General features: G+C 35.0%; 6 protein-coding genes and 1 long non-coding RNA gene across 10 annotated transcripts; 5 read left to right on the top strand and 2 right to left on the bottom strand.

Moving 5' to 3' along the window:
* The first annotated feature begins 2,888 nt into the window (after window positions 1-2,888).
* On the top strand, window positions 2,889-5,866 carry LOC112281141 (uncharacterized). The gene is made up of 4 exons (XM_090249921.1): window positions 2,889-3,561; window positions 3,728-3,975; window positions 4,125-5,509; window positions 5,646-5,866. The coding sequence occupies exons 2-3, from the start codon at window positions 3,832-3,834 to the stop codon at window positions 5,148-5,150; spliced, it is 1,170 nt and encodes a 389-aa protein (XP_090106047.1). The 5' UTR covers window positions 2,889-3,561; window positions 3,728-3,831; the 3' UTR covers window positions 5,151-5,509; window positions 5,646-5,866.
* Window positions 5,867-31,463: 25,597 nt separating this feature from the next.
* LOC112281179 (large ribosomal subunit protein eL21x/eL21w) lies at window positions 31,464-32,922 on the top strand. Its single transcript, XM_024517419.3, has 2 exons — window positions 31,464-31,747; window positions 32,583-32,922. The coding sequence occupies exons 1-2, from the start codon at window positions 31,511-31,513 to the stop codon at window positions 32,838-32,840; spliced, it is 495 nt and encodes a 164-aa protein (XP_024373187.1). The 5' UTR covers window positions 31,464-31,510; the 3' UTR covers window positions 32,841-32,922.
* Window positions 32,923-34,045: 1,123 nt separating this feature from the next.
* Window positions 34,046-35,250, bottom strand: LOC149989414 (uncharacterized). 3 transcript variants are annotated; one of them, XR_016502684.1, is made up of 2 exons: window positions 35,071-35,250; window positions 34,046-34,304 (listed from the first exon to the last, which is right to left on the bottom strand). It is a non-coding gene; the product is annotated as an uncharacterized LOC149989414 (long non-coding RNA). The 3 variants fall into 3 exon arrangements; XR_016502683.1 differs by lacking the exon at window positions 35,071-35,250 and adding an exon at window positions 34,476-35,027; XR_016502682.1 differs by lacking the exon at window positions 35,071-35,250 and adding an exon at window positions 34,724-35,027.
* Window positions 35,251-35,536: 286 nt separating this feature from the next.
* LOC112281178 (heat shock cognate 70 kDa protein) lies at window positions 35,537-38,072 on the top strand. The gene has a single exon (XM_024517418.3). It carries the CDS (start codon window positions 35,834-35,836, stop codon window positions 37,781-37,783), a length of 1,950 nt encoding a protein of 649 aa, XP_024373186.1. The 5' UTR covers window positions 35,537-35,833; the 3' UTR covers window positions 37,784-38,072.
* Window positions 38,073-39,584: 1,512 nt separating this feature from the next.
* Window positions 39,585-44,322, top strand: LOC112281115 (sodium/proton antiporter 1). 2 transcript variants are annotated; one of them, XM_024517307.3, is made up of 10 exons: window positions 39,585-40,214; window positions 40,524-40,751; window positions 40,885-41,013; window positions 41,582-41,758; window positions 42,117-42,223; window positions 42,408-42,528; window positions 42,700-42,761; window positions 42,861-43,163; window positions 43,394-43,688; window positions 43,860-44,322. In XM_024517307.3, the coding sequence occupies exons 1-10, from the start codon at window positions 40,005-40,007 to the stop codon at window positions 43,980-43,982; spliced, it is 1,755 nt and encodes a 584-aa protein (XP_024373075.1). In that variant the 5' UTR covers window positions 39,585-40,004; the 3' UTR covers window positions 43,983-44,322. The 2 variants fall into 2 exon arrangements, with proteins under 2 accessions (XP_024373075.1, XP_024373077.1); XM_024517309.3 differs by having other exon boundaries at window positions 40,076-40,214; window positions 40,519-40,751.
* A 3,888-nt stretch (window positions 44,323-48,210) lies between these two features.
* On the top strand, window positions 48,211-52,045 carry LOC112280907 (protein NRT1/ PTR FAMILY 8.3). The gene is made up of 5 exons (XM_073533126.2): window positions 48,211-48,357; window positions 49,549-49,750; window positions 49,965-50,182; window positions 50,310-51,326; window positions 51,423-52,045. The coding sequence occupies exons 1-5, from the start codon at window positions 48,355-48,357 to the stop codon at window positions 51,819-51,821; spliced, it is 1,839 nt and encodes a 612-aa protein (XP_073389227.1). The 5' UTR covers window positions 48,211-48,354; the 3' UTR covers window positions 51,822-52,045.
* Window positions 52,046-52,805: 760 nt separating this feature from the next.
* Window positions 52,806-54,322, bottom strand: LOC112280908 (uncharacterized). Its single transcript, XM_024516849.3, has 3 exons — window positions 54,168-54,322; window positions 53,853-54,052; window positions 52,806-53,359 (listed from the first exon to the last, which is right to left on the bottom strand). Exons 2-3 carry the CDS (start codon window positions 54,049-54,051, stop codon window positions 53,169-53,171), a joined length of 390 nt encoding a protein of 129 aa, XP_024372617.1. The 5' UTR covers window position 54,052; window positions 54,168-54,322; the 3' UTR covers window positions 52,806-53,168.
* Between the last annotated feature and the right edge of the window lie 17,767 nt (window positions 54,323-72,089).

Below are 72,089 nucleotides of genomic sequence, written 5' to 3'. Positions count from 1 at the left end.
TAAGACAAACTTCTAAAAGACATTGGAGTATTGCAAATGAAAGCAACTCTAATGGAATGTGATAATTAAGGAAGCCTTCTATTTGTAAAGAATCCAAAGCATTATTTAAAGATCAAGTACATTGACATTCAATATCACTTCATAAGAGTGAAGATTGAAATAGGAGTAATTAATATGAAGTAATATGCAATAGAAGACATGCTTACTAATTTGTTGATAAAGGTAGTAGTAAAGGATAAACAAAACATCTTGACAAAAGCATTAGGATTAAAAGTCTTTTGACCAATAGCAAAGTAATGGTATTAAAGTGAATAAATAAAAGTGAAAATAAAATAAATTATTTTATAAAAGATATTACCTTATGTATATTCCTAATGGTCAAAAGATTGACTCTTGGTGGTTAAAAAAGGCATCCTATGGATATAGGATGAATTCAAGGATTAAGAATCAAAATCAAGAGGATAAAATATGAACTAGAGAATATTTAAAGACTAAATAAGAGTAATTAGTATTTGGCATAAGATACTATTGTAGTTAGTAAGATGCCAATGGATCCTAAGACCATGTGTCTAAAAGTCAAAAAGTGGAGTTGTCTTTTAGGATAGCAACCACCACCTATAAATATTGGATGTTGGAAGTGAGAAATATCTTACTCCATACTTTCTTTGTGTACAACCTTGCTAATGCTAAGTGTTCTGACTTCATAATGTTTGTTTTTCAATGATAATGACATTAAATATTTATAACTAATAAAAATTGTCTCTCAAATGTATTATTAACAATTACAAATTAACATCATTGCCTATGCCATTAAATTTGGTGAACAATTCTTGCAAAAACACCATAAACAATAGAACCTTGTTACATGCAAATAGAATAAAGATAAATAAGTTAATAATCGTAAAGTTTTGTTTCCAAATTGGAATAGATCATGGATGGCCAAGAAAATGCTAGGCCCTAGACATATACTATCCATATTATCCATATTGTGGAATCTATTGTTTCTTCCTAATAATGTAATTATGTATTCTAATAACCAAAACACACAAACAAAGAACCAAAAAAAATGAAAAGCCACCTTGCAATATGTTAACCACCTCAGATTACATAGATGGTTGGACTGAATTAGGGTTTGTTCTACTCAGATGGGGCACACAGGAAATGAAACTGTACATGAGTTGGATGGACAGTAATTCTACCAAAGTGCTTCAGCTGTTCCCTCACAAATCAAATGTACATGCATTCACACATTCATTCAAATCAAAATACACCAGTGATCTGTCGCCGCAGTAACAGCAACTATATAACCAAAATAGCTGAAGGAAAAAAAAAAGGTGATGGTCACCTTCTTGTGTCGCTCACTTGACGGCGTTCAAATTCGTTGGACCTCCACGTTCAGGGCCAGTGATGGGAGGGTCGCACACATGGCATTGATAGCAAAGGAAAGCCAGATGGACTTTAGAGATGTCGTAACCCCTCTTTTGTTTTTCCTAAACAAGGCAGCAGGGATGCTCGGCAGAAAGCTGCAAGGCGAGCGGGAAATTTATGGAGCCGAGATAAACATGCGGATACTACCGCTCTGCAGCCGCCTGGATCTTGATACCGAGCCCCGTTTCTATTTCCTCAGTCACTGCCGATGCTCCCACCCACCAGCTGAATCCGACCAGGCACCACGTTGTTCTCCTTCACAGACACACACTCACACAGTGAAATCCAGTCGCGAGAGGGATTACTAAATTGTTTTCACTAGATTTGGTGATGTCCTGCCTCTCTAGCACCTAGACTCTCCGAAGGTCCCTCCCACATACCCCTTTATTTCGCATGGTCAGCACTGTTTAACGGAGTATATATTTGTACCAACTTGTTTCGATGGTTGTAGTTTGGAGTATGTAAACATGTACCATGTGTGGGTCTAGGGTAGTATTAGATCAAGAGGTTGAAGTTAAACAAACGTAATGCACAAACATGGGGCTTGACACCAAAAAAGATTGCACGGCCTCAAAGGTTGGCTTCGAAGTAAAACAAAGTTTTTGTTTTTCAGTCCAAATTTAGGTTTTGACTCTGTGAAGTTCTTTTCAGCCACCTCCCTACTTACCTACCAATCAAAAGGGAACACATCCCTCTTCAATTGCCTTCAGCTTTACAGTCAGTGAAAAGCAGCCTTGCCCTTTAAACCCTGCAGTCCTAGCGACGACGTGATGGTATGCATGGGGGATGCCAGCAAGCAGCCTCATTAGGTAGTGAGTACGTTTGTGGATTTTCGATGGAGGGGCGACGGATCACACGGCTCTTTTGAAATTTTAGGCTGGCGGAAATCGAAAGTTGCCGTATCTAAACTTGCCTAGAAGCGATCAGTCCTGCGGATAGGACGTGTAACGATTGTGCAAGAGATTCGAACATGACCTGAGGAAGACTGAAATTGCGAAATGGTTTTTCCTCCCGTCAAGCACCGACCCCATCCCACTCTGGTAGTAATCTTTCTTTTGAGCATCAGCAATTACATAGGCTACGTAGTGGAAGGTAGTTTACTAACAATGCACGGCTTTCGTGGAGTGGTTTGCATTTTTTTCAATGGCTACGGCCGCTCTAAAGGGACCCTTCAGCACTAACAGCTCTATGTACAGAATTGGAATCTTATGGGCTTCATCGTACGCATCACAATTAGATCGTGGAAGCTTTTCCTGCATTGTTCTCTGCTTGGATCCAGTGTCAGTCCCCACTGGTTGTCGGTTATCCACTACCACACTGTGCAACACAAGACGATTGTTGAATAATTCAGCAGTGAATCTGATTGGTGAGTGTAAGGCTTGAGTTATTGATCACACACTGGAATTTTAGCTGTCATTGCTGTTTATGCGTGCCAGATTGATAGTGACTATGAGAAGTTCTCCCAAGATGGTAGAATGGATTTCCCCAATCGAGGAGAGGCCGGTCGTTTCTCCTGTGACAGTCGCTTACCGATGAAGAAGCTGGAGCGTAGCATAAATCACTTCACTTATGACCCGTCAAGTCTCTGGTTTTAAGCAGCGTTCCATGGACGAGGCCATAGTGCTCTTCGACGATATTATTTTGGGATACGAGATTGAGGAGGAGGACGGAGAGAGCAGTACAGAAAACGCCTGGATAACATAGGTAGATTTGCTTCAGCATTCCAATGGCGACAACCCTAGAGTCCGTGAGCTGCCACAGAAGTCTATCACTGGGAAAGCAACCAATGGCTTGCAGACCAGCAGAAAATCACAATTACAACGAGATCATTTGAATCTCAACAATGAACCTGCAAGGTTAAGCAACTACCACATTCCAACGCCCTTTTCGTGTGGAGAACTTGCTATTGAGCGGACATCATCCGCTTCGTCTTCTTGGTCTTCACTGGAAACACCTCTCAACGAGGAATACAGTGATTACAGTGAAACAGAACAGAGATTTCTCTCGATCAACAGGGATTACGCGGAGTCCTTGACACTTGAAATGGTTAGAAGAGAAGAATATCCCCAATTGGGCTTGCAGCGGCAAACATACATGGACTACGCGAACTTCGCACTCGCCCCTAAGTTTCAGGTCAGTGTCTCTGAGAACGATTACGAGTGTATTCCTCAGAGCTTTGTTGACTAGCTCAGTTTCTCGATGTTTCAGCACATGCTATTGTTCGTTGAAATCCTTTACGAAGTGCTGAAGGCCATGACTGGGTTCTCACTGAACCTGCTCTGCGTGAAATTGCATACAGGGGAGCACACGAGAATCGTAATGGCATAGGAACATGATCTCGGAGCAAATTCGAAAAGTCATCTGTCCAGGCACGTGTCAGATGTGCACGCCAGTTTGTTAAGAATGTTCAACACAGCGAAATCCGCCTACTCCGTCGTGTTTACGACGAGCTTCCGAACTGCGTACCGTTTGGTGGCGAATGCTTATCCTTTTCGCAAAGGAAGTCCGCTTCTGGTATGCCAAGATAACCACGCATGTGTTCGACAGGTACGATTCTCCTCTGCGAAACTTGCAATCCGATTTAAGTTCCCGACGATTCTTACATTGAAGATTCATGTGGAAGTTCGTCGAAGAACTCAGTTGAAGGATCCATGACTGACCTTGCAGTTACTACCACAAATATGTAATGTTCGCAGCTTATAAATTCTGCCGTAAATTTGGGAGCGCAACCTATTTTAGCCCCTCTTGGCGAGAACGACCTTTGCATGACGGAATCCAACTTGAAGCCCCTTTTGAAGCGTCGATTCTTCCATCGAAGCGGCAGCCTCGTTGTGTATCCGGCCCAATCAAACATTACTGGAATCCGTCATTCCTTAGAATGGATTTTGAGAGCTCAAAAGTTCAACTGGCAAGTGCTACTTGACGTCTCCACCTTTCTACCTACGAGTCAGTTAGATTTGTCACACTATCAGCCAGATTTTGTGGTTGGATCGTTCGAAAACATGGTAGAATATCCATCCGGCATGGGGTATGTACTCGTCAAGAGATCAAGTTTCTGTGTTTCTGTTTACCGATTCCCGGAAGCAGACTCCACCATCACACTCATTCCAAAGGCACCGGAATGGCGAGGAGAAGACTACCACATTGTCTGCGAAGATGAAAGCCCGCCGCTGCTGTTATTCGCCAGCATCAATTTTGGCCTCCAGCACTTGCAAACACTTGGACTCGGCTTAATCGATCAGCGTGTGAAGGTCCTGGTACATTGGATAGTTCACAACCTGAAGTCGCTGCGACATGAGGACGAGTTTTGGCACTTGGTAAATGTATACAGCCCCTTCACGGAAAAAAATCGTGGCAACATCATCTCGTTCAATGTGCTTGAAAACAGCGGAGAGCATGTCAAACCAACGTTAGTGAAAAAATTAGCGGCCAAGTACCGAATCGCTCTTGGAGTTGCGACATGCATCAACCCGGGTGTGGCAAATCTCCTCGGCTCTCCGAAAGAGAGGAAGAGGAACCTTGGAGTCTTCAGTGAGCGATACTCTTCAAGATTCACGTGCGTTCAAGTATCCTTAGGCCCTATCTCCAACTTTGAGGATGCTTACAGGCTCGTGCAGTTCTTATTGCAGTTCAGGAACCCTGAATTTGTGCCCACACAATTGACAAAGCTAAAAGAACAGACGCTCTCTGTACAAACGGCTCTGAGACGCCAATCAATATGAGTGTTTGCTGCCATCAAAACTCTCTGCGATTCAAAGTGTCATGTCATCTGTGAGTAGAGCGATATACAGCGGCCCGATTGATGGTCCTCTTCAACGCTTGTTACCTTGAAGAGTCACAGCAACTTCCATCGATATTTTTCCTTTTCATAGAATCGGACCCATCTCAATTCGAGGAATGATGGACAATGACGACCCAAATGCATAGTACAGGTCACGCATCGAATGAAAACTTGTTACATAGCGTCACCACTTACAGCAATCACAGGTCCTTGCCAGGACTTGATAGATCCTTCTACCCATGCTGAGCGAGTCCATGTTCTCATTTCCAAGCAAAGGTCGATGATCGAAAGGGCAGAAAGGTAATTCTACCTCCTCCCCTACACTCACAATCCACATCGTCAATCAACTACTGCACATCACTTCTCCACTCTGCTCTGCTGTACAATAGAAAGTCCCAACTTGCTTATACTGATTCACACCTCTTGCTTGGTGCAGACACCATGTGTAGTGTCGGCACTGTGTAATACTGGCCACATGGGCCGGTAAACGCAGCATCGTTCATAACTCTGGCTGCATATAATAATTTTGCATCAGAAAACACATGTATATTACAATAATTCATTGGATCATTCAGATGTGAGTGGTATTCTCCACACCGAGATTCGCCGTTCTTCCTGCTGAACTGTTACGCCCACATTGAAAACCAACTGAAGATTCTTGCATTCGTTGGATTTGTTGCTGTTGACTATTCGGATCATGTCTTGGGTTTTCATGGTTTAGGTTGCGAATTGCATGATGCATTAGTGGTGAGTGAAGAGTCTGTTAGTTCAAGTCACTGTCTGTTCAGACTGCCGCGTCGGGTCATTCCCCCACGTATCTAGATCCTTGTATCTTAGATTTTGTTTTGTTTTGTTTGTTGCTGTTATCATTATATTCTGATATGCAAGAAAAAGAATAAAATTCTATCTTAAGGATTTGAATGCACAAGCTTAAACATCACATAAAAAACTAGGTCATGGCAATAAATTGTCTATGCATCCAATAACTTAGGAGGAACAATCACATCGATGGATGAGGTCCGTTTGACGATGACAAGCGATGCGAAACGGACCAGCAAATAAACGAACCAACAACCTAACGAAGTTTTCAAATCGGGAGCGTCAGACTTGCACGTTCCGCAGAAGGTCTAATCCGGAGACGTTGTTGGTGTGGCCTAAACGATGGTGTTGCCCATATGCACGCAATATTACTTTGCCTACCTTCGGTAATGAAACCTCATTCTGTGGTAGCGCAGCGCACTCTGAGCTGTGTGGTGGAGGGTCTAGGGCTCTCCAACTAGACAGTCTGTCTCTCGATACTGCGTCGATGATGTTTGCTTTCTGCCTTTTGTGTCGGGAGGCAACCCTCGTCACTACGTGAGCTAGAAACCTCCCAACTTAATCGACTGGCTCAAGGCACCTCAGCCGTCAGATCTCAAGCTTTATCCTGGCCGTTACCCACACCCATACACAATTGATAATGATTTTCAACTCTGTTATTTTTTTATTTGTGTTTTTTTTAGGAATATTCGTATTTTCATGAAATAATTCCTACCAGTTTAAAAATATGGGAATCCTTCAGATTCTACTCCTGATTTTAGAAGATATTTTATGTAAGTAATAAGAAAAAATATCATGTATACTCCTCAAATATGTTGAAATACCACAAATACCCTTGTATTCTTGATACTAGCAAATGTATCCCTCAAATTTGTGATAATAGCAAATGTAATCTTATTAATGCTAACATATCACCAACATTCTTTGTTTGATCATCATTTGGGGTTCAAATCATAAGACATGCAGATATTGTCATGCTTCTTTTCAACCTAGAGTACAAATATAGAGGGGGCTTGCTTTTGGAGCAATTTGTCAACCTTGCAAGCTCTTATTGTCACCTGGGCAGTACAAGGAGTTTGCTTGTTTAGAAGCAACTTTGGATGTGTTATTGTAGAAAGAGATTGAAGGATTTATTTGCCAGGTTATATGTTGAGTTTGTCAAGACACTCTTATCTCTTCAATTGATTTTTAACAATGATGATCATTTAATTGTAGTAGTCCATCAACTTCCAACTTAATTAGAAGATATCAAGTTGAATAATTCACCTTTAAATATTGCTATTGCTTCTAATTAAGATGCATAAGCTTTATAAATTAGATTTTGACATAGATATTTTGATAATTACTTTGTACTATCTTTTAAGTGAGGAAATCTAGCTTTAAGATGATGATAATTTACTAAACTAGAGTCAAATTTCAATCCATTTGCTGTGTTTTTACAACAATGGAGGTATAACCATTCATAATCCACATTCATCAAGTTATTCAAGCAAAGGTCAAATAATATCTTACAATAGTGATAAAAATAATGTAGCATAACACCTCTAATATATGGATTTGATTAACTTTGCAAATACACTATGACAACATTACCAACTTTCAAATCTACCACTGACAAATTTATAATGGCTTTTGGATTTATCAAACACATAAATTTTATAGAATATACCATAAGGTGTCACCAAAAATCTACAATGTGAAGCATGGTTTGTAAATTAGCAAGACAAAAAAAGGCAAGATTTTTCCAACTTTTAAAAAGCTAAAAAGAGATCTAGAAAAATCTACATAAGCTATAGTTTGGGCCTCTAATGACAAATAAACAAGGAATGTTGGTGATATCTTATCACTAAGAAGGATATATTTGCTATTATCAAGAATACATGGATATTTTTGATATTTCAACATATTTGAGGGATATATGATATTTTTCTAAGTAATAATAGTATTTTTTATTATAAATATATTTTAATAGAAATAATCATATTTCAATTATTTTAATTACTATTGCTTATTTCTTTGTATTAGAGTTTTAAGATATTTCTTATTTTTAATGTGTAGGATTAAAAAAAAATAAAGAATACTATATATATAAAAACATTTAAGTGCCATTATTTTTATTAATACATGGTGTATAGAAGTGCATGCATTCTTGTAAGTACATATTAAAAATAAATAAATCAAATATTCTATTAATATCTCATTAAAAAATATACCAAGATAAAATTGTTTCTTATACAAAGAATTCAAAACCTAACTTCAGATTGTACACAATAAAGATAGCAATAATATTTATGGTTATCTTTGTAAATAAGATTTAAAATCAAATAAAAATAAACATCCATCATGGATTGTAATTAGGATCCAAAATTAGACTTAATTTGATTAATCTTTATTTTTTTCACCAATTTATTTAAATAATATTTTTATAATAAGATTACTTGTATTTATAAGATGCAAGATACTACAATGTGATATATATTGTTCTTGATTGTGTAAAAAAATAACATAGAGATAAATTAATACACAAAAGATGGTATTTAATACTTATGAAGGTTTGAATTTTCAATCAACTTTCAATCATATTAAATCAATTTTGAATATATATTTTTTAAATATTTTTTTAGAGAAAAAATTAAAGAATAAATTTTTTGAATTATAAATTTTTTTGCTAGAAATAAAATATATTATAAATATTAAGTAATATTTTATATAAAAATAAAAATAAATATTCTTTGAAGCAGGAGTGATAGTTGAAAATCAAATTAAGTGGTTTTTTCAAAATACTATAATGTAATCAAAGAGTATTTTTATAAAATCTTTCAACTTTATAAAAGAAAATTTATTAAAGACTCTTAAGAAATTATTATGATAAAAAAGCTAAATAAAATAAATTAAAATTTTAAAAAAATTATATATTATCTAATACATTATTAAATAGAATTTATTTGGTGGTAATAGTGTTATAGATAGAAATAACACTTATGATTACTTAGATAAGAGAAATTAAGTAGAAATAAATAAAATTATATAAATTATATAATATCTTTTGGAAAATCTTTTTAGAAACTTTATAGATGTAGATTTGACTTTATACATATATATAGGTGATTAATAGATTAAAAACTTAGTCAACAAATTGGCAACATATAGCACATGGTTGCTACTTGTGGTAGAAGTTGGCCATGTGGTGCATATATAAGAAACTTATTTACACATTAGATACATATCTTGTAAGTTGGATACATGTCCTATAGAATATTGCCACATATTTTTTTAATTAAATAGTATATATAGAAGCGAGAATGAAGTCTTTATCATTCTTTTTAATATCTCTTTTGGTTCCAATCTAGTTTCAAAAGTCTATAGCTTTTTTGACTTAGTAATAGCTATTTGGATTTCTTCTTAAATATATATAATTTTTCGTTCTTTTTTTATTGTCTTCCTTTTACATATACTTCACATGTTTATTTTTATTCTTTAAATTCTTATCTTTAACAACTTAATAAAAATGTACTTACAATATCAAAGCTTTGTCTTTTTTTTAATTAAAGATAGATTATTCTTTTTTCTTGATAAGATATAAGTCTATTAGAAATTTTGAATTACCTACTTCTAAATTAATATTATTTTTAGAATTTTATTTGTTCTTTAATTATCATTTGTATTGATTTTAAATAATATTAGATATCTTATTTTTTATTACATTATAATAGCAAAGCTTCTTGAAATGAAGAATACAATGGCAAAAATATAAGAACAAATAAAGGAATTAATGCTTGCAATGTATCAACTCATTTTACTACCACAAAGAATAATAAGGTTGATTGCAAGTAAAGATAAAAAGATGATTAGAGGTGCTTTAATATCTATATTAAATTATAATATTTTTTCTCTAGTAGAATATTTTTTAAACATCAAAAAACTAAAAATTATCTTATTTGAGAAGTATAATGATATAAAGTTAAAGTTTTAAGGATTGATCAATCATGTGAAATTTATGATTATACTTCAATCTCAAAGTTATCTAATTCTATGATCATAAATCAAGTTTATAAAAATACTACTTTAAAGTTCAATTTTATTATAGTTTTTATCTTTTTTAAATAATATGTTCTAATATTGAATAATTTAGAGGTTTATTTTATAAAATTTATATATATATATATATATATATATATATATCAAGGACAAGAATTTAAAGAAGTTATGTAAATAAGTGAAAAATAAATTAAAGAGATGAAAAAATAAAAATAAGGAAATAAACATATTTAATAAGAGTCTAAAATGACTATTACTAAAGACTAAGAAACTAGAAACTCTTGAAATTAGATTGGAAGTAAGAAAAGAATTGAAAAGAGTGAAGAAGGCTTCATTTTTGTATCTATATATACTATCTATTTAAGAGCTATGTGGTGATGTTCTATAAGACCTTCAATATGTATCTAATTTACAAGACACATGCTTAACTTACAAGATAAGTTTTTTGTATGTGCGCCACATAATTAGCTTTTTCTACAAGCTATTAATATGTGTAATATGTGGCTAACTTGTTGACTAAGTTTTTAACCTATTAATTACCTATAGATATATATAAAGATGAAAATGCATCTATGAAGCTTCTAAGAAGCTTTTCTATAAGATTTTATGAAATTAATTTATTTTTATTTATTTCTACATATTCACATTTCTTAAATAATCATTAGAATAAATATATTTTTAACATTATCTCCTCTTCTAAAAACAAGTTCTACAAGGAGTGGTGATCACATGTTGATGAAGTTCAACAAGGACCTTTGTTTTTTTTACTTGTTTTGATTTTGGAATAAATATATATATATATATATATATATATATATATATATATAGGACCTAAATATTTAGTCTGAAGCGTTGGAAGAAGGTAGAAGCCTAAGAAAAAAAATCCAAACTAGTGAAAGGCTAATTGAGAGGGATGAAAGCAAGACATGGTCAAATGAAGGCAAGAAATGGAAAACTTCATCCCTATTGGTCGAATATCCTACCTAATGGACTTTGAGGAGGCTGCTTGCAACCTTAAGAAGGATTTCAGTGATTTTAAAAGAGGACAATCGGAAATTAGAAGCTAGAATTGTAAGGTTTAGGATTTGGGCTGCAATTTATGTGCAAGAATTAGAAGATTTGGAGTTAGAGTGAAGAACTTATAGACGTTTGAAGTTAAGGTGTTAATTTAAGACGTACTATTATTCTTTTGAAAATACGAGGAGTTGTATAGTAGTTTTTGAAGCTTGAAAGATGCGGCTTGAACGGCAATTTCAAGGCCTACATCTTTTATGAAAGAATTGTTGCTTTTGGAGTTCATATAAAGGAGATATAGGGAATTGAAAGCAACGCTCCCAAATCAAAGGCAGTAAGTGAGCAATTTTATTTCTATTAATGATTGGAGCCATCTCTTGAGTTTTTGGACAAATTTTTGGCTCAAACCTTTTGAAGAAGGTAGATATTTGTGTTAAAAAGCTATACATATAAATTTTGTAGTATTTAAGTGCTAAGTTTGTGAGATATTAAGAAAATTACATAAAGGTATAAAAACTATGGTTTTAATCTATTGTTAGGATTTTCAAGATATCTCAAGATCCGCAATGAATTTATAGTTGAAATTTGTTGTGAAAGTTGATAAAAATACATTAGTACTTTATATAAAATTTGAATAAGTTTGGACAGTCGAATCAGGAGTTATGAAGTATTGAAGTTTTGAAAAATTTTCACATAAGAATATACAAGGATTTAGAAGATTTTATCATACTTTGAAGGTTGTTGGTTATTTGAGGCTTATGTATTTGGTGTAATTGCTCCAAAAGGGAAATTTTATATGTAAACTTAGGACTTCCCTTATTTTGAAGCTTGATTGAGCAATTAGTGACAACTAGAAGCCTAGTACTTTTTTGAGGCAAACTCTCACTACCTTGACACTGTAATTTGAATAGAATGGCATTAGCTGCATAGATACATGAATTTTTTTGTTATATGAAAATTCCACCAACAACAAGTAGAAAGTCCAATCGTTTCATTGATAGTTGATAGTGCACCTCAAATATTACTCAAGAATTTTATTGACCTGCTTTGTTCGGCCATCAGTTTGAAGGTGGAAAGCAGAGAAAAGGTTCATGTCAACTTTAAGAATCTTAAAACATGCCTTCTAAAACCTTGATACAAATTGTGGCCTATGATTTGACATAATGTTATTTGGCAACCCATATTAACGATAGATATTGTCAATAAAGAGTCTTGATGTTTCTTCACCAATAATTGACTTCTTGTAAGGTATAAATTGTACCATCTTGGTCAATTGATCAACAACTACAAAAATAGTATCAAATGAGTTTGATGGTGAGAGATCTGTAATGAAATCTATAGAAATAAATGACCATGATTGTCTTCAAATAGAAAAGGATTGAAGAAGTTCATGTGGCCAATATCGAGGGTTTTTTGACCTTGAATAAGTATCACATGATAGTATAAATTTCTTAACGTCCTTCCACATTTTAGGCCACCAAAAGTCTATAGACAGAAGTTCTAAGGTCTTATTAAATCCAAAATATCTAATTACAAGAAAATCATGGCGTATTTGAAGAATGTATAGGCAAGTTGGTCCTTCAAGAATGAATAAACATTCTTCAAAGAATAAAAAGTTATCTTTATACTTGAATTTAGAAGACTCTTCAGGAAGGTTGTTGGCAAGATGCTTGATATTAAGAAGAAGAAGGTCCGTATTTGAGGCTTTACAAACTTAATCAAAAAATGATAAATCCATAGGCATTGATACATTGCTTACTCAAAGATGAAATTCCTCAAGATTTAGTAAGGTTGCCCATTGTTGATCATATGCTACCTTGTCTTCTTTTGGTTAAAGGTAGGAACATCTTGATAATGCATCTAATAATTCTTATTGGTTCTCGAGTCGATATGTGATACAAAAGTCAAATCGTGATAAAGATATACTCCAATGTACTTGGCAATGGTTCAATATTCAAGCTAACATAAAGTATTCAAGATTCTTGTGATCTATATATACAATCATTTGATGAGAAGAGCCTTCAAGAAAGTGGCACCATTCTTAGAAAGAATCTATGATAGCAAGTAGCTCTTTATTGTAGATTTTATAATTAATTTTTACTGTTGAGAATTTTCTAGAATAGAATATAATTGGATGAAGTTTTTTATCTTTATCCATATTTTCATAAAACTACTTCCAATGCAAAGTCTAAGGGCGTTGGTCTCCATAAAATAAGGCTTGTTGAAATCTTGATGTATCAAAATTAGAGGTATTGTGAAAGCATCTTTTAAGCTTTGAAAAGCTTTCTCTATTTTGGAGCCCCAGTCTAGTTTGTCCTTGCATGTCAATTGCATAAGTAGAGCAACAATCTTGGAGTAATTTTTAACAAAAATCCTGTAGAAGTTTGCAAATCCAAGAAAGCATTAGACATTATGTATAATTATTGGCTTTGTCAAATTGATGATTTCTTCTACTTTCTTTGGATCCATAAAAAGGCCTTTATTGGAAATAATATATTCAACAAATTCAACTTGATGTGCATGAAATAAACACTTCTCTAGTTTTGTATATAGTCCAACACTTTGTAGTTTTTTCAACACAAGGCGGACATATTTTTTATGGTTTTTTGGATTCTTAGAAAATATCAAAATATCATTTAAATAAATTATAATAAAGTTATTGAGAAACTTGCAAAATATGTCATTTATTAAGTATAGAAATATAGCTGGAGCATTGGTAAGTCCAAAAGGCATGACATTGTATTCAAAGTGTCTATACCTGATGCAAAATGTTGTCTTCCATTCATCTCCCTCCTTAATGTGTACCAAGTTATATATACCTCATATATCAATCTTCATAAAGATCTTTGCTTGGTTAAGTTGATCAAGCAGTCCAAATATCAATGGCAATAGATATCAATTTTTTACTATGATTTTATTAAGATTGCGATAATTGACACACATTAGTAAGGATCCATCTTTCTTCTTTATAAATAATATTGGAGCACAAATTGGTGACTTGGAATGTCGAATAAAATTTTTAGCCAAATTTTTCTCAATGTACTCTTTTAAAGTTGCAAGCTCATTTTAGGATAAATTATAGATGGATCCAAATGGTGGTTGAGCACCTTCTTAAAGATCAATCGCACAATTGTAAGGGCAATGCTTTGACAATATATTTGCATTTTTTTTTTCGAATACATCTTCAAAATCCTCATATGCCTTTGAAATTGTTATTGTAGCAAAAATAGGTTCCAATTATGGATTTGCATAGACAGCAAACGTAGTACCTTGTTTGGTCGCCCTCATAAATGCTCTAGCTCCAATAAATAAATGTTATTTAAATTTTGGCTTGTCATGTATTGGAAGCTTTTTCATAGATCTTAGAGTTCATTGATCTACTAGAAGAAATTTTAACTTTCATGATATCCACTTTATTCATGGATTGTATTTTTCAAGCCATGAGAGTCCTAAAATGACTGGACTTGATAGTAATCTAATGACATTGAATACTACTTTGTTGCTATGGTTGTCAAAGGTTATTTCTAATAGAATTGTTTCATAAATGACATCTCTAGACGATAAAGATCAACCTTCTATTACTTCTATATGTAAGGCTTTGGATTTTTTGACTGTACAAATTTTGTATGATCTAAAAAAAATTTCATCAATAAAACATGCAAAGGCTCTCGAGTCAAGTAATGCATGACAATCTAGTTTTGTGACCCCTAATCGTAGAGGTATAGTAAAACAATAAGAAGGGCTAGCAGAGAGTATAGGACCTTTTTTGATTTGTGATAGTAAAGAATCGAGTCGCAGGGTCCCTATTGTGACTAGACACCCTTGTTTTCTTACAATACTTTTGATAATGTGTCTACACTTGTCATTTGATATATATATACTGGCATTTCTTTAAGCAATTATTAATCTTATGGTCAGATTTTTTGTAATATAAGTATAGGCCAAGTTCTCTTAGACACTTTTTTTCTTGTTCAAAAAGAAGTTTGAGGCAAACTACATCAATCTTCATATCTTCTGCTTCCAATTGCTCATTAAAATTGGGTGGTGATAAAGTTGTAGAATAATTGGTGTATATATGTAGCATAATTGAAGAATGTTTATCTTATTGTTGTTGAAATAAATGGTTTTCATACTTCACAACTTGATTAATGGCTTCATTGAGTGTTAGAGGATTTGGCATAGACAACAATAAGTCCTTGATATTGTCTCTTAATTCCCAATAAAATTGGCTCATCAATGCATCTTCTCTCTAATTTATATTACATGCTAATTGTCAAAAATTTGAGGCATACGTTGATGCAAAGTTGATTCCTTATTGAAGGCTTCGAATTTTAATTGTTGAAGAACAAATCTTATCATGTTCACCAAATGCTTCTACAAATGTTGCCAAAAATGCTTCAAAATTGTGCAAAGTAAGAGAATTATTTTCAAATAATGAGGCTAATTAAGATAAAGTTTGATCCAAAAGCAAGGTTCCAATCAAACCAATACGAGAGGCTTTAGTAAAATATCATTGAGGTTGAAAGAAGGTGATTAATTCTACTTGGTTTATAAAGCCACAAAATTTTGAGCGAGTCCCATCAATTTTTTTCAAAAGGTTGATCCTTTTTTCTTTTGTTGTTATTGTTATCATATCATTGCCTTGAGTAGATGTACCTCCCATGTTTGAAGTAGACATAGTCGTTTGAAAATTTAGAACCTTTGTTGTGATTTTATATGGTAGTTGAGGCATTCCGACTCCTTGACTATTATGTATGGTCATATATAGTTCTTCATTTTACTTTGACAAAGTCTCTATCCTAATCCTTAATGCTTCAAGAACATTAATAATAGAATCTAAGTTGATTTCTTTTGAGTTTGTCATATTGACTTTTCTACCTTTTATTTTGAAAAATCAGAGAAATATACACTTTCAAAAGAAAAAAACCTGATTCATGATAAAAAATAAAAAATAAAAAATAAAAAAAAACCAAAAGAATATAAGAAAAGTACAATATTAGTCTAAAGGAAAGTAATCTACAATATCTAAAATAGTATAATACTTCCAAGAAGAGGGGTAATCCACTCTCTGTTAAAAAAGACCAAGCTCCTAATATTGTTTTATGGCAGTCTTGACAAACTGTTAGAAACCATATACTAAATAAGGATTCAAGATCAAAGAATGGAATTAACTCGATATTAAATAATAACTAGATACAAGACAAGAGGGTCGTAGCTAGACCACAAGAAGTGAGTTGTTGAGACTGAGGATCCCCTCAGCCTTGAATCCTATATATATTAGGTCCTAAGAAGCTTCTTAGGAAGTTTCTATGAGGCTTGAAAACAAAGTAAGCCTAAGATCCTTCTTAAGTAACTTCTTAAATCATCTAAAGCCTCCTAGAACCTTCTAAGACCTCCTATGATCTTCTAAAACTTTCTTAGAATCTATTGGAACCTTCCAAAATATTTACAAATCTTCTAGAAACTTTAAGTGCCTTCTAGAACCTTCTAGTATGTTCTAAAACCTTCTAGAACCTTCTGGAATCTTCTTCAGTTGTATGTCTATGATACTTACAACTTTAACTACACTTGATATATCTTTGTACTCAAGCTTGATACTAATGTCAAATGAATTAAATAGCATTATATCTTTGATTACACTTAATATGTCTTTGTTCTTAAGTTTGACATTATTACCAAATAAACTAAATAGTTTTATATCTTTGATTAAATTTAAAATATCTTTGTGTTCAAGTTTGACATCATTGCTAAATAAATTAAATAATCTTACATCTCTAACTATACTTGATATATCATGGTGTTCAAAGTTAAAATCATTGCCAAATGAACTTAGCAATTTTACATCTTTGACTATACTTGATGTATCTTTGAGTTCAAGCTTGACATTATGGCTAAATAAATTTAAAAATCTTATATCTTTGACTATATTTGACATATTTTTATATTTAAGCTTGACATTATTGCCAAATGAATTAGGAAATATTACATCTTTGATTAGGTAATATTCCACCTTTAACTACACTTAATATATCTTTGTATTATAGGTTGACATTATTACCAAATAAAATAGGTAATCTTATATCTTTGACAACACTTTAAATATATTGATGTTGTAGCTAAATATTATTGCTTAATAAATTAAATAATCTTCCATATTTAGCTTTACTTAGTATTTTTTAGTGTTCAAACTTGAAATTATTGTCTTGTAAATTAAAAAAATAAATTATCTTTGAATACATTTCATATATTTTGATATTATAGTTTAACATCATTGCTAAATAAAATAAGAAACTTTTACATCTTTTACTTTAATAAACATATCATGTATTTAAATCAAATATTATTACTAAATAGATTTAAGAACCTTATAATTTTTTCTATATTAGATTTATTCTAAGACTTAAGTTTAAATCTTTCCATAATAGATTAAAAAGCTTATATCTTTAATTTTATTATATTTTTTTAATAATATAATTCAATGTTATTACCAAATAGATTTGTAACCTTATATATTTGACTACACTTGATATATCATAGTGTTGAAGTTTAATATAATTTTAAAATAGATTTGAAGACTTTAGAATCTTGTATATATTTGATATGTGTTAACTATAAAGTTTAATAATATTCCTAATCAAATTATATAATTTTATATCTCCGACCATAAGTTATGCATATAAATTTAGAAACTTTATTTCTTTATAAAATAGATTTAATAAGATTTTATCTTTTAGTTATATAATATTTTTAGATATTTAAATTAGATTATTTTTTTAAATGGATTAGAAAATCTTAAATCTTTTTATAAAAAAATAGTCATATTAAGATGTTTATATTTATGATATTTGTAGATACTTATTTTATTTATATGAATAGAATTAAATAGAAGTAAATAGAAATATGTCATTTAGATAATATTTTCTTCAAAATACATCTGAAAGGCTTTTTAATTGTAAATTAGATCTATAGATACTTCTACACTTAATATATGATTAAAAAATATTCTTATTAAAGTTTATTATTATTATAAAATTAATATAGAGTCTTTGTTATAAAAAATATTCATTTTGGATAAATACAAGGTTTTTAGTTATAATTAAAATATCTTCTAATAGAAAGTAAAATTAATAAATATAGATATATAATTACTTATAATAATTAAATATTTTGGAATAAGATGGTTGCAAAACATATTTAAATCATAAATTTTTGTTCAACTTATTTTGCTACATCTTTAATTATTTTATATCCACACTATATACATATAAGGTTGAATTTGCTACATATTTTATATAGACAATAGCTATTACAGTTAAGATTAAAGAATTATATAAAACTATAATAAAATAATTTGATATGTAAGTCTTGTTGCAAAATAATGCAATACCAAAATAAGAACAAGACTAAAAGTTCTAAACTAAACTATAAGATATGTGTTGTCAATACTAAGGAGTTTCTTAGCTTTGAATCTATATATACTAGGATTTAGAAAGTTTTTAAGTAACTTCTTAAGAAAGGCTTCTCCTCTAAGTCATCCTTAGATGTATCTTAAGCAATTTTTTATTACTTTAATATGAAAAAACCTTAAAAAACTTCTCTTGTGACTTCTTATATTACTTGGGAGTCAAGAAAACTTAAGAACTTCATCTAATAACTTCATAAAACCTTTCAAAATCTTCTAAATTTTTTTATAAATATCAAGAATTTTTTAGAATCTATTAAAATCTTTTAGAATTTTTTTTAAATAAATATCCATAACAATATCTTGATAATTAAATAAATATTTTATTTTATTTCATTAAATAAGATTTCTATTGTTATAGTTATAAATTTTATTTTTATTATTATATTTTAATTTATTTATCATTTATTTTTCTTTAATTTCATGCTTTGAATATAAACAAATGCACTCAATGAATTGCTTATAAGCCATTATATTACAAACAAAGCTATTATTTCATATTGATTATTATAAGTTCCAAAAATTCTGTATATATCTTAGAATAAACTCATTTAATAATTGAAGTAAGAACTTAAGTAAACAAATCAATCTAAAAATAAATATTTAAAAGAAATAAATAGAAAATAAAAAGTTAATAGTAATAAAATAGAATTTTAAATAATTAAAAATATATAGTGTATTTAATTTGTTAAAGTTATATGATGAAGATAATTTTTAGAATAATAAAAAGTTAATTTAAAAGAAGAAAAAAAATCCTAGAATTTTAAGATGATAGAAATAATTAATAATTAATTCATAAAACAATGACTAAATTAGTAGTAAAATTAGATGAAGTAAATGAAAAAATTATTTTAAATTATTTTAAATTATAAAATACTGGATAAAATATTTATTAGAATTTGATTAAAATAATGAATAGAAAGAATAAAATTGAATAAAAACTAAAATAATATGATAAAATTATAATTAAATAGAGTAATTTAGAAAAGCTTCTATATTTTTACTTTCATCACTCTTTTTATCTAGGGTTTTTTTTCTCATACTCTTCTATTCTCTTTTTTAAGTAGAATTGGAGAAAATTTTTTATATAAGAAAATATAATGTTATAAAGTCAATGAATAATAGAATAAAGACTTATAAACCTTGGATAAAAATCGACAATGATTACTAGTAATATATAAATTTAAAATATATATTATACATTTTTTATGTGTATTTCATCTTTACAACCTTTAAATGATACATTATATAAGAAATTTAGAAGTGTATTAGATTTGTAATAGAATACCTAAGTTAAAGTTATATTGTAGATGCATGGATTGCTAAAGACTACTAAATCTAAGACACTTAAGTCAAGTAGATCCAATACTTATATCTTTTTAGTATTTATTATATATTTACTTTTTAGATTTTTAATGCCTTGTAATATAAATACTTTAAAGTTGAAAGAGATTTGTCATAAATTACTAAGTTAAAATAATATTATAAATATCTTTAATTATTATAGGTTATTAGAATTTAATTATATGGCCAACTATCTAAACAATATAACACCAATTTTAAGATCTTTTGATCTTTTGAAATAAAATTTATGCTTATAAAAAGATTTTGAGCTATGATATGAAATATTTAGATATAATTTTATCTTTTCATATAGAATAATTTTTTATCTTTTATTAGTAGCTGATTGTATAAGAGATTTTATCTCAATAATCAAATCTATAATAAAATTCTATTGCTTAGAAGAACTTGCTCTATTAATCTATAAATTGCCAATTTGTGGCTTTTTTCTTTGGAAGAAACTAAAAAATATTTTTATCAATCTTTTCTTCTTCTTATAATGATTTCAATATAAAAAATTTAATAAAATATTATTATAAATCTCCTATTCAAATTCTTGTTTAGTTACCCATTACTATTTTTTATAAAAATTCTATTTTTCTTTATTATCTTCAAAAAACTATATTTATAATTGACTTTCATATTACTAAATAAATTTTAATTCATACACTTCTTATATTAGTTTTAATTTTTAATTTTTAATTTTAAATTTAAATATTATAAATAATAAAAAAATTTGATACAACATTTAAATTTTTATTATAATTTAAGTGTTCAAATTATTTTCATATTCATTTCTTACACCCTTAAGTTATGAGAATAAGAAGTAAAACTGAAATATTTCATACAAATTTAAAATGGCTACTTGTCATCTAATTAATATATTTATTCAAGCTATATTTCATCTTAAAAAAGACAAGTTTTAATCCTTATGTGAACAAATCTACTTTCATACAAATTTGAATTAATACTCAAGTAATATTAGCCTTCAATATTTAGTATCATGAACATATGCATGTAAGCCAATAATTACATGTATAAATAGATAGAAATAAGTAAAAGTAGGTAAAAGTAAGTTAATTCTATAATATTTGCTATGAAAGCTTTCTAGAAGCTTCATAGACATTACTTTGACTTTATAGATATCTTTAATTGACTTTTTGGATTAGAAACGTAGTCAACAAATTAGCCATGTGCCACACATATTGTTAGCTTGAACACCAAGCTTAATATATTGCCTACACATAGAAAAACTTGCCTTGTAAGTCAAAGCATGTGTCCTACAAAGTCAACATATATTGGAGGTCCTATAGAACATCGCCATATAGCCCTTAGTTGGATAGTATATATAGAGACAAGAGTGAAGCCCTCCTCACTCTTGTCAACTCCTTTCTTGCTTCTAATTTAGTTTCAAGGGTCTCTAATTTTCTTGTCTTTTGGCAAAAGCCATTCTAGTTTCTTTCTTAATATATATATTGAGTTATTTCTATTTTTTCATCTTTTTGTAAGAGAAGTCTCACTTGTTCATTTGTCTTTATCAAGTTCTTGTCCTTAACAGATTGACAATAATACACTTACAATATCAGAGCTTTGTCTAATCTTGATTAAGAGTGGATTACTCCTTTCTCTTGATAAGACATAAGCATATTAAAAGTTGTGGATTATCTTCTTTTAAATTGATATTGTCTTGAATATTTTCTTTATTCTCAAGTCATGTCTTCAATTTGTCTTGAGCAATATTAGAATTTTTTTTTTTTAAAGTATTATCATGATAAAACTTGTTGAAATGAAGAGTGCAATGACACAAATATAAGAGCAATTGAGGGAGTTAATGCTTGTGATGCATCAACTCAATTTACCACCACAAGGAGCAACAAAATTGACAGGAAGTGAAGATATAGAAATGATTGGAGCTGGTTCAACATTTGCACCAAATCATGTCTCTTTTCCTATGGTGGAATGCCCTTCCAGTATTAGAGAACCTAGAATTACCGTACTTGAGAAGTTTGATGGCATCAGATGAAAGTTTAGACGATTTATCAATCAAGTATAACTTGTGATTGAACTTCAATCCCAAAGCTATCCAATTCTAAGATTGCAAGTTAGATTCATTGGTACGCTTCTTTCAAGTTCAGCATTATCATGGTTTTCATCTTTTCTTAAATGATGTCATCGTGTACCATGACTAATAGGTAAAAGAGTGTGGAAATTATTATAATATAAGAGAACTTAGTTCAAAGTATTAGAGCAAATTATCTTAGAAATATAGTTAATAGTAAAAAAGGTAGTAAAACTATAAGGTATCAATGCTGCTTTTTTAGAAAGGTGACTTCTACTTACTTTGTAGGACCATAAATAAGGTGAAACAAAGTAGAATAGAAAAATAAATAATATAGGCATCTTTAGAAGAAAATAAAGAATAAATTTTAGTAAAATTTACTTAGAAAAAATAGATATTGATACCCAAAGAGGGCCGGTTATGAACCAAGGTCGAAATCAGACCCCGAGGCACAAAACAGAGTCTCGACGATGACTCTCAAGTTCTTTTGCAAATTTGAGAATGGGATTTGATAGAAAATTAGATAAGATTTTTATGAGTATTAGTTTAAGACAATTTAGAGTTGTTATGACTTTGAAAGAGCTTTACAAAGTCAAGTTTGTTTTTGGATGATTTGGATTTTGTGAGATAAAATAGGATTAATGTTTCTAGTAAATTCAAGAGTTTTGTAATACATCTACAAATGAAATTTTGTAAGTTAATGTTCATAGTTGTGTTTAATATGTGTTATAAATATTAGCTTGATCTAATGGTTGAATTGAGGATTATTGAGGTTTAAGTGAGTCAAGGTCTCAGAAAATAGAATTTTAGGTCTAGTGAGGATTTTTAAGTTTTCTTGTACTATACTAGTTATATTGGAGTGAAATTTATGTAAGAGGATATTAGACTTGTTTTACTATGTATATGAGAATTTTGAAATCGATCAAATGGTGAAAAAGAGAGATATTGGCTCTGAAAGATTTGCATCAAGGTTGGAGTAGGAGGCCGATGAATACTTGAGCACGTTTTTGATGTTATTGTCTATTTGGAAATTTCGATCATTTTCAAAAATTTTGTACTTGTTTTCAACTTAGTTCTTAAGAAATATTCAAAATTTGAGTTAAGATCAACAGTTCATTCATTAGTTATTGAAGTTTAATCTGTTGTAGAAATTACTAGGATTTGGTTAGGATTTGGTTTAAGGTTTAGGATTAGGGTTAGGATTTGGTTAGGGTTTGATTTAGGATTAGGATTTGATTTAGGGTTTAGAATTTGATTAGGATTTGATTTAGGGTTAAGATTTGATTAAGATTTGATTTAGGATTTAGGATTTGGTTTAGGATTGATTAGGATTTGATTTAGGATTAGAATTTGGTTAGGATTTGATTTAGAGTTAGGATTTGGTTAGATTTTGATTTAGGATTAGGATTTGGTTTAGGATTTAGGATTTGATTAGGATTTGATTTAATATTAGGATTTGGTTTAGGATTTAGGGTTTGGTTAGAATTTGATTTAGGATTAAAAGTTGGTTTAGGATTTAGGATTTGGTTAGGGTCTGATTTTGTATTTAGGAATTGATTTAGGATTTAAGGTTTAATTAGGGTTTGATCAAGATTTGATTTAGGATTTAGGATTTTATTTGAGTATGTTTAGGATTTAAGATTTAATTAGTTTTTGGCCTAAAGTTTGAATGAAGTCCAATAAGATTTCAACTAGGATTAAATTAAGATTGAATTGAGACATATTTGAGATATGTTTGTAATCATTCTAATATTTTTTTAAGATTTCTTATTATTTCTTTGGAATTTCTACGAGGTTTCTCTAAATTTGATTAAAGCTTGTTTAGCATTGTTAGTGTTTTATTAGAATTAGGATTTTGTTGTTGCAATTTCTATTCAACCTTCCACAACCAAGTACTTGGAGTATTCTCAAGCAAGACTTCACATATTATGACAATGATGAGATCCATTATTGGATAATCTAGAAGCTTTTTTGGTAGAGTTTCAATCCATGTATGAAGACATGATGCAATTCGTGTTGCAACCAACAAGATTCGTATTTTGCGACAAGGCAATCAATCAATAACGTTGTACGCTTCACAATTTTGACAACTTACAACTGATATCAAGTAGGATGATGCTGCACTTATTAGCAAATTTTTCTATGGATTACAATATGAAGTAAAAAAAATTAATGCTCAATTTACCTGATCCTCAAACATTGAGATAAGCAATTGACTTTGCTGTGAAGTGCGACAATCGTCTTTTTGAATTTCGATCTGAGAACCGTATAAGTGGACCTCAGTATTAGTATAATTCCATGGCAACACCAACATCTATTCAACTCATATATTTGGAAGTAGAGGATATGCAAATTGATGTGGTATGTTTCAAACCTCTTATTGAGCAAGAAAAGACTCATCATCATCAGGAAGGATTGTGCTTATATTGTAGAGAAACTAAGCACACTGCTCAATATTGCCCAAAGAAGCGCTGCAATCATAAAATGAAGAGTACGGTGATCAAAGATGATAGCATATTGAAAAATGAATTTGCCTAGTTACAAAGGGGCCATGTGGTTGGAACCTTGTACAACTCCTAGTGAAGGTACTATTTTCTCCTCAGAACCCTCTCCATGTTTTATAATAAATGTTATTCTATGACCTAAACATCTCAAAGCCTTTGCCTTATTAGATTCAAGAGCCTCAACATATTTCTTAGATGAAGAATTTGCTAAAAGACATAGCATATTTTTATTGAAGAAAACTAAACCTGTTCATGTAGAAGTCATAGATGGTCATCCGTCGTCTTCAGGAGATATTACTCATGAAAATCCTTCCTATAGAAGTAGCAACTAATGGTCATAGTAGCTTTGTAATATTTAATATCATTAGATCTCTTTCAAATCCAATCATTTTAGGTTTATCATGGCTAAAAAAATATAATCCTAAAATAGATTACACTTCTCATAGTCTTGATTTTTTTGAAAGTATAACTAAGAGCGTAGTTAATCAAGTAGAAAGTCATAAGTCTAGTATAATTAAACCTGTATTTGTAGGTGCAAGCGCTTTCTTGCATGCTGCAAAAGAAGGATCACCTTGTGTTATTTATGCCACACCTGTTTATACTAGTGAAAAGACTTTAAGTGGCATTCCAAGCCAATATTAAGATTTTTAAGATGTATTTGAGAAGAAAAATGCAGATACTCTTCAAAAACATTGTTCCTATGACTGCTCAATTGACCTTCAAGAAAGAACACAACCGCCATTTCGACCAATCTACAATTTATCACAAAATGAATTGGCTGAATTCAAGGAGTATATTGAAGAGAATCTAGCCAAGAACTTCATACGCCATTCCAAATCTCCAACAGGAGCTCCAATTTTATTTTTGAAGAAAAAAGATGGATCATTATAGATGTGTGTCGATTATCCAAGACTCAATAAAATCACCATCAAAAATAGATACCCGCTACTTTTGATATCTAGACTCCTTGATCAGTTGAATCAAGCTAAGATCTATACAAAAATAGATCTACGAAGAACATACAATCTAAGACGCATCAAAAAAGGAGATGAATAGAAGACTGTGTTTCGAACAAAGTATGGACATTTTGAATACATCATGCATTTTGGACTTACAAATGTACTAGCAACATTCCAACATCTAATAAATGATGTTTGTCGGGAGTTTTTAGATGATTTTATTGTTTGTTATCTAGACAACATCTTAATCCATTCTAAGAACACAAAAGAATATGAACTTCATGTTTGTCGGGAGTTTTTAGATGATTTTATTGTTTGTTATCTAGACAACATCTTAATCCATTCTAAGAACACAAAAGAATATGAACTTCATGTTTGTCGTGTGTTACAAAAACTAAGAGATGGGGGACTCTATACTAAGATACAAAAGTGTGTATTTCACACTACTCAAGTCGACTTCTTAGGATACATCATTTCAAATGATAGACTTATGATGGATCCTAACAAAGTTCAAACTATTATAGATTGGAAGATCTCAAAAATGATAAGAAATGTTCAATGATTTTTGGGATTTGCCAACTACTATCAAATCTTCATCAAAGACTTTTCTCAAGTTACAGCTCCACTTACACATTTCACTTGTAAAGACAAACTTCAATAGAATCAAGAAGCGGAAGTAGCATTCGAAGCTTTGAAGACAGCCTTTGTTTTTGCACCAATCTTGTATAGCGTTGATTTTTCTAAGCCATTTTTTTATGGAAACAAATGCATCAAACTTTGCTTTGGGTGTCGTATTGTCACAAATGGGAATAGATGATAAACTTCACCCAATAGCTTTTTATTCCAAAAAAATTTCAATAGCAGAGATCAACTACAAGATCTAAGATAAAGAACTTCTTGCAATCGTGGATTCATTTCAAGAATGGCGCTATTATCTAGAAGGTGCTTTTAGCCCAGTCACCATGTATACAAATCACAAGAATCTTGAATATTTTATGTCAACATGTGTTTTGAATTGTTGCCAAGCCTATTAGAGTATGTTTTAGTCAAGATTCAAATTCAAGTTCACTTATCGACCAAGAAAACAATACGGTTAGTCAGATGCACTCTCTAGACGATCTTACTTTGCATCAAAGGAAGCAGATGCTGCTTTTGATCAACAACAGACAATTCTCTTCAAGCCAAAGCAACTTTATCTTCGAGCAATGAAGTCAACACTAACTATTGATTCAACTTTCATTAAGCAAGTTCAATTAAGTATGTCTTCTGATCCTTCTATTCATGATATTAAGGAAAATCCTTCAAAGTCTCATGATACTTTTAAGTTTGAATTCAAGAACAATCTATTATATTTCGAAGAACACTTATATATTCCAGAAAGTAAAGCGCAATTACGTGTTCTTTAAGCTCATCATGACTTTTCAGTAGCAATACATTTTAGGTATAATAAAACTTTTGAACTAATATCCAAGGACTTTTGGTGGCCACAAATGTAGAAAGTAGTAAAAGATTTTGTACAATCTTGTGATGTTTGCTCAAGATCAAAAACTCCTCGTCTTCAACCTTATGAACTTCTTCAGCCATTATCCATTCCAGAACAACTATTGTCTTTTGTTTCTATGGATTTCATCACAGATCTTTCAATCTCAGGTTCTTATGATTCTATATACATGATAGTAGATCGTTTTACTAAGATGGCACATTTTATACTATGTACAAAATCCATCACATGTGAAGAAACAACTAACTTTTTTCTTGAAAATGTATATCGCTATCATAGATTACTCAAGAATATTATATCAAATAGGAGAACTCAATTTGTATCAAGATTTTCGCGGACTCTTTTCAAGATTCTAAAAGTGGATATAAAACTATCTTTTACATTCCATCCTCAAACTGATGGACAAATGGAGCATGTTAATCAAGTTTTGGAAAAATATTTAAGATGTACCAACAACTACCAACAAGTTGATTGGACAACTCTTTTTTCATTGGCAAAGTTTGCTTATAATAACACAGTGTCGGAGTAGAGAGAATTTGCCTCAAGAAAGCGTTGGGCTTCTAGCTGCCACTAAATACTCAATTAAGTCTAAGATATAAAAAACCAAGTTTATACATATAATATTTTCCCTTTTAGGACAATTACATCAAAACACAAGCCCAAGTACCAAGAAAACACCCAAATGTATAATAAAGATCTTAAAACCTTATATATCCTTATGAGAGATTTTTTCCAAACTTCAACTGCTCATATCTCACGATCGGACCATCCAAACAACCCTATATTTTACTTGAAGTACTGATAAACTTTCAAAAACTTTCACAAAAAAATTCAATTGCAAATTCATTACGGATCTTGAGATATCACCAAAATCCTAACAATAGCTTTACACCCTAGCTTACATACACCTGTGTGCTAATTTCTTCATATCTCACAAAATAAGTACTCAAATACCATGAAACTTTGATCTATAGCTTTTTAACTTAATAATTCACACTTATGAAAAATTTGACTCAAAAATTCTCCTAAGAACTCAAGATATGACTCCAACCATTACTATCAACAAAATGACTTACTTACTGCCTTTGAATTACATGTGCTGTCTTCAAATGTCAATAAATCCTTCATCCAAACTTGAAATTAGTCAAAAAGTATATGTATAGTGTAGCCAAGAAAGTGTCCTTTTCAACTCTAGTCGCCGATCTTTCATTGCTCTCCGTATGCAAATGTTATGCTTCAAAGAGTGATAGTAGATACAAATTTGACACCTTATCTTTGAACACCTATATCTCCTTCAAAAAAACTTGAAATCATACAATTACTTCACCCAAATTATACCCAAAACCCTGAACTTGCTGATCCTAGCCTCTAAAGTTCGAATGACTTCGAAAGAAAAACCCTAATTCCTAATAAGGCCTCTAGTAGCCTCCTCGAAGCCTATTGGGCATGGCCTTCGACCAATAGGAATGAAGTTTTCCATTCCTTGCCTTCATCCAACCATGCCTTGGCTTTCATCCCTCCCAATAAGCCTTCTATTAGTTAAGAATTTCTTCTTTAGACTCTAATCTCCTCTTAAGGCTCCATACTAAACATTTAGGTCTTATGATTTTTTTAAATGTTATAATCAAAAAAGATAAAACTCAAAATAAAGTTTCTTAAATCCACTCTCTTTAAATTAATCTATTAACCATACAAGACATTGGACATACCAAGAAGAAGACAAGTTCCACCTCCTCATATAGAAATGGACAATAATGAAGAGTTTGAAGTAGAAGAAGTCTTAGATTCAAGGCGGCACCGAAATAAATTGGAATATCTTGTCCATTGGAGCGGATATGATATTAGTGAATGCACATGGGACCCAATAAAGAATCTTGCAAATGCAGCAAAGGCGGTGGAGGCTTTTCATCGACAACATCCATCAAAATCAAGATAAAAACCTTTCTTATAAAAGAAACAAGATTTAGACAAAATAACATTCTATTTTCAATCATTCTTTGTAGCTTCTTTTTAGTTGTGACGCTGAGGAGATAGAGAACCAACAACCAGCAAATTTGACTCAAGAGCCTTCGTTTATTGATCTGTTTTACGAGACATTACGATTATCACAACCTTTACAAAAATACAATCGAGATGAAAATCTTCAAGAATGACATGTTCTTCTTCGAATAGATGGCGAGATACAATACATTTGGTATCGTGACCTTGGAAGGGACTCCCGATGTTTGGTGATTTTGCTAGAGGTAGGAACAACTCTTGACCGTATTCTAAATATTTTATTCAAAAGAAGTTATAAAGGCCTCAATAACGATTGAATAACTGAGTGGTCTTCCCGCCCTAGTATGGAACACTATCCATGGTTGAAAGGCCCTATCAATCATCTTTTAAGAAATCAAAGTATGTAGCAAATATAATTTGTCGCATCATAGATTTCTTCAACATATGATGACCACTCCTTGTGGAACTCGTCCTTAAAAAGAGGGGTAATATCACGGACATATGCATGTAAGCCAATAATTACATGTATAAATAGATAGAAATAAGTAAAAATAGATAAAAGTAAGTTAATTCTATAATATTTGCTATTGAAGCTTCTTAGAAGCTTCATAGATACTACTTTGACTTTACAGGTGTCTTTAATTGAATTTTTGGATTAGAAACGTAGTCAACAAGTTGGCCATGTGCCACACATATTCTTAACTTGAAGACCAAGCTAACTATGTGGCTCAAACGTAGAAAAACTTGCTTTATAAGTCAAGGCATGTGTCCTACAAAGTCAACATATATTGGAGGTCCTATAGAACATCGCCACGTAGCCCTTAATTGAATAGTATATGTAGAGACAAGAGTGAAGCCCTCTTCACTCTTTTCAACTCTTTTCTTGCTTCTAGTTTAGTTTCAAGGATCTCTAGTTTTCTTGTCTTTTGGAAAAAGCCATTCCAATTTCTTTCTTAATATACATATTGAGTTATTTCTATTTTTTCATCTTTTTGTGAGAGAAGTCTCACTTGTTTATTTGTCTTTATCAAGTTCTTGTCCTTGACATTTAGTCACTATCTAATGATATGATATGATATTTTAAAATTATATATATACATATATAATTTTTATATATATATATTTATTTAAATCTGATTTAATTTTAAAATTTTATTTATTTATATATTTAATGGCATGTTATTCTTTAACATTGAAAGTAACAATCTATCATTATATTCTAAACGGTTAAAGCTAATTTTGTTTGAATTAAAATTGTAGTTAAGTTTGATATGAATAACATCAAAAATTAATGTCTATTTAAAATATTAAAGCCACATCTATTTGATATGCAATGTATTATCATTTTTATTTTTACATTTATTCCAAAAGTTTAAAATGGTTCATATATGGCATTTATTTCGAAATAATTTCTTGATGTTGTGTCCCATAAATTTATAAAATACATGCACAAAAACATTAAGTTTTACACACTTTTTTTAATGTTGACTTGTTATCAAAAGTACTATGATTTATAATAAAAAAATTACAAAAAATTATATACATATATATATATATATATATATATATTTTCATAGTTATTTTTTATTTACTTATTTATTTATTTGCATACAATATTACCTCTACTGAGTTATAACCTTTGCAAAATTATAGGAAAACAATGGAATTCACACGATTCTATGGTCTTAAGTGATTCCTTACTAAGTTATAACCTCATCCAAATTCTATCTTAGGATTCAAATTGATCCCATAATTTAGAAAAGATAATATTGTATATATGTTTGAATGGAATACTTTAATTTTAGTTACCAAAGTAATTCAATGTATTATATATTGTCTTTTAAATCATGAAACTTTAATGTAAAAATAATGTGAAAGGACTTTGCCTTATGTATAAGAATATCCTTACAATCATCTAAATATGATTACAAAGTAAAATTTAAATCTAGAGTCAATAGAGTTTTGAAGTGTAATACTAAAGTCAAGTTTTAAACATCAAAAATGTAATTTAAAAAACAATGATTCTGTAAAAGTTCATTTGACACCTATTTTAATATTAAGTAATTTAAATGGAAAAAATTTCTAACAGAAATCAAACCAATTTAGAAAAAAATCTCTAATACTTTACTTCAAATTTCGATTATTTATCTTTTTTTTAATATTTATTACAGAAATGTTTGACTCTCTAAATTGCATTAATATTTATTTCTGACTCATTGAGATCAATAATCACAGCTTATTTACCACATTATATCATTCTTTCTATTACATATGATCATTATATGAAACTTTGAAAAACCATCAACAATAAAATTATAGTATTTGTCATGTGTTTACTTCTGATCACCAAAAAATAGTGCAGCTAAAAGAAATGTAATTAAAAACGGGTTTGAAATCACAGGCGGGGATATTCATTCAACCCGGCCCGACCCAACCAGGCCTACTGTCCTTACCCGAGATGTATAGGTTCGGTAATTCCAGACCTAAAGTAGCAACCAGTGGAGCGAGGTTAGGCTTTAAACCACAAGTGCGTGTTTGCATGCCCTTTCGTTTTCACCTCCCGACCCTCCGTCAGCTTGCGGAGATCGTGATACGCCGCTGTTAAGATGCCGGCCGGTCATGGTCTGCGATCCCGCACCAGAGACCTGTTCTCCAGGCCCTTCAGGCACAAAGGGTACATCCCCTTGACCACCTACTTGCGCACCTTCAAGGTTGGCCAATATGTAGACATCAAGGTGAACGGAGCCGTCCACAAGGGAATGCCCCACAAGTTCTACCACGGGCGCACCGGTATCGTCTGGAATGTCACCAAGCGCGCAGTTGGTGTCGTGATGAACAAGCAGGTGTAGTGTTTTTTTTACGATCCAACGGCAATTCTTGTGGTTTTTGTTGTGCCCCTTGTGTCCTTACATCAGACGCATGTAGCATTCTGTTTCTGTCCATTTCTTTATGGTCCGGAGAGACGATGCCACCTTGATACCGTTCTCTTATCACTCAATTACCATTTTTGAGATGCCGAAGGTCTTGAGTATGGATTGATTTGTGTACTTGGGGTGGGTAGGGCTCCTTCATTTCTCCTTGTCAGGTCTGTTTAGGTTTAGGGTTTTCGTCTCTACTGACGTGATTCCTCTGTACACTTTCGTCCCCGGTGCAATTGATTTCAATGATTGATAACCCGTATCACTTATTTTGGACCTAATCTATTGCTGAACGACTCGTTTTGTTCAACTCTAATTTTAGTGCTGGCTTATTCATTTACTAGCTTTACTAGTGCTTCCATGTTAATCATGACCAGATTTTGTATGCATGTGGAAAAAAACTTATAATTTCTTGCTTTTTGGACTGTAATGTCAAGGCCCCTTGTTTGGTACGGTTTTAGGCTGTATTTCCTATGAGTCGAAAAGTAATCATACTTCGCTACTTAAAATTAGTGGGAGTTGTAGCTGTCTTCTTAGCGTCGCTTTTGTAGAACTAAAGCACATCCTGGTGCCCTATTACCAAAATCTGGATCTTATGTTCAAGTCATGAGAAATCTTTGAAGGATGGTTTTCAGTGTAAAGTCATACTTTTGTAACCATATCCTCCCACCTATGTTAGTTTTTCAAATTATGAATTTATGAGTTTGATGCTTGGTTTACATATTACCATGCGAGCTGATGGCCCATGAAAAATTCGTAGGTCGGGAACAGGATCATCCAGAAGCGTCTTCATGTGCGCATTGAGCACGTGCAGCCTTCACGCTGCCGGGAAGAGTTCCTCGAGCGGCGCAAGAGCAATGACCTTAAGAAGGCCGAGGCGAAGGCCAAGGGTGAAACCGTGAACCTCAAGCGTCAGCCTGCTGGGCCTAGGGCCGGATTTGTTCTCGACTCGTCAACTCTAGAGACTGTCACTCCCATTCCTTACGATGTTGTTAACGACCTCAAGGGAGGATACTAAATTTGTCTCGTACAGTGGACGATCAGACCTGTACCTTTACTTTTTGAATACAAGGTTTGAGTCTAATCAATTTTCTGCATTAGGATTTGGGTCTTTCTTTCGAATGAATTTACTTTCCCTTTTTAAAGTTCTTGTATGGTTTTGAGAATTCAATTCCTTGACCTTGTCGAAGTAACATCCCCTTCAGATTTTCTTGAGGGATATAAATTCGCACCTCCTATCTTGAAGAATTTTAAGTGGTACAATCGCGTCCATATTTCTTCGAATACCTCACTACGTGGATGGCTGTCTCACATTCCGGATTTTTAGTTTTCATCTTTATCGTAAAAGATTCTGGACGAACCCAGGGTCGATTCAATGTCTTGAGCATGTTGCTCAAGGCTATGCAGAACACCCTCTAATCTTTTTCACAGTAGACCTCAATTAACACTTTCTTGGGTATTCTGGCCCTAAGATATTCCAACAGCTGGTATTGTGGTACTACCAGTGCCTCCATTAGTATCCACTCTCTTAATCTCCTAGACAAGCTGCTTGTTTTTTTTGAAGTGGATAGAAGTGACGATGCTGAGAATTTGTAGAATCACCCTTGCTGTATCAAATTCCTTATTAAAGGATGTTTATGTCAATGTTGCAATTGTTTTGCAGACTTGCTTAGCTACGGTTTACATCTTAAGTACAGTCATCTCATTGATACGTAGTGATACACATATGTCGTATGTATGTTCCTCGAAGTAACAAAGTGTTTTAATCGTTTGATTACTGTATTCGAAAGTGGAAATTCAATCTTTAATTTAGGGAATTGTTAAATTGACCCAGGCATTTACTAAATCGACCCACCCACTCTAACCATTATCTAAAACAGATGCACTGTTGGATCTGCATTGGTTGAAAACCAATTAAAAAATGTTTGGGTGGGTCAATTTAACAATTCCCTTAATTTAATACGTATATGGTTTGGGGCAGATTCACTATTCGAATTTGAACCCAAGACGCTTGTTGTGTTGATTCAACCATGTACATTCTATCAGTTTATTCATCTTACTCCACTGCATCAATACTAGTACATACCAATATATCAAATGTAACGTATTACTAGACCCTTGAAATATTCGTTTGAAACTCAAACATTTCTCTCACCTTAGTAGGTAACTTAGAGAGTACCAACCTGGAACGACATCGTTATGCAAGTACCTGCATCGAGGACGTCACTTAAATAGGAATTATTTAATGATGATAATTATGTCCAATCTGTTTTGGTTCCGGAACGCCACTGCACAATCTGTTTTGGTTCCGAAAGAGGTCCTAAGGTACCTGCCTTTCGAAAGTCATACCTCTAGTCAACCATGGACAGTTTCCCGTCCCAAATCTGTTGCATCTGCGCATGAGACTGAGGTGGCCATGGCTAGGGGATTGTATCTGTTTTTGCTGGTGTGGCTGCCGCAATAACGAACCCAATTGAACACCCTGAATGCCATAATAGTATCACAGTAATCAGAATCAGTAAAACAAGGTGCACAGCGAAATGAGCATCGGCGTATTAGTTTCAAACTATTCAAAGCACAATTTTTATTCAGCGGAAGCCAACTTAAATCCAGACCATTCAAAACTTCATACAGCAAGTTTCAATATCATTACCCTCTCGAAAGGAGGCCTGTAATGCCGAAATACAAATACGACGCCAGAGTACTTCGATATGCCATAACCATGATACTTTTTAGAAAATATGCTCGTATCCTAAACCCGAAACCTCTAGGAAGAATCCACACGAGTCTAGATAAATCTTTGCTGGTAGCAATCTGAATCAAATTCCGTTATTTCAACACAGTGGCGACAATTAAAATTAAGGTAATTAAAATTAAGACTTCTCAGACTGGAGCTCTTACATATGTGGGAAGGACAGGTCCAACGAGTTAAGTTCCGACATCCAAAGCACACATTTCACCATGAAGAGTGCACAGTTCATCGTGAACTGAGCACTCTTTATGGTGCTCACACTCGAGGGTTTTGTTACCGAAATTCACATCAACAGTCGACATATATACAACTATCGTGCCTCATCCGTCAGATCTCAGCGCATTGTGGTAGGAAATACACCATCTCAATACAATGCATACCAACCTCAAAGATATTCTAAACTGACGAAGAACATAGATATTTCCACTGGAAATCAACGTGCATATTAATCAGTACAACCCGAACGAATATGGACGGTGATGGGTTGACAACTCACCTCAAAATTGAGTGGCACTTCTAGATGCTTCCAACAGCTCACAAAAATTACAGTCTTTACGAACAATCTCGAACTCTAATGAGATCCCACGGTAGAGCCCAAACCTGCGAGAAGAGTCTAGACGGCAGCGCATTCCACCGGTGCATGGTGTGCAACGTTCCGTGGACACTTTCATAAACAAGTCCCATTGCTATTCTGACACGAGTTGACAAAACCAACCAAAAAGTGACGATGGATGAATGAAGTGTACCAAATTCGTTCGAGACCCGTGTGGATGGATGACTGCATGCATGAAGTTAAACACTGATTGTCAAATTGACTTCAACATCCACCAACTGCGAAATATTCCCCATGAAGTTCGTGGATGAGTCTAGGTGTTTCCGGAGAAATCTAGAAACTCGCGGAAATCTTTGGAAGCGCCAACTGGCTGTGCTTCTCGAAACACCGCCTTCCTTTCAGTGAATTCTATCGCGCTCTCGACTTGCTTGTATATATTGGTCCTCCTCCCCTGGATTTCCATGAACAACAATTGTTAGCGGAGTGTGATAGCGAGATCTCTCGTACTCTTAAGCGAGTTCTAGATCGCGGAAGTTACTTTGTGCTTGTATCCGATTGTAAATTGTACTCGTGGGCTGGTGATCTAGCGATAGGACATTGAATTGAGGATTTAGGATCCATATTAAAGTTTGTCTGAGGGAGAGACTTTTTGTCTCTTTGTTTTTCCATTTTCGTTTCTTGAGGTGTTTGAGTGATTCGTGTAAACATGGCGGGGAAAAGCGAAGGGATCTCGATCGGGATTGATTTGGGAACGACGTACAGTTGTGTTGGAGTGTGGCAACATGATCGGGTGGAGATCATTGCTAATGATCAAGGAAACCGCACCACACCGTCATATGTTGCGTTTACTGACACGGAGCGGTTGATTGGAGACGCAGCTAAGAATCAAGTCGCTATGAACCCGACGAATACCGTGTTCGATGCGAAGCGGTTGATTGGGAGGCGATTCGATGATGTGTCTGTACAGAGTGATATGAAGTTGTGGCCGTTTAAAGTGATTGCCGGGCCAGGGAATAAGCCTTTCATAGTTGTGACTTACAAGGGAGAGACGAAGCAATTTGCTGCTGAAGAAATCTCATCCATGGTGTTGATCAAGATGAAAGAGGTTGCAGAAGTGTTCCTTGGAAAGACTGTGAAGAATGCTGTCATCACAGTGCCAGCCTATTTTAATGATTCTCAGAGGCAAGCAACGAAGGATGCAGGTGCTATTGCTGGTTTAAACGTTCAGCGCATCATCAACGAGCCTACGGCTGCTGCAATTGCTTATGGCTTGGATAAGAAGAGTTCATCGACGGGAGAGAAGAACATCCTGATTTTCGACCTTGGAGGTGGAACTTTCGATGTATCGTTGTTGACTATTGAGGAAGGCATCTTCGAGGTGAAGGCCACAGCAGGAGATACACATCTTGGTGGTGAAGATTTTGACAATCGGATTGTGAACCACTTTGTTCAGGAGTTCAAGAGAAAGTACAAGAAGGATATTACTGGTAATGCCAGAGCTCTTCGTCGCCTACGTACTGCCGCCGAAAGAGCGAAGAGGACGTTGTCAGCGACTGCACAGACCACCATTGAAATTGATTCATTGTACGAAGGTGTTGATTTCTACTCCACTATTACGAGAGCAAGATTCGAGGAATTGAACATGGATCTTTTCCGCAAATGTATGGAGCCTGTTGAGAAATGTCTACGGGACGCCAAGATGGACAAAGGTCAAGTTCAGGAGGTTGTTCTTGTTGGCGGCTCCACCCGAATTCCGAAGGTGCAGAGTCTCCTACAGGATTTCTTTAACGGGAAGGAACTTTGCAAGAGCATTAATCCCGATGAGGCCGTTGCTTATGGAGCAGCAGTTCAAGCTGCAATCCTTAGCGGCGAGGGTAGTCAAAAGGTTCAAGACCTATTGCTGTTGGATGTTACTCCTCTTAGTTTAGGACTCGAAACCGCTGGCGGTGTTATGACCACACTTATTCCAAGGAATACGACCATTCCCACGAAGAAGGAGCAAATCTTCTCGACGTATTCCGACAATCAGCCAGGGGTTCTTATCCAGGTATTCGAAGGCGAGAGAGCAAGAACAAGAGATAATAATTTATTGGGGAAGTTTGAGCTCACTGGAATTCCACCTGCTCCTCGAGGTGTGCCGCAGATTAACGTCTGCTTTGACATCGATGCTAATGGTATACTGAACGTGTCCGCCGAGGACAAGACGGCTGGAGTTAAGAACAAGATCACCATTACGAATGACAAGGGTAGGCTGAGCAAGGAAGACATCGAGAAGATGGTGCGAGATGCAGAGAAGTACAAGAACGAGGATGAAGAGGTCAAGAAGAAAGTGGATGCCAAGAACAGTCTCGAAAACTATGCATACAACATGAGGAACACCATAAGGGATGATAAAATTTCAAGTCAGCTCAGCAGCGACGATAAGCAGGCGCTAGAGAAAGCTGTAAACGACACTATCACATGGTTGGATGCTAATCAACTTGCTGAAGTTGATGAGTTCGAGGATAAGCAGAAAGAACTGGAGAACATTTGCAACCCCATCATCTCGCGCATGTACCAAGGAGGTGCTGCTGGTCCTAGCCCCGCAGGCAACTATGGAGGTGGTGCAAACCCTGGCACTGGTGGAGCTGGCCCAACGATTGAAGAGGTGGACTAAATGAAGAGGTGCACTGAATGAGATTTGGTTAAGATGATCAGGTAAAACGGCGATCGGCGAACAGACAAGTCTGATGACTCCAAGCTTTGTATAATTGCCCTTTTTGATTGGAGAATTCCCTCGAGGCTGCTGTCTTAAGCACCGTCGTGTATGTTTGAACGTCACGTGATATTTCATGCCTGTTCTGCAGAGTACTCCAATAGAGTTTTTAGTCAGCATACGCAATGAACTGTGAACAATGTACAAAGTAATTTTGACAATAAAGTCCAGCCAGTTATCTTCCAAATAATTGTTAAACGCTGAATTTAGAATTCTTGCATGTGAAGAGCATCTCTCATTGCAAGTGTAAAACTGTGCAGAATACCACGTCACAAACATTTCTTAGCTTATGTCGAGGAATGACTGCCGCTTAAATCCAAGTATAGCATGAGATGCATCTTAAACCTTCCAGGACAAATAAACACATAGAAAAAAGCCATTCGTTACCTCAGTACGTTCACCAAGTTCAACTGAAACTGTTCCCACCAACGCAAAAAGCGTGACAAGTATCAGTGACAATTTCGACATCAGCAGAATTTCATATAATTTTCTTAGATGTGCAGTTTGCATATAGAAAGTTTGTTCCTACTAAATTTATTCGGGCACATACCACGACATTTCAACACTCACTGATGATATACTTGGTTATTTATCAGGAAAAAGAATTTGCAATCAGGATTTGTATTGTCCTACGAACCTAACCATCCTTAACATAAAGGAACAAAGCAATACAATGTACCTGACCAAGAAAAACATACGGTGTGCAGAAGGAAGAAAATTGTAATCAGGCTTACGACTCTGTGCATTAAATCAATGTACACGTTGCATTATTGAATTTATAAACGGAAAAATCATATCTCAATTACAATTTAAAATAAATATTCCGATAATTGAAATTGCAGGACTGTACTTTGTTCTTCAGGTGAGACCATGATGATGCATAGATTTTATTGCAATGTTTTATGATAATACTTAATGTTGAAATTTTAGATTTTGTCTTAGTGGTTCATAGTAGTTCAAAAGATTTTATTCATTTATTCATTTATTTTGTAAAAAACGAAAAATTTAATATTTAAAAGGCTATTTTTGTGTGGAGATACCAACATAACGGTGTATCCTCTACGTGTCAAATGTCTATTATATTATGTTATATTTTTTGTTTGCTTGTTGTTGTTGATAATGAGTTTAAGAGAATTAACCTATCTTTAAAAAACTTTTCAATGGACCCAAATATTGAGCAACTGTAACAAAATAAATTGCAACAATGTAAACAATGTGTAATTTAATTTGATTCATTAATTTTTATCAAATTCTCTAAAATATGTTTTTATTTCTAGTTAATGTAGACATAAATTTGATGGTTTATGTTGCATAATATATTCACGCAATCACCAAATTCTTTGAATACATAGACATGTAAAATAACTATTATTAAATACTCAACACACAAGTTTTATTTATTTATTTTTATTTCTTTTATTTCTTTATTTCTTTCACCGTTACCCTCTATTTCCGAAACAAAACCTTCACTAATGAAAACGAAATATCACATCTGTCACCACATTCTTAAAAGTCCACCCGAAAAGAAGAGCACCAAGTGTGACACCAAAAAGCTCAACAAGTCACTTCACAATAAAACACTTCATATCCATCTAAACCACTCAAACCAATTCAATCTAAGTGAAACCTCTAATCCCAGAAAGCTTAAAGTCATTACCCCACGTTAATATAATATAGATTTTTTCGAAACATGATAAGGGAGAGAAGGGAGAGAAGGGAGAGAGATATTTGAAATATTTGGAAAGGGGTGTTGTTGTGAAGAGGGCTTTGCATGGGAAATGATTGTTTACTAGATTAGATAGAAAGGGGCAAAGGCGAAAGGGAGGACTGAGCTATGGTGAGAGCGTCTTCGTCGTGAGCTTTGCGCCGTCAGCTGCTGCGTTGCCGCTGGAGCTCCCGCGGTGTCGAACCCTTCGCACCGCCGAACCGCTCAATTCCCCCTCCCCTGTTTCCCGATTCATCCCCTTTGTTGTTGATCCATCTCGGTGTGAATTTCTATGCAGATCCACAAGCTCAACAACTCACTTCGTATTACGATTCTCGCGTCCGGTCCACTACATCTTACGTTGTAATCACTTCATTGTTGCTGCTGCTGCCGCTGCTGCTTGTAGCTCTCGTGGTCATGGCGACCACGATGGCTGCAATGGCTGCTGCTCCACGTCCCTTGTTTTTGTGGCAGCATCTAGGATCTAATTCTCAACCTGGATCGCTGCAGGGCTTGCGCTGCCGCCTGCCTCGCTTGGCAACTGGGCTGTCTCCTCGCCCGTCTCCTTGCCTGCTGGTTGCCACTCGAGCTTCTAGTGTGGACGATGGATCCGAGCCTGCTCCCAAGGTATTCTAGTTTCTGTGCTTTTCTTAGACGGGATTCTGGCAGTCTGGTGTAGTTGAGAGCGTAATTGGGTTTGTAGTGGGAGGTTGGTGGGGTAGATCGGCCAGTGAGATTCGTTGTGAGTTTGTGGTTTTCTTGTGGCGGGGTGATGCGAATTGCATTGGCAGTGGGTTTTGTTTGATTTGAGGATGGGAGTTCGAGCGCTTGTGCGAGAGCAAGACAGCGGATGCAGTTGAGTGGAGAATTTCTGAGAATTTTGAGCTGTACTACAATTGCAAGCGGCTGATCTTGGGGGATGGATTGGGAGGGCAGAGCTACTCGGTGTCCGAGGAACTGCAGGAGGTGTATTATTTGGCAGACGATTATGAGGATACGCCTGCTGGAGCATGTGATCCATTGTGCTCGGTCGATGAGATGAGCTCTGTGGAGTTTGAAGCCAGCTACAAGCCGAATTCGGATTTTACCAAGGCGGTTGTAATTGCTGGGTCTATGCTTGCTGGTGCTGCAATTATCAATCATTCTTGGGTGGCTGAAAATCAGGTAAGAGTTCGTATTTTTCTCGTGAACAAGGGCTTGACTGCACTGTTAGAAGACACGTTAGTTTCGAGTTTTGCTCTTTTGCATCGGATTACTTAAATGAGTGTACCTGACTGTGCTATTTCTGGATGCTCAGAACCTCGCTATGTCAGCGGTGTTTGGACTTGGATATCTCGGAATCATATTCGAAGAGTCTCTAGCGTTCAACAAGAGTGGAGTAGGGCTCCTAATGGCAGTGGCCCTATGGGTGATTCGAAGCATTGGGGTATCCCCTCAACTTCTGTATCTCTTCCCCTTCAAGGAATTGTCTGGCATTTACTCGCGTAGTTTTGGGGTTTAAGGTTAAGGTAACTAGAAACATTTCGAATAAGGATTTGTCAGTGCAACCTAAGTAATGGTATCTGAAGTGCATGGGTTTGCCCGGCTGTTTTTGTGTAAAATGTTGTTCGTCCTCGATCCCTAACTCTTAGGATTCAACCTGCTGTTTTATTTGTCCATATGAATATCGAAGGCAAGACTCCGTGATGGAGAGCTCACGTTTGCTGAACAGGCCTTTGTATCATCCCGACTATTAGGGGCGATCTCGATGTACCAAAGTCTAGGAAATGATTACTATGAGTTATTTCAATCGTTGATATATTTTATTTAATCCAGTATTTCAATATTTGACCACGAAAACTAACGTGGTCTGCTCATGGAATGGGGCAACGTGCAGGATTTTTTTTTAAATAATCATTTCTTAAACTTTCATATGTTTCCTTTTGTAAAATACTTGTAGTTCTTTTGAAGTCCCTCACATCTTTTGAATCTGACGATGGTGATCTTGATGACAGGCCCCTTCTACGGAGGTAGCATCAGAACAGTTGACACATTCCTGTTCTGAGGTTAGCGAAATCGTGTTCTTCTTACTGGGTGCCATGACCATTGTGGAAATTATCGACGCACATCAAGGATTTAAGATTGTCACTGATTCCATCACAACGCGAAAGCCACGCCTGCTTCTTTGGGTGGTAGGGAGGACTGCCCTTTGACTCCCGAGTTTTGAACTTTCATGACGTATACATAAATCCACCTGTTTATTTACAAAGGTCAAGTTTTGGTTAACTACGTGGCTGCGAAATCTAGCTGCAGATGAATCTCCTGGAACATTGAAAGCTGCAGCAGTTCCTTAACCTTGGATTTAGGGTATATCCTGAAGTCTTATGTGTGCTATCAACCCAGAGAACAACAGTTCTTTTCCTGGAGGTGACCTGAGACATGTGGCTTTCAAGTCATAGGAATGGCCCTATTGACACCAACATGTAAATGATACTATTGTGTCCTAGCTCAAACTTTTTTTAGATTCACAATGGGCCTGGTTATGAATAGGTTGGTGTGATTACCTTCCTCCTCAGTTCGGTGTTGGATAATCTGACATCTACCATCGTGATGGTATCACTGCTGCGCAAGTTGGTCAATGATCCTGAGCAACGCAGGTATGAATTTCATCCGACTGTCTGAAGGGTTACGCCTTGATACTTTATGGTAGTCACATGTCACTGATCCTATGGGCAAAATTGCTTTTGTTGATTATCTGGGTTTGATAATTGATATGTGGTCACGTATAAACTTGCCATCTTTGAGAGATTTCTGATCCATGAATGGGGACGGGCTCAATAGATTTCTAGGAGCAGTGGTGGTGATTGCAGCCAATTCAGGTGGTGCATGGACACCTATTGGGGATGTTACTACCACCATGCTGTGGATTCATGGCCATATTTCTTCAGCACGGACGATACAGGTAATGCGATTGATAGTTGACTGATTTCAGATCATTAATGCACGTGTCTATGATTCTAGTAGAAAAATTACTTGTGTTGAACTCTCACCTGACAGTTGGAGATGACAAATTCGTTCTCTACGGCTTGATGGGGTTTGTTGAAGACTTACAGAAGCTTTCCTTGGGTTGCAGGACCTCTTTATTCCCTCAGCAATTTCGCTAATTGTTCCACTTACTCTGATGTCTTTTAGCAGGTGAGTGCCTGCATTGTTCCCACATCTTATGTTGCACTTCGAAAATTCGCCACCATGAAGGGCGAAAGATAGAACTTGATGCATATTATCTTTGTGCAGAGATGCAGAGAGTAATTCGCAGGTTTCTTCACCAGCTTTGACATCAGAGCAGATGGCTCCGAGAGGACAGCTTGTGTTTGGAGTAGGAATTGGGGCCCTCTTGTTTGTGCCAGTCTTTAAGTCTCTGACTGGTCTGCCCCCCTTCCTTGGGATGCTTCTAGGCTTGGGGACATTGTGGCTCCTAACTGATGCTATACACTACGGTGAAACTGGCCGACAGCAATTGAAAGTACCACAGGCTCTTTCACGGATTGACACGCAAGGTGTCCTGTTCTTTCTCGGCATCCTTCTTTCAGTTGGAAGGTGTGTAAATCATGCGTCCCAATGCCTGTAACCATACCACTTTTATGATTGCTTGGTTTAGAAGTTGAGAATTAGTATACTCTGCGTCAACAGTTAAAAACTGTCTCATAGTTATTATTTTTAACGCCCTCGACAGTTGCGATGAATTTAATGTTGCGAGTCTTCTCTTGAAAGAAGAAACTGGGAAGAGTGAACATCCTTTTAATGTGCTTTGGTGTGACGTGGAGCAGCTTGCAATCAGCGGGGATATTGCAGGACCTAGCTCAGTATTTGAACGACCATATCCCAAGTGTGGAGCTGATTGCGGGCGCAATTGGGTTGGTATCAGCTGTTATTGATAATGTACCTATTGTAGCTGCGACAATGGGAATGTACTCCACCGAGCAGTTCCCCGTAGATTCAGAGCTTTGGCAGCTCATAGCTTATTGTGCTGGAACTGGTGGTTCTATTCTTGTCATTGGCTCTGCTGCGGGTGTGGCCTACATGGGCATGGAAAAAGCTGACTTCTTATGGTATCTAAAAAAGGTATGAATCTGCATTTATCTTGCTTTTTCATTTATCTGTATTGTATAAAAAATCCTTGTTCGAGGTCGATGATTTGAAAACAGGTCACAACACAGTAGAGATTTTGACCGTGATTTTGTTTTATTGCTCTTGCATGCTTGGTATCAAATAGTGATTCTTTTTATATGGCAGGTGAGTGGGTATGCATTCGCTGGATACGTTGCAGGCATCGGTGCCTACTTAGCAGCATTACAATTTCATGGTCCGATCTTGGCCAACGTCTCTACGAGCCCCCCAGGTCTTCCAGGGCTGTAGTTCATACCAATTATGTAAAGTTCTGGATTGCGAGCGTTATGGCAGTCTAGATAGCGAGTTTAAGGAAGTCCGCAAATGGCACTTATTCATGTAAACATAGCAAAACAGAGGAAGATGCAGAGCTCCTTTTCTGTAACAAATTAATAGAAATAATTATGTCAAGCGTATACCTAGTGACATGACCACATCAAATATCTATTTAAGTAATGCGCTGTAGAGATTACTTCCTGCTGTTGTAGTGGGCACTATTTCTTCAATCCTCTGCGTCTTTTTGGATTGAAGAATATGCCCCTCTTCCAGAAGCGGATGTGTGAATACTGGAGTTCCATGAATTTCTTTCTATTCATGTCCGTTTAGGAAAATCCTTTGAACCCTGTTGTGGAGACATTTTTGGGAGGCCATGCGAACAAGATAATTCTGGATTAGTTTTGTTAATTATGTTGGACTTTTGCAAGATTCCTCACTTTGGAAGTTGGGATATGAGATGTCGAGCAAACTGACTTGAAATGCGCAGTCTTAAATGGTGCAAATCAAACTAAACTTGCGAATTCAATGATGAGTCGGCTGCGAATTCGTAGATAGAAGTCTACGTTCTTAGTGGGATGTATTCGAATTAGCGGAGAGGCAAGCACAAATGCACTACCCTTCACATCGTGAATGTATACAGAATCCGTCACAGGACCAGCACATAGCAGACAATGTCTAAGTTTGTTCACGTGGAGGACTCAGCACTTCCCTGTCAAGCAAACCTTACAACTACTGAGATTAACGAGCATGTATTCTGTGTCCTGTAGATTCTGTGAATAGCGCACAAGGGTGTGTCCCATTTGATCGTTGATGCCATAAAAGCTGAGCTCAGGGCAACTAGATTTGCTATCACTAACAGTATTTCATATGGCTGGGCGCATCTCTTCACTCTTGGTTGTATCTTTTGTTATGTTGACAAGTTCGATACGATTTAGAAACTATGTTCTCGGAGTAAAGCAGCCGTGACCGCTTCAACTTCCACTCTCAAACTGGATACTGAGGTTCGAATACTTTGAATACTATGATAGCAAATAGAAAGAGACACACGCGACGAGTGTTTCCATGTTGGCAATTTCCAAAAACAATCTCTTCAGTATTTCTAGAGCAAACTCCAAGTATCTTTCTCCAGCATCAATTGAGCGAGTCGAAGTTAGTCTGTCCTGAATCTGATACATAGAATCTTTACATATAGAAGATCAAGCATCGCTCTATTGAAGTAAATGCGTAGCACTACAACAAGAATCTGAAAACACGAAAGTAACAGGTTAAGCGCGCAAAACTGATCACACGGCAACTATATAAGTATGCGACAAAAGCGTTGAATGATTCGCCAGGGTCAGATTGCGCCACAGCGAGAGAACGACGAGCCTAGACGTCGTTGATGGAGGCATCGCAGCATGACTGAGTGCACTCTTCCTTCAAAGAAAAGGAGATAACCCCTGACTGACTGACTGCTGCTGCCCCATTGCTAACACCTGCAGTGTATTCCATCTTCCTCTAACCGATCACCAAAGTAACAAGTACGAGAACATGAAAGACAAACAAGCGGGGAAAACCATTTCGCAAAATTTGAAACACTGCCACAGATCACCTCAACGAAATTGTGGGTGAGCTTCAGAATCGATATTGAAATGCACCGCCACCCCCCACAACCACCCACAAAAAAAAAATCTGCAACAAAGCAAGTTGTGAACCATCGGACACTGATGTTTGCAAATATCATCATTTTAACATAATGGTCACAACCACATTGAATTTTAGGCAACAAGACATCCATACGCTAGTGAAGCAACATTATGAAACGTTTTTTGGGGAGTTCTATATGTATATGTCTATATATATATATATATAAAAGGTACTGCTAATTCCACCACAATTTTTGTTGCTATCACATGTCACCTATGATCAACACTTTTCAAACCAATCAGATTTGTTTTTTTTATACCTTTAAAACCATTTGATTGAACAATTTTTTTGATTATAAAAAATTAGAAAAAAACTAAGAAAAATATGTTGAGTTGAAGGTGGTCGCAGTAGTAAACTTTGGTGATATTAGAAATACTATATATATATATATATATATATATACATATACATATCAAGTTTTTTTTAACTGAGTTATCTGGTTTTTTGTAGTCTTATCATGGTACCCTCCATGGACACTCAAAGGCAAGATCACTTGCTCCTCTAGGGTGTGAGGATATCATCCATAAATATAAATTACATTTGTGTTGATAATGGTTGAAGTAGAAGTTCCATTTAGATTAAATTGAAGACAACTACCTTCTCCACTACAATAAGCAAAAACTCCAAATAATGTGTACTTTTGTACCATTCCCAGAGATTGAGGACTGTCAACGTATTTTCCCATTAGCAATGCTCTGACAAAAAAAACGGTACACAGCTAACCCACCATCACTTTACAAAGATATTCCAAATCCTAATTTTTGAACCAATCCTTGACCATTTTTAGTTTCCTGTTTTATTTGATCATTTTAAGACAATTTACTTGAGTAGAGTAAGTTTTATTTCATTTTTTTTATTTTCTCCAGTGGGTCGCACAAGCTCCTCTTGTACCGGTAGGTGTGGCTTCACACAGAGTCAAGGTTTTATACTCTAATTTTTTGTTTGTAAATTTCTATAGACCAAAGAAAAAAATGGTGAAGAGATAACACTGAGGTAGGGAAAAAGAGGGAAATGAATTCCATCCATTTTTTCAAGCTAATGTTTCATATCATGGCCATCTTCAGAATCGAATTAGTTTAGGCATATTTTAAAAAAAAGTTCCCTCTAAATTCTTTTCAGAAAATTTTAAGAGACATTTTTTCGGAATTAATTGATTGTGAATTACACAATGCAATATTCAAAACACTACATACAAAAGTCATGGATACAACTTGCTATTTAAATGTTAGACAAAAGTGTAACAAATTTGGCATAGTGTTCAAAACACAAGAATATTTGTAAGACACAAAACACATAATAAACATGAATCCAATATTACACAATCTTACTCTCACTTCCATTTGCAAGATACCCAAATCAATCGTTGTTAGGAAAAAGTTCACCTAGGGAAGCTTCACTTGAATCACTTGAAATCAACATTCACCAAGAACTCAAATTGTTAAGGTTACATGTGAAATGTGTGCGAGATATATCTATTTATATGTATATATATATATATATATACAAACACCTACACACATATTTATATTGAAATGATTAAAGCACAGTCTATAACACAAGAATGTGTATAGATATGTATATATTTAGAGATATAAAACATGCACACACACTCACATCTATATATGAATGTTTGAAGAACAGTCTATGATTTAAGAATTTGTGTATATACCCACACATATACATGTGTTGAACAACAGGTGGAAGGAATGAGAAGGAGATAGTGCAGAGGGCGTAAAGAGGGGTGAGGAAGAAGCAGCAAAGGATGGAGGGGCAAGGGAAGGGAAGGGGGTGGGAGTAGGAGGGAGGGAGGAGGGAGGGAGGAGGGAGGAGGGGAGGGGGAGAGTGAAAGGGGACACCTCAACCACCATAACTAATGGTGTCAGAGATGACTTCCTTCCTGTCGCGTCTCGTCCGCCTCACTCCCCTCAGCAGCAAACAACGCTGCCTCGTGTCTCTTTCATGTAGCCCGCCCGCAATCGCTGCTGCTGCTGCTGCAAAGGCCTCACCCCGCACCCTCACCTCACCACCACTACCACCATACCATCAGCAGCAGCAGCAGTAGCGCACAGCAGCGCCGCACCGCAAGTACCCAGACACGGAATCTCGACCGCAGTACGCCCATCCCCGCACACTACCTGCACTTTCATGTCCCCCTCCTGCGGCCGTAGACGACGGTCACAGCCCATGACTGGTCTCGGGTTGGGTTAGTCTGGTTTTGCTTGGTTCGGGTTTTCTCCCCAACCTGGCACCCTTGCTCTGGCGCAAAATTGCGAATTGGATCCTCTTTCATCCTTCGGCAAGGAAAGATTGTATTTCGGAATCGATTTTCCTTTACCGCATCCGTGGAGCTGCTCAGGTCGTTCATTTAATCGCGCCTGTCATGTATCCACCCCCTTGTACCGTGACAGTTTCACCTGATCACGACACTGATCGAGTGCCGTGGTCGAGATTGGAGTCTCGGGGGATCTGGGGTGGATGTGTTCGCGGGACCTTCGTGAAGCATGTGGTTTGAGTGTATAAAAAGCATGCGCGGATGCATATTTCGTCTCTCGTTTTCTCTCTTACACTCCCCTTCCAGTTGGCTCTCCAGGCGGACGAGCTGGGAGCAACTCCTGGGCAAGCGCATCGCTCTATTCCAGTGGATTGGCAGTGATTTTCAATGGTATGTGTGTGGGCGTGACCATGATCTAACCCTTCTCTCGGTTGTCCGTCGATCTCCTCCATGCGTGCAGCGCTTCATGGATGGAAAGTAGTTGCTAACTTCCTTTCAGAACTTCGTTTAGGCACTTGACCTTTTGAAGGTGAAGCCTTGTACTGCTGTGTGCTTGTGGGTTATTTTTAGGAATTTAAAAGGAAACGATATCTGCAGTTCATATTCTCACCAACTTAGACTGTTGTATTCAACCCTGACATTCAAGTCATGCAGGTGCAGGAAAGCAATGTTGAACACTTCGCCACAGCAAGGACTTTCCTGTGTTTGCTTGTCGAATCGTGCCGCGCCTTTCATAAGAAGACTCGCTGTATGTTGTGTGTTTGGTTGTCTATGAAACTCTTTCGTTTCGGCCCAACAGCATTGATTTGAGAGAAGCGATCGGGAAACTAGAATCAGAATCAGTTTCAAATAAGTTTGTAAGTTTTGTTGAGGCACGCCAAGTCGCTAGCTACTCTGGAATGAGCAACACCATCGTGAATCTCTGTCGAGGCCGAATAATTCGTAAGGACTAGTGCCAATGTTAAACGGTCAAACGACTTGCCTGGTTTTAATAGTTTGCGAAGTTGGTACATGCACCACACCAGAAATTAGACTTCGGAATCAGCTTCTCTGAGATAAACAAATCATCCCACTAGAGCTGATTGTTGAGACCGATCAACTGAGGGTACGTATCAATGAGGGAGGAAAATTATTCAATCGTGAAGAAGTCTGCTGAAAAGGAATATGGGATTAACCCCGACTACATAGCATAAAAGAACTTCAGAGTCTATGACCTCGAAGAATGAGAGATGATTCATTTCATAAATATCATGATCATTCCATGAGTAGCAGGTTGCGATAGTGCCCTGACACGTGCTGAACATTAAAATACTCGTGTGCCATCTACCCCCTTCGGTCTGGATGCCGAACCAGTTGAGGATTCAAACTAGAAAATGGAATCAGGATGATTGTTTGATGCCGCCGATTTTGAAGTCTTCTGTGGGTGTGTTTGATGTAGCTTGATGCACATTGGTAGTAGTTGTGTTGTTTCTCATGCCTTCAGTAGCTGTTCTGCACCCAAGTGGTGTCGCGCCTTGCGTTGATATTCGAAACTACAGTGACTAAGCGTGGCTTTTAATTGTATCGCTTTTGTTGTTTAAGGCTGCCTGGGAATTGCGAAAAATGGATGCTGACAGCAACCAGGTGGTTCCAATATGCAATACGAATTATCCAACCACTATTAAGACGCATCCACCTCTGGAGCGGACGGTGAGCTTGGCCAGAGACGGGTCGGTGGACTTTCGAGGAAATACAGCAGACAAGAGGGCCTCTGGGCGTTTGAAGGCCAATGCATTTATTATTGGTATAGAAATATCCTACAAGCACCAGTTCTGCGAGTCGTGTACACTGGAACGATCAGATTTAACTGCACAAAACGGTTCCGGCAACATTTGTACACCTTGTAGAAGTAGACGTGATCAATTTCAGATATAATTACCTACGTTCGTCTAGGCATTGGAAATTCGAAGTTATGACACGACAGGAAACTAATTATTTTGTTGTATAATGTACTCTAGGAATCGAGATTGGGGAGAGACTGGCGTTTTATGGAATTTCAGCAAATCTGGTGACATACCTAACACATGTATTACACGAGGGGACGGAGAAGTCGGCTGCAAACGTGAACAACTGGATTGGGACGACGTTTATCGCACCGCTGCTTGGGGCGTTCCTCGCTGACGCATTCTGGGGACGGTTTTGGACCATCCTCATCTGCGGCGTCATCTACTTCGTGGTGAGGGTTAATGTGGATAGGAAGCTTACCAGCGTTATTTAGAATAATAAACATCTGCATCAATACAGAATTTAAGGACTAAAATTTTGAGATGATTTGTCCTGTATGTGTGTGTGTGAGTGTGCAGGGGTTGGTAATGTTGACACTTTCGGTGACAGTGAGCGCGTTTAAACCTCCCGGTTGCTTCATCTCGCCTTCTGATGGTATTCAGCAGTGCCCCTCTGCCACTGCAGGTCAAGTGGGGTTCTTCTACTTCGCCCTGTACCTCATGTCCCTTGGTGGAGGCTGCATGAAGCCATGTATTGCTGCGTTCGGCGCAGATCAATTTGACGAGGAGGACAAGCGCGAAAACGAGATGAAGAAGTCGTTCTTCAACTGGTGGGTATTTGGGATTAGTCTTGGTGCACTTGTCTCAGCGACTGTACTGGTTTACGTTCAGTCATACATAAGCTGGGGTTGGGGATTCGGCACTCCCACCGTGCTCATGGGGATATATCTAGTACTTTATATTCTGGGGTCCAAATCCTATCGCCATAAGACGCCAGTGGGAAGCTCGTTCACACAAATTGGCCAAGTGATTGTTGCAGCGGTTAGGAACTTCCGCATCCAAGTTCCTGCAGATCCAGCTTTGTTGTATGAAGTTGATGACAAAGAATCGCTTCAGGCTGGGGCGCGTCACATTACACATTCCAATTCCATGAGGTTCCTCGACAAAGCAGCCGTGCTACCAAATCCATCCGAGGGGTCAAGTAGCGACATACAGAAGCATAGCCCATGGAAGCTAGCAACTGTGACAGAGGTAGAGGAGGTGAAGCTCGTGCTCCGATTACTGCCGATTTGGGTGGCTGCGTTAATATTTCAAACTCCTTCAGCGCAGATTTCGACGTTCTACACCCGGCAAGGAAGTACACTGAACGTTAACTTCGGCCCCAACTTCAAAATCCCCGCCGCCTCACTCCAAAGCATCATTCCCATCACAATCGTTTGTCTCATCCCCATTTACGACCGCGTTTTCGTTCCTATTACACGGCGCTTTACGGGCAACGTGCGAGGGATTACCATGCTCCAACGAATTGGAATCGGCATCATCCTCTCTTTTCTGTCCATGGTTTGCGCTGCTGTTACTGAAGTCTACCGAGTCAAGGTATAGCATCACCTCATTGGTTAGCATCGATCATCCGTGAGGTCGCACCACCGGCCAAGGAGTCTGACAATGTGAGGGAATTGGTGCAATTGGCAGGTAGCGAGGGAGCATGGCCTTCTCGATCATCCTTTCCAGACACTTCCACTCTCCGTCTTTATCCTACTGCCACAATACGTCTTGCTCGGCGCAGCCGAGGTATTCACCTCCACAGGCGCGCTCGAGTTCTTCTACGACCAAGCGCCGGATTCTATGCGCAGTCTGGGCACAGCCGTCTTCCTGAGCACCATCGGCATCGGCAACTTCCTGTCCAGCATTCTTCTGTCCGGCATCGTGAAGGTGACGAGCTTAAGCGGCCAGAGCTGGATCGTCGATAACCTCAATCGGTGCCGCCTCGACTACTTCTATTGGCTTCTAGCGGGCTTGATGGTCGCGAACCTGTGCTTCTTCTCGGGGTTGGCTCGGTGTTACAAATACAAACAAGTTGCGAGCTTGTGATCCCTCTGCGATGCGACAATCCCTCGAAGACCCAGCAGTAAAGGGCATTCCTGCATCGGATTCTGAATCCTCAATAAGCCTGAGTGAGCCGCACCTTGTGTACATCTTGCCTCCGAAAAGTAATTCACACGCTCATAACTTCGCTTACAGGATGCCTCCGATGTATCACGAAATGAAAATGAAAAGAACAACAATAATAAAAAAAAACGGTATTGACCATTGGACTTGCTTTTGCATTGGTTAGACTCTTCTTTACATTATGTACTCATCTGCAATTTATTGATGTGTAATCGTCTGTTGATTTTGTTTTGTGATCGTACTTTATTCATGGTTGTACTTAAGGTCCATCAATTTACTTAGGTTACGGACTTTCACTAGGGTCCTTTTTAAAGTTCAAGGATGCTGAATCTTAAAATTTTTGACGTATCGTCTTAATTAACGTTAATTTGTAAACAGTTGTATGTGAAATTAGTGAAATAACTATTCTGGGCACTACAATCAGTAAATAAGAAGCTGGATTAATGATTTTGTCACTGCTTAGGTTACATCAAATTTGGGTTTTGAAGATAGTGTTGTTACTAACGGGGATGCAAGTAAGAAGTTGGATATTATAGTTATTAATTGAAGATTTCAAGGAATATGGATCGTAAGATTTTTGACGAAGCTACATCTTCGGCACTATATTGCAATCTCAATTTACGAGTTGGAAACAAATACCGCAACGAACTCGCATTGAAAGCTACTTAAAATATCAAGTGAGATGATTTTATTTCGGTGATGACCAAAATGGATTTGAGAAAATGCACAACTTAATATTTTTTCCAAAGAAGTCTTATCAAACTGTTTTAAGGAAAGTGTTAAAATATGTAATAAATATTGTTTCTTCACTGCACTAAAATGAACTCCAACCTGATATATACGACAAATAGTAGCAGATAGCTCTGAGCACGGTATTTCATAGCCCATTACAGTAACGACAATAGCTGCAGAATGAATGTAATCTGTAAAAATTCACGGAAGTAGAATGAATATCTTACACTTCCAAACTGTACACGTGACGGGGATCAACTCCGAAACAAGAGTCCTGATTTGACATTCTTGGACATTAGGATAAAGAATCCGGCAATCTAAATCAAGCGCTATCTCCACAGCCAGCGGAAGTAGACAAATCCTAACCGCCACATTATTGTTTACAAAACGTTCACAATATTTTGGCTGAGGAAATCACAGCAGGGTAACTTAACGAATCATGATTTTAACACATGAAATCGTAGATCGTACATGTCTCACCGAGTGTAAAGATCTTTGAAACTTCTGTTGGGTGATAGAGGATATTACATTCATCACTCAGACTCGTCCCTCCCAAAGAGCGTTGGGGTTGCCTCCCGCGCGCATTAAAAGATTCTTCACATCCATAGGTGGTTTGAGATTTAACCGACAGGCCCGTTCAAACCGCTCCAGGCGGGAAATTCCTAAACATGGACCGTAGGCCATGTTCATATCGAACTGTCTCAAAATCTCCTCCACATCGTCACATTCTGGACGGGCGTAACTACCCATTAGTATGAGTGATACAGGAAAGCATGTTCTTAAGAAAGAGCACCAACATCGCCAGAGAGATTACTTGACAAAAACAATGACATGGCGAAAATAAAATAAATTATTAACTGGATTTATAAGCAAAAGCTCATTTGCGCGGACACAAACAGCCAACACTGTAAGGCATGAAGAAAACGTGACACCTCAATCTTTTGAAACCAAGGTGACCTAATAAAGCGAGAAACATTCAAAAACTCGTAAGCGACACAAACCGCAATCCCTGAAACCCCCTCATGTCAACTAACTCGTTTCAATGCCGACCTATGTTTGAAGAGCAATAATTGAATCTCATCCAACTGTCAAGACCAAACCATCAACCTGAAGATGAGCAAATACCAAAAGCACGAAAGGAGGGCAATACCGGGAACACGCAATGTTCGAAACAGAAGTGACTACGCAAGTTCACAGTGCGATGTGTCAATTCGACGTTACCTTCATGCAAGTCTTTCCTTCCAGATGACACTAGGGCAGCAGGCTGTGAATCCGCAGCTCCAAGAGTACCAGCACCAGAGCCTATGTCATCTTGCGCACTATATACGGGATCCTTGATTTTGTACGACGCAGCAGATAGGGCTTTGCTACCCTTCACGCTCGACACGGAGCTCTTGCGCTTCGGAAACAAAGCGTCCATCCTGCGAGTAGCCATGAAGGAGGAGTATCTAAATCTCTGAAAACGAAGCTTTCAATGATTACAAAAACACTGCGCCGAAAGAAGGCAGAGACAGAAAACTTCGAGAGGAAACTCACAAAGGGAAGGATTCGTGCGAGGGAAGGAATTTGTAAGTGCGATGGAGCAAAGCGTGTAGTCGAAGCTTGAGGGCTTTCGGGGCGTAAGCGAATTTTGAAATCCGATGTGGAGACAAGCCCGTTCCAAGTTTGCAGTAGAAGCGCCAAGGACCCGCCACGCCGGATGGATGAGATATCTATTCCTTGAATATTTCTACGTTCCCCGCATCGACCCGCCTGGTGGCAACGTTCCTTATGCGTCCTTTATGAACCTTTAAAGAAATCCAATAATAGACCATGATTGTATATTCAACTTGTGTTCTGTCATCTACTCTCTTTAATGGGAAGTGAAAGAAAACGGAAGGAAGCCAGAAAGGAAATGTCAGCACGAGAAAGGAAAAGGAGTGCAGGAGACAGAAAGGCGACAGAAAGGAAAGATATAATTAATGGGGAGAGAAATCGTTAAATTTCCCATTCACCGAAAACGTGATTCATCCAAGTAGTGAACGGATGAGAATCGTCCCTTGAAGAGGATGAACAGTGAACGAAAACCAGCTGTTTCTCTGGCATCCCCTTCCCTCCGTGTCGAAGAAGGCGGCCTCAATGATACAGAAGTCAAGACTCGTTAGAGCCCTGGTTGCTAATTCTCACCTCTGAAGTCTCTGTAAAAATTCGATGCATATGAAATGCAAATGAGATAGTTAATTTTACTCATATTGTGATATCAATTTATACAATCCAAAATGCAATGTGTTCAAGGATTCTTCTCATGCATTCTATTTTGACAATGTTCAAAGTAGGTTTTATCCTCAAACATATCTACTAATATCCTTATTATGTTGTTTCTATATGGATATGAAGTTCATTCATGTATCTAAGGTTTTCAAGGAGGTATCAAGCTAGTAAGAAGAAGAAACCCCAGGCACTCCATTTTTTCCAATACCCCTTCTCGCTAAGGATTTCTTTTCTTTTTTACATTTCATGTAGTGAAACTCTATTGCAATATCATCTTTTTTCATGTGCGTGTAAAATATAGTTAAAACATATTATATGTTCAAAAATCTAGATGTGTGTTAGAGTGGTTAATAGATTAAATTAAAAGGAGTTGATATAAGAAACCTTTTTTTTTTTTTTTTTTTTACTTGTTTTGATTTTGGCATAAAAAAAAATGTATATATATAAAAGACACACACACATATATATATATATATATATATATAAGACCTAAATATTTAGTATGAAATCTTAGAAGAAGGTAGAAGCCTAAGAAAGAAAATCCAAACTTGTGGGAGGCTAATTAGGAGGGATGAAAGCAAGGCATGGTCGGATGAAGGCAAGGAATGGAGAACTTCATCCCTATTGGTCGAATATCATATCTAATGGACTTTTGAGGAGGCTGCCTACGACCTTAAGAAGGATTTAGGCAACTTCAAAGAAGGCATTTGGAAATTAAAAGCTAGAATTGTAAGGTTTAGGATTTGGGTTACAATTTTTGTGCAAAAATTAGAAGATTTGGAGTTAGGGTGAAGAAGTTACAGATGTTTGAAGTTAAGGTGTTAATTAAAGACATACTGTTACTCTTTTGTGAATACAAAGAGTTGTACGACAGTTTTTGAAGTTCTAAAGATGCGACTGGAATGATAATTTTAAGGCCTACATCTTTTAAGAAAGAATTGTTGTTTTGGGAGTTCATATATAGGAGATATATGGAGTTGAAAGCAACACTTCCAAATAAAAGGCAATAAGTAAGCAGTTTTATTTGCAGTAATGGTTGGAGCCATATCTTAAGATTTTGGACGAATTTTTGGCTCAAACCTTTTAAAAAAGATAGATAATTGTGTTAAAAAACTATACATATAAATTTTGTGGCATTTAAGTACTAAGTTTGTGAGATATGAAGAAAATTAAACATGGGTATATAAAAACTATGGTTTGAAGCTACTGTTAGGATTTTTAAGATATCTCAAGATCCGCAATGAGTTTGCACTTGAAATTTGTTGTGGAAGTTGATAAGAATACATCAATACTTTATATAAAATTTGAGTAAGTTTAGATAGTCGGATTAGGAGTTAAGAAGTATTGAAGTGCAAGAAAATTTCCACATAAGGATATATAAGGATTTAGAGGATTTTATCATATTTTGGATGTAGTTGGTTAGTTAAGGCTTACGTATTTGGTGTAATTGCTCTAAAAGAAAAAGTTTATATATAGACTTAAGACTTCTCTTATTTTAGAAGCTTAATTGAATAATTAGTGATAGTCAGGAGCCTAATGCTTTCTTCAGGCAAACTCTCTCTACCTCGACAACGTGAGGTAGAATTAAAGGATCCACAAACATTTGAGGAGGTAGTTAGGATTATAAAAAGGATTGATGCTATAGATTTCAGAAACTTTGGAGTACAACTTATAGTCCAAAGTCTTATGCTACTATTCAATACTATGACATAAGAACCAACATCGATAGATATTAATGCCTTGCAAGACCAATGACACAACAAAGACAACAAATATCGACACAAAAGGAATTATATTTTTATTATTGGGAGCTTAGCCATTAGATCAAATATTATTTCAAACGTCAAAATTTAGACATCAAAAAATCAAGCCAGGTTTACAATCTCAAGGCTCATTAAGTTGATATAGAAATAGAGTAGGAAAACATGGCTATCTAATAAAGGCATCAAGGATCAATATTAGAAATAACTAATGTCTCTCAAGATAAATAACATGACCTCAGATAGTTATCAGAAAGATGAACTAATGTGTCCAATGGATTGATTAAGAAGACAATCATGTTGAGTTCTTATAGATTGTGGCTCTACAAAAAATTACATCTCAATTAGAATTGTCAACTGACTTGGGATTAAAACCAAGATGATCAAAAGAAGGAGTATATATCTAAAAAATAATTGAAAGAATATATTGAGTGAGACATGTAAAGAAGAAGCCTTAAAATTAAGTGATACTTATGCCTTGAGAAAGAAATTTAGGATAGTAAAGCTTAGATATGATGTTATCCTTAGTATGCCATAGCTAGAGGTAGAAAATAAGTAAGTTGATTAGCTAACTAGGACAATTGATGCAAGATAATTTTTTGTACCCCTACATCAAGTGAAATAACAAAAGAATCTGTGGCTAAAGATTTACTTGTAGGAATAACCTTTATGAAGAAAAAAAATATAATATAAGCAACCAATATATGTCATAGTTCTAAATCTTACCTTAATGGTGGAAAAGACAACCAAAAAAGCAGAACATGCAGAGCAACTTATAAGTTGTCAAGAAGGCGAGTCTTTTCAAAAAAACACAAAGTCTTTGATTGTAAGTAGATTGTAAGAAGTATAATATTTTTAAAATGAAGTCAAATATAAAAAGATAGCCAAAAGCTAAGTACAAAATTTAGACTAATTTCTTTCTAGTGCCAACATGTATCCAATCTCTAATTCAAATCTTAAATTCAAATCTCATCTTATTAAAATATCTATAATTTACTTATTATTAATCTAATCTAAGTACAATTTAGCTTATTGAACTTAAATCAAGTTATAAACTTTAAATTATAAAATTACATAAATAAAATCTTAAAAAAATGAGAACCAAATCAAAGAGAAAAAAAATGGCTACTTATTGCACTCGCTGCTCTCAAAATCTCCATCTATAAATTAACTTGGATCTTTCTTGTTATGGTTGTCGTTTTACTTATTTTACAAATTTCTTTCAAAATAAACCTATAGAAGGAGATTTGAATACAGGGAAAGACTAACGCATGAGCTTAAATATTAAGGTCATACAATTAATCATATTCTAAACCACTAAAAAAACCAAAGAATATTACAATGCTTTCTCCCACTAACAATATTTTTTGATCAACTGATAACAACAATGTGCATTCATGCACTCTCAAAAGATTCTTTAAAATACACAAATTCTATCCAACATTGGAAATAACAATCTTTCACTCCAATCAATCTAGCTTCACTCAATTTTTGTAATCACAGACTTCTTCTGTCAAAACACACATAACTCTCAATCAACAACAATTATAATCTTCCATTCAAAATCAATCTTCTATAGAATCTGATAACGAACTTCTAATATCTTTTCATAATAATTCAATCACACAATTCTCCAATTACATACTCTGTATCTTATAAATCAATCTCTGATTAATTTCATACATTCATTTTATAGTATTCAGAAACTATCGATTACTTTTCAACTACAAAGAAAACAAAGTGAACAAAGAGGTAGCACTAAGCTTATCCCAATTCATGACTATCACAGTCTAGCCCTTCCAATATCTTCTTCAATTTACTTATGCTTTACTTCAAAAATTTCAAATTTTAACTATCATTTCCTACTAAATCATTTTTCACAACTAATTCAAATATCCGACTTATTGAATTGACAACACTAGGATTGATTAATCTATTTTATTCATATCTTATAAAAACAAATTTCTATCTATTTTACATAGCTCCACTCTTAATTGTGCAGCATCCTTGTAAATATTAAATTGATATATATCTAAAAAAAAAAAAAAAAAAAAAAAAAAAATCTACTTAACAAAACTCTATAAAATTGCTATCTCTTTGGCCCACCCAATTGATCAACTTCCACATTATCTTTTCTTGTTTCTACCAATTTTGGTTCCAAATACAAACTTTCATCCTCTTTTAATCCTTCTATCGGCTCGTTCTTCAACTGGACTAAAAGATCTTTATTGTACTCTCATAATTCACGGACTTGAGCCTCCAATTTTAGGATCTAAGCATCTCTTAATTCTAACTGGTACTGATATTGACTCATGCCTTTTGGAACTTCAAAAATTGGCAATATCAATACTTGTGATTGACCATTATTGATTAAATAATCTGCCAATTTTTTCACCTCAGCATTTAAGGCCTCAATTTCAGCCCTCAACTACTCCATTTCATATTTGTATTGGTCACTCAATATCGCTTTTTCTTGCGCCAATAACTCTGCCTTTTCTCGTTCAGCTTGCAATTGACATTTGACTTTCTCACGTTCCAAATTCTATGTTCGGTGATTCTAGAGCAATTCTTCTTATTGACTTTTCATGATCTATAAGATGAGTTCTTTTACTTTCATCTAAGCTTCATATTTCCGTTGTCATACTGTAAATGCTTACAGTATGTAGAAATTAATTAAAACATATTATATATTAAAAAATCTAAATGTGTGTTAGAGTGACTATTAGATTAAATTAAAAAGAGTTGGTGTAAGAAACTTTACTTTGTTTCTTTACTTATTTTGATTTTTACATTAAAAAAAAAATATAGGACCTAAATATTTAATATGAAGCCTTGGAAGAAGGTGGAAGCCTAAGCATGAAAATCTAAACTAGTAGGAGGCTAATTGGGAGGGATGAAAGCAAGGCATGGTAAGATGAAGGTAAGAAATGGGAAACTTCATCCCTATTGGTGGAATACCATGCCCAATGGGCTTTGAGGAGGCTGCTGGTGACCTTAACAAGGATTTCGGTAATTTTAAAGAGGGCATTCGGAGATTACAAGCTAGGATTGAAAATTATTGGATTTGGGGTATAATTTGTGTGTAAAAATTAGAGGATTTGGAGTTAGAGTGATGAAGTTGTAGCTAATTGAAGTTTCTGTGTTAATTTAAGACATACTATTACTCTTTTGAGGATACAAGGAGTTTTAAAGTAGCTTTTAAAGATCGAAAGGTGCTATTGGAATGGCGATTTCAAGACCTACATCTTTTATAAAAGAATTATTGTTTTTAGAGTTTATATGAAGGAGTTATAAGGAATTGAAGACGGCACTTCCAAATCAAAGGTAGTAAGTAAGCGATTTATTTGTAGTAATGGTTGGAGCCATAACTTGAGTATTTGGATGAATTTTTGGCTCAAACATTTTGGAAAATGTAAATTTTTGTCTTAAAAAGCTATAAATATAAATTTCGTGGCATTTGAGCTTATATTTTGTGAGATATAAAGAAAATTGTACGTAGATATGTAAAGACAAGGATTTGAAGCAACTGTTAGGATTTTCAAGATATCTCAAGATCCGCAACGAATTTGCAGTTGAAAATTGTTGTAGATGTTAATAAGAATACATCAGTACCTCATGTAAAATTTGAGTTTGTTTGGATGGTCGGATTAGGAGATATGAGGTGTTGAAGTTCGAAAAAATCCTCACAAAAGAATATACAAGGTTTTAGAAGATTTTATCATATTTTGGGTGTTGTTGGTTACTTGAAGCTTGTGTATTTGGTGTAATTGCTCAAAAATAGAAAATTTATACATAAACTTAGGACTTTCCTTATTTTCAAGCTTGATTAAATAGTTAGTGATAGCAAGAAGCCTAGTATTTTCTTGAGGTAAACTCTCTCTACTCCGACATTGTAAAAACCTCCGCTCCAATATCAACTTGGACTTTGCATTCTCTTAGATGATCCATTCTTTTTCTGCAATTCTTTTGTTCTGTTGTAATATTACCTTTCTACTTGCCTCCAATTCTTATATGACACTGCCCTCTACATCCAATGCTCGTACCATGTAATGTATTTACTAAATATATTTTAATAAAACATTCTTAAGGTGTATGCCTTTCGATAGTTGGCCCTATAGAAATGCCAACTGATTGATATCTAACAAAATTGGGACTTCATTCTCCTCTTTGACTGCCAAATGAATTGAAGCCGATTTCAGTACAACTTTTGGAATTGCCTCTTCTACCAATGTACGACTGGATTCTCTAATTTCATGTACTACATCCCCTAAATTGGTAGTAAGTGTCAATAAATTTTGTTTACTTTGTTGAGGTATTAGTAAAGGTACATTTATCTTTGCTATAGGCATTACTTGACTTAATGTAAATGCAATCATTGCATACACATAGTTGGAATAGAGTAACGCTGTAAACTTTTCTATTTTATGCTTGGTTCCTATTTTTGCATGAATACGAGTTGCTACATAAGTTATCCAATTGAACAACATCTCCTCAAGCACCCCTATTGCCGCAAAAAATAACCATCTACATATATACATGGTGTATTGGTATAAGCCTAAATGCCTTAGTACAAAGCCCAACCATTCCATGAGTTCTAGTGTAATTACCTTAGCCATCTGCCAATCTTGGTTCTTTTCAAACAATGACATTCTATCTTTGGAAAACCGACTTGGGTTGAAATCACTTGATTCTTCAATTTCTACCGCGACCTCTCTAAATGAAAGATACAACATCTTTTCTAAGATCTTTCCATCAATACTAATAATGTATCTTTGTACTATGCTTGATCCATCCTCTAGATCATAGTTCATAATATATTCTTCCATTAATGCTACATTAATTGATGGCAAGCTATCTGACCTTCAAAAGAACTAAAATATTTGTGCATTTCAAAAATCTCGTATTCTTCTTGCTGTTGAGCAGATCTCCATTTTCATAGGCTCCATATTAGTAACGATTAGTATGGATGGTGGTCCCAAATTACATTTAGCTTTTACATTTTGGCCAATTTACTCTATGTCCATAGTTCTCTTTGTACTTTTAATTACTATGTTGCACACTCTTCTAAGCTCTAACTATCAATGCTACTCTTCAGTACTCTTGAAACACAAGAAATTGTAACACAAAAAAATAATAATAGAATGCGACACCACATAATCACCTTCAATGGGTGCCCCACTCCTATTCCTTTACTTAGTGGTGATAACGTCAACATGATATCTATATTATCCATTTCTCCTGCCATTCCATCTGACCTACTAATAATTATATTTCTAACTATCCTTTTAGCTATCTTTACATCCTAGTCCACCTAAACTAATAATTATAGCCCCAAGAAAAAATTGAAATCCATCTCAGATTTTAAGTATAATATAGCCTTAAACGATTCTCGTTAATATGTGTATTAAATTGATGGCCTATAAAATCTTCCAATTGGAATGACTAATTAGAAAATCCTTCAACCACCTCATATGAACCATGCCATTAAACTTGAAATTTTCTTAGAAAACTATTAAAACGACTATCATAAAGTAAGACCAAATCATTGGACATAAAATTTTTAAGTCATGGTTTACTATTATAATAATTCTTTCATCATGTCTGGGTAGCTTCTATCATTAAAAGAGTAGTAGCTCAAATTTCATCCAATTCTTTCAATTTTACTAACTAGTATTGTATGGACTCTTTATCACTCATTGTGATCCGTTAACTTTGGACTTTCAGTTTGATAGGTAAGATCGCTTCTTGTCCATAAATCAATTTAAATGGGATGGAATTGATTGTCACTTTATACGCTATACAGTATGCCCATAAGGCTACAAATAATTTGGTATCCTAATCCGCACCTACCCCCAAAATAGTCTTAGTTAATATCTTACATAAAATACTGTTAGTCCTTTCCATTTGTCCATTGGCTTTAGGATGATATGGAATTGTTTTTCTATGCTTGATCTTGTACATGTCCATCAAAGCTGTAATTGTAGAATTAATGAAATGGATTTTGTAATCACTAACTAATTCTTTAAGATACCTAAACTGAGTGATAATATTCTCTTATAGAAACGTGGCGACAATGTTTGTATTATCATGTCATGTTGCACATCCTTTGTCCATTTGGTTACATAGTTCGTGGCAACTAAAATATATTGTTTCTATCTATGTCTCGATGTTGGTGTAACTGGTCCAACAAAATCAATTCTCTATTTCTTAAATGATGCTTGGGCCAAAATTGATACTAATGGCATGGCAAAAGTGTCAATTGGTTGATCAATTCTTTGACATGGATCACATCGATGAACATATTGGTGTACATCTAAAAATATTATTGGCCACCAATATCCAGCCATTAAAGCTTTCTGAGTAGTACTATCACCAGCAAAATATCCACGATAATTATCTAAGTGGCAATTGTCTAATATTGACTATACTTCACTTTAAAAGATACAAAGTCATAAAATGCCATCCTTTCTTTGTTTACATAAAGCATCACCAATCATTATATATGGTACACTTTTGAAAATTAAGCATTTTTTAAGTTTCTCACTAAATACACATGAAAATGTTTGAAATATCAAAAATTGAATTATTTCACTATACTTTGATGAAATCACATCCACAACAAATAAATCAGCATCGAGAAGTACATCAAGAACAGGTTCATTGCCCAGGATATTAGACATCCTGGATAAATGGTCAAAATTTGCATGGTTCTTCTCAAGTCTTAAGATAATAATAAAATTGAATTCTTGTAGTAGTAATATCCATCTGGCAATGTGTCCACTCAATTAAGGCTTATTAATCATATATTTTAAGGCATCATGATCCATATTAAATATGAATGGATAACTTAGCAAATAATGCCAAAATTCCTGAATTGAATATATCATACCCAAAGCTTCCCATTCAGTAGTAGTGTAATTTTGTTCAACAACCACTAATTATTGATTGGCATAATATATTGGATGATCCAAGTATTTTTCATGCTTTTGACGTAACACAAATCCAATAGCAATATTGGATGCATCAACTTACACATGAAATGGCTTTGTCCAACAAGATGCCACTAATACTAGTATAGATACAAATTTTTGCTTCAATTCTTCAAATGCCACTATACACTCCTTGGTCCAAACTGAACTAGTCCCATCTAATAGAAGTTTTTTTTAAAAGATTAGTCAAAAATTGACAAATGACCACAAACAAATGAATAAATTGGCAATAATAATTAACATGGTTGATGAAACCATGAACACCTGACATTTGAAGAATTGAAGCAGGTTCATTATGTACTGAACTTTATCTAGATCAGTGGCAATACCATATATAGAGACTATGTATCTAAAGAGTTTTCCAGACGGAACACCAAATTAGCATTTATCAGAGTTCAATGATATCTCGTATGTAGCACATTGATCCAAATATTTGTCTAGACATTTCAGATGATCCTATTTTGTACTGAAAGTATAAAAGTCATGTAAAAATATTTCTATAAATATTTTTATGTAATTTTCAAATACTTGAGTCATCACCCTCTGAAACGTGGCTGGAGCATTACATAATCCAAACGGCATAATGCAATAAGCAAATGTTCTCCAGTCCATAGTGAAAGTAGTCTTTAGTTGATCTTCCTTTGTAATTTTAACTTGATTATAATTGAAAAATCCATCTAAGAAAAAATAACATTCATGCCATACTACGGCATCCAATATACTATCCGTAAAAGGTAATGGAAAGTAATCTTTCTTAACAGCCACGTTTAGTTTTCGGAAGTCGTGACAAATTCTGATTTTTCTATTCTTCTTTGATATTATCACAATTGGAGAAACCCACTCATTGTTTCATACCAGATAAACAAAATCAACTTCAATAAGCTTGTGTATTTCCTCTTGAATTATTAGGAAATATTTTGGATTAAGTCGATATTGCCTCTGACGGATAGGTTTAGCATCCTCTTCCAAAATAATCTAATGCTTGTAGACTTCTATAGAAATACCTTTTAAATCAGCATAAGTCCAAGCAAAAGCGGATTTATGATAAATAAAAAATTCTTTTCAATATGTCAAGTTCTGATCTTGAATACCTTTGTAAATTTTAATTATTCAAAGTATTTTATTTTTTTCCAAGTTAATAATTTGATATAAAGATTTAGCTACTTTTTCTTATTTTAGCTCCCTCGCAGATTCTGATCTATTCGTCAAGTCCAACATATTGGAGGTACCCAATTTTAATTTCAATGCATTGACCCGATGCACATCATATTTATTCATCCAATCTGTAATAACATGATTGGAATTTTCCATATTCAGCAAATATATCAAATATTTGCCCAGTCTTCTACATTAATACACCACCTCATCGTACTAAGCTATCTTGAAGGATGCTTCTTTCTTTGGTATGATGGCATCTTCATCAGAATTGAGCTTATTGTCAGATGTCAATTTAAATTTTGGCATTTGAGATTCCCTATAATAGTATACTGGGTACATTTGTAATACCATCTTATCTCCGCCTCTCTCGATCATCAAAGTACTATGATTCCAATTATTCTTGGCTTTTTTTTTATAAAGCCAAGGTCATCTCAATTAAATTGGATATGATAAAGTTGAACATTATAATCAAAAAATAATATAGTCTATTTTTTATTTAATATCGGCAATTATGGTTTGAATATTTTATAATATACCCATTGATTTAACTCTGCTATAATTTGCCATCCGTAATACCAATGTTGTGGGTTCTAAATGTGTTAAGTCTAAAGCATCTATTGTATCTACATTCGTTAAATTGATGCTAGAGCCACCATCCACTTGGACTCCAAAAATCATAATGTTGTCTATCAATACATCAATGGTTGACGAGCTTAGATCAGGTTTCAAACTGACCTCAAGAACTTTTTTATTGCATTGCCTACACTGTGTTAACGATGAATTTAATATAGAACGATATTCTGGTGTGACTGTTAGAAGTTGCTTCATTGAAATAGAAGGCTAAATAGCATCCAAATCTTTTAAAATGTCATAAGGCTCCATGTTTAAAGAAATTTCCAATACCTTCTTTCTTTTTATTTGTTTCAACTTTACCTCTTGATGTAATATATTTTTCTTTCTTAGACTTAGACTTTAAACAATTGGAGGAGCTTTCTTGGAATATCTATCTACAAGAAGATCTTTTAATGGATAAGACATCTCTTGGAAATGCATTGAGGTCATAATTGGTTTAAGCTAAGTCAAGACCTTGGTGGTTGGAACCTTGTTGATTTGTATAGACAGGCCAAGTGTCACCATTGATAAGATATCCGAAATTGGATTTGATATTCTTAAAATTGGATTGAATTGGTCCTTTATAATTGGTTCACCCAAATATTGAATTGGTCCTTTCTCCTTTTGTTAGCTAATGATAAGTACTTCTTGGATACATTTTGTCCAATTTATTGGAATATCTTGAAGATCCCGATTATTATTTTTAATTTTACTTTATAGCTGGATCTCTTGATCATGATTGTTGAAATTGAATGGAGCATTATACTACTGATATTTATGCCCCGACTATTTATAATTTCTACAAAGTGGAACATAGTCATCACTAGCTCTTGGATTAAGACATTCACTAGCATAATGACCAATTTGCCTCCAATAATAACAACAAAGTGGTCTTCTTCTACCTCCATCAGATATATTCGATATTTCCATTGGTATATATTGACTAGGCCTATTTTAAGTTGAATTGATAAATAATCTTGGTTGTTCTATTTATATGGAGGTAACTGAAATTGATTGTGGTGATGTAAAATATTGCTAATATCCCTGTTGTTCCTTCTTATAGTTATGGGAGTCCAATAAAAAATCCGAATTATAATTTGGACCTTAAAAAATATCAAAGGCTCAATTTTACCTATTTGAACAATTTTCATTTCAGCCAAACATATTTTCCGTTTGAACTTAATTTTCATCTCACTGAGTGGGTGGGATCATGGTTTGATTATCAAATCGTTGTTGCTTTTTTCAATTCCAACAATTAGTTGCCAAATACTTTCTTCTATAGAATATACATTGCAATATCATTTGTCGAGGAAAGAGGCATTCTGTCACCAAATGACCTTGGTCCTTATAATTACTACATCATACATTGAGCTTAGTATTGGTAGGTTTATGCTTCTTCTCTTTATCCTTTGCCATATTGATTGCCATTTCTTCCATTTTCTTAGTCAAATTTAATAATAAGATTTCATTAGAATCCTTCAAAATTGATACTATTGGTAACTTTATCATAGTCAATGGTTGTTGCTCATGAGAAAAGTATAGAGACTGCAATGTTGCCATGTTTGGTGGTATAGCTTGCAAAAGAATAATATTAATTATTTTTCGTGTATTGGCATTTGAATTGGTACTTGTATCAAACATTCTGGAAGAACTAACCACTGCTCCATTCCATGTCAGGATTTGATAACTTCCTTGAACTAGAATCATAGTAGCTCCTATAATTAAAAATTGATCATAATGGTATTCCTCTCAAACCTTAGCTCGATTAAGAGATGCAATTATCATATTTGATTGAGCCTTATTACAAACCTTTTTAGTTCAGATGGATACAATTTGTTGATTAATATGGATAATACAAAAGCCTCTGGCATTTGATGATTTGGCCACTTGCGGAGTATATGTGCCACACGGCCATAGTATGATTCCACTGCCTCTCGCAGACTCATTTTGATATTCATTAATCTTTCTTAAAGTCGATCCTCAAAACTAATTGGGCAAAAATGGATTAAAAATTCATTCTTCAATGCATCCCAATTAAAAAATTGACCCATAGATTAGCAGTTATATCATTCAAACGCTGTATCTTTTAAGGTTACTAGCAACCATTGCAACCAAATATCTTTAGTTTTGCCATTATTGGCTACACATATGGTCAAGAAATGAGTCAAGTGTTGATTAAGATCTATACTTGGTAAGTCCTTAAAAGTAGATAATGGAGCCATACTAGTTGTGCGATTGCCTATGTCAACCATTTAAACCACTACTAGAACTGGCGAACCACTCGTCGTCATTGAAGAGGACAATGTGCTGCTTCTAGAATAGATATTAATTCATTTTTGAAAGATATTGGTAAAATATATTAATAGTCGATATAATAGGAAATTTAGGAAGATGAATGAGTGATTTAGTTCTTAAAAGTGGTTAATTATAGAATTACGATTAGAATTTGGAGAATCAGAGGAAAGTATATAGGAGTTGTAGAAGTTAATTAAGGTGCCATCGCTATGATAGTTGTGAGCCGAGGTAAGCTTGGTGCTACCTCTTTTCTTTTGTTTGTTAATTTCTTTGAATAAGAAGATTGAGAGTTTCTGAATATTGTGAAGTAAATTATAGAATGGAAATGTGATTGGTATTATTTGAGAAGAAGAAAGATTGAATGCTGAAATCTGATTGTAATTCAGCAGAGAGAATGAGTCTGTATTTGTCTGAAATACCGTAATGTGAATGGCAATTTTGTGTGAAGAATTCCAGTGATTGGAATGAGGGTAATTGTGTGTTGAAAGCTATGAGGGCGCAGTATTACAATTGGAGATTATGAGGATGAATATATTGGTAGAAATAGCAATTATTGGTATGACTGAATTGTTATAAGAAAGAAACTGATAAGGTGAAGGAGGAGATTATAGTTTCCTTGTGTATTCAGATATTGAAAATAGAGATGATATATTCAAGAGATAATTGATTGTATGACCCTAACAATGAATGCTTAAGCAACTAGTCATTCTCTGTATTTGAATCCCCTTATATGGATTTATTTCCATTAGATTAATTTAGAATAAGTGAAACGAGCAATCACATTTTGGCGCCGCTGTCGGGGAGTGATAATAGCTTTGGATATTAGGAATTAATTACCAAACATGTGAGAAAATTGATAATAGAAGATGATTTCAGTAGTGTTTGAAGCAAGATTATGGTTAATAAGAACAATAGCATTGCATCGAAGAAAATAAATCAGTTAAGAGGAAGACAGGGAAGAGCGGAAAGAAGGAACTTGCTTAGAGAGGAGCAAGAACGTAATCTTAAAAAAAAGCATCCACAAAATTGGATTAAACCATGGTTACAAGCTTGTCGGTGCATCCGAACATATCAAGAACTAGACAAATTGTTAATTCTGCAGTCATATGTACCGTTAGAAAAATTACCAAGAACACTCGCAGAAAATTTTGTTAATATTTCAGTGGAAATCTTGAGGCCATTAACTGAAAGGTAAGGAGGCATAGAAGAATTTGGTACTACATTGGGTATTTTTTCAATAGGGGATACTATTGAAACAAGCAATAGTGGCTCTTCAGATTGGCACAAATTGGTCGCCAATAAAGATAACTATATTATATTTCAAAATCTGATGTTTTCACCTACAATTCAACCAATCAAAATAATTATAAAAAATAACAGTAAATCGAGGAGCAGTGAGAGTTCGGAAATTAGAATAAAAGAAAGTAAAGATTATTTTAAAATGGAATTTAGCAGAATAAGAAATTCAATGGCGTTGTCGTACTATAATTACTTACAGTATGTAAAAATTAGTGAAAACATGTAATATGTTTATAAGTCTTAATGTGAGTTAGAATAGTTAGTATGTTAATTTAAAATGAATTGAAATAAAAAAAATTATTTGGAAGTTAATCTAGTTTGATTATAGAGTTTATATTATATAGGATTTAGATAGTTAGTATAAAGATTAAGGGAAGGGAGGAGTTAAAAGATGAAAATATAACTAGAAGGAGGCTTATTGGAAAGGATGAAAGTAAGGCATGGTTGGATGAAGGCAAGGGGTGAAGAACTTCATCCCTATTGGTCGAATACCATGCCCAATGGGCTTTGAGGAGGCTGCCCGAGGCCATATTAGGAATTAGGGTTCCTCTTTCGAGGCCATTCGAGCTTTTGAGGCTAGGGTCAGAAGGTTTAGGGTTTTGGGTATAATTTGGGTGAAGATTTTGTGTGATTTCGAGTTTTTATGGAAAAGATATGAATGTTCAAAGATAAGGTGTCAATTTCGTACCTACTGTCACTTCTTTTGGGCATCACATACGAATACGGAAAGCAACGGAAGATCGGCGATTGGATTTGGAGGGAGCATTTTCTCGGCTACACATTCTAGTTACTGTATAGTGAATTCTAAGATTGGGTGAAGGAGTTATGAGGCGTTGAAGACAGCACTTGTAATTTGAAGGCAGTAAGTATATCGTTTTGTTGCTAGTTATGGGTGAAGCTATATCTTGAGTTTCTGGACGAATTTTTGGCTCAAAATTTCCACAAGTGTGTGTAATTGGATTAAGAAGCTTTAATTCAAAGTTTCATAGTATTTGAATAATTACTTTGTGAGATATGAAGGAAGTTGTACACGGGTGTAAAAAAGCTAGGGTTTGAAGCTATAGTTAGGGTTTTCAAGATATCACAAGATCCAAGACGAATTTACGGTTGAATTTTGGTGTGGTAGTTTCTAAAGATATATCAGTACTCCATGTAAAATTTGTAGTTGTTAAGACGCTTAGATCGTAAGTTATGAGCTGTTGAACTTCGGGAAAAATTCCTCATAAGGATATATAAGTTTTTTATAACACCTTATCAAGTATTTTGGTGTTCTTTGGATTTTAAGGCTTGTATATTGATGTAATTGCTCCAAAGGAGAGGAGTTTATGTATATAAAATTGTTACCCTTATATTTCAAACTTGATTGAGTATTTAGTGACAGCTAGAAGCCCAGCGCTTTCTTGAGGCAAACTCTCTCTACCCCAACAGCGTCAGGAAGACTAATCGTTCGGATTGCAATACAAATGGGTGCAGTAGGCGATCATACAACTAGTGACGCACTACTACCTACTTTTTAGGAATTTATGGATGCAGATCCTAATCAACATTTGACTCAATTTCTTACAGCATGTATAGCTAGTAATGGCTGAATTGAAGATATTTGGTTGCAATGGCTGCCAACGACCTTAAAAGACATGACGTTTGAATGGTACAACTGCCAATCAATGGATGAATTTTTGAATTGGAAAGTATTGAAGAATGCATTTTTATCTCATTTTTGGAAAAAGGTTTAGAGGATCGCCTTCGAGAGAGGTTAATGAACAGCAAAATGATCCTAGGAGAGGCAGTGGAATCGTATTATGGCCGAGTGGTTGATATGCTCAGTAAGTGGCCAAATCACCAAATATGAGAGGTATTTATCTTATCCATATTAATCAATGGTTTGCACCCACCAGAGCTAAAAATGTTTGTAAAAGAAGTTCAAATCGTTATGGTGGCTGCATCCCTTAATAGAACCAAGGTTTGGAAGGAATGCCATTATGATCAATTTTTAAGTGCGAGAGCCATGATGATTCCAATTCAAGGTAGATATCAAAATCTGACTTGGAACAAATTAGTGGGTAGTTATCCACGGATGTTAGAAACAAGGGCCAATTCCAATACCAATATTTAAGGGCCAATTAATGTCACCCTATTGCAAGCTATACCACGGAATGTGATAATAGCGTATGCTCCATATTTTCCGTATCAACAACAAGCGTTAACTACGACAGAGATATCAATAATGTTAGTTCTAAAAGATTCCAATGAAACCTTATTATTGAATTTGACGAAGAAAATGGAGGAAATGGCCGTCAATATGGCCAAACATAAGGAGAAGAGGCAAAAGCCTACTAATACTAGAACCAATGTATAGTTTAGTAATTGTAAGGGCCACGGTCATTCTGTAACAGAATACCAATCACCCTCACAAACAATGGGTCAATGTACATTTTACGGAGGAAAGCACCTAACACCAAATTATTAGAATTGATAAAGATAATAATAATAATTTAGTAATCAGACAATGATCCCACCAATCCACTGGGACGTCAATCAAGTACAAACGAGAATTACGTTTGGATGAAATGGAAATCGATTTAATCGACAAAATCGAGCATTCAATAAATTTCAAAGTTCCAATTTTAATTAACGGTCTGCATTGAATCTCCAGAACTACGATAAGGACCAGTAGAGGTATATGAAATATGCTCCACCGATGTCATCAAACCAAGTTCCCTCCATTCCAACGAAACAACTAGGATCATTTTCTAACCCTACATGGAATAAGCCTAATAGGTATATACCAGTGGAGACACCCAATATGCCTGATGGAGGTGCAAGAAGACTACTTTGTGTCAAGGACAAGATCTCGATGAAAAAACAATTTAGATAAGTGAGCCTTCACTCAAAGAGAGGTAACAAAATATATATAAACAAGTATATAAATTGAAAGAGGAACTGGAATGGCTATTGCCAAAAGACAAGAAAACTAGAGACCCTTGAAACTAGACTACAAGCAAGAAAAGAGTTGACAAGAGTGAAGAAGCCTTCACTCTTGTCTCTATATATACTATCAAACTAGGGGCTATGTGGCGACGTTCTATAGGACCTCC

The sequence above is a fragment of the Physcomitrium patens genome, chromosome 4 (assembly GCF_059467195.1).
Source record: "Physcomitrium patens ecotype Gransden chromosome 4, ASM5946719v1, whole genome shotgun sequence".
NCBI classification, from domain to species: domain Eukaryota; kingdom Viridiplantae; phylum Streptophyta; class Bryopsida; order Funariales; family Funariaceae; genus Physcomitrium; species Physcomitrium patens.
The sequence above is the reverse complement of the archived record's forward strand: the minus strand, read 5'-3'. Positions and strand labels throughout refer to the sequence as shown.

Bases quoted from the DNA above. Each gene is read 5' to 3' on its own strand.
- LOC112281141 (XM_090249921.1), top strand. From the start codon at position 3,832: ATGTTCAACACAGCGAAATCCGCCTACTCCGTCGTGTTTACGACGAGC. The intron at 3,976-4,124 runs GTACGATTCTCC...TAATGTTCGCAG, and splicing joins ACCACGCATGTGTTCGACAG to CTTATAAATTCTGCCGTAAA.
- LOC112281179 (XM_024517419.3), top strand. From the start codon at position 31,511: ATGCCGGCCGGTCATGGTCTGCGATCCCGCACCAGAGACCTGTTCTCC. The intron at 31,748-32,582 runs GTGTAGTGTTTT...AAAAATTCGTAG, and splicing joins GTGTCGTGATGAACAAGCAG to GTCGGGAACAGGATCATCCA.
- LOC112281178 (XM_024517418.3), top strand. From the start codon at position 35,834: ATGGCGGGGAAAAGCGAAGGGATCTCGATCGGGATTGATTTGGGAACG.
- LOC112281115 (XM_024517307.3), top strand. From the start codon at position 40,005: ATGGCGACCACGATGGCTGCAATGGCTGCTGCTCCACGTCCCTTGTTT. The intron at 42,529-42,699 runs GTAATGCGATTG...CTTGGGTTGCAG, and splicing joins CTTCAGCACGGACGATACAG to GACCTCTTTATTCCCTCAGC. The intron at 43,164-43,393 runs GTGTGTAAATCA...GACGTGGAGCAG, and splicing joins ATCCTTCTTTCAGTTGGAAG to CTTGCAATCAGCGGGGATAT.
- LOC112280907 (XM_073533126.2), top strand. The intron at 49,751-49,964 runs GTATAGAAATAT...AATGTACTCTAG, and splicing joins GGCCAATGCATTTATTATTG to GAATCGAGATTGGGGAGAGA. The intron at 50,183-50,309 runs GTGAGGGTTAAT...GTGAGTGTGCAG, and splicing joins GCGGCGTCATCTACTTCGTG to GGGTTGGTAATGTTGACACT.
- LOC112280908 (XM_024516849.3), bottom strand. From the start codon at position 54,051: ATGGACGCTTTGTTTCCGAAGCGCAAGAGCTCCGTGTCGAGCGTGAAG. The intron at 53,360-53,852 runs GTAACGTCGAAT...ACGCCCGTCCAG, and splicing joins AAGGAAAGACTTGCATGAAG to AATGTGACGATGTGGAGGAG.